The sequence below is a fragment of the Durio zibethinus genome, chromosome 1 (assembly GCF_047325235.1).
Source record: "Durio zibethinus cultivar Kanyao isolate XHJ-2024 chromosome 1, ASM4732523v1, whole genome shotgun sequence".
NCBI lineage: Eukaryota > Viridiplantae > Streptophyta > Magnoliopsida > Malvales > Malvaceae > Durio > Durio zibethinus.
In genome coordinates, this window is record NC_143162.1 from 29,839,495 (window position 1) to 29,911,583 (window position 72,089).

General features: G+C 29.4%; 1 pseudogene; it reads right to left on the reverse strand.

Annotated features, from left to right (window-relative positions):
• Window positions 1–22,321: 22,321 nt before the first annotated feature.
• On the reverse strand, window positions 22,322–53,478 carry LOC149520527 (wall-associated receptor kinase 2-like; annotated as a pseudogene).
• Between the last annotated feature and the right edge of the window lie 18,611 nt (window positions 53,479–72,089).

Consider the following 72,089-nt stretch of genomic DNA (forward strand, 5'->3'; position numbering starts at 1 on the left):
GTATCTATCCAGATTCATTTGAAGCCCAAAATGTAAAATTTTTGGAAGCTTTTTCTGAGCTGGCTATTTAGATATTGAGTAAAGAAGAAAAGAAGAGTCAAGATGAAGATCTATTTGTGCACCCTTGCCCTTAGGATTTTGAGCTAAATAATTGAAAAGTCATAAAGCTACTTGTTATCTTTACAACTTTTGAAAAGTAATATGTTGTGAAAGTTTAAATTCCTAATTGCTTATTCCATAAGCATTATGAGATCTTTTATGTTATGTTTCAAGTTTGTCATTTTAATAAAAGACTTAAAAGATGCATTAACATTTTTTCTATTTTTTTTATTTTCATTCATTCTCCTATTTTTATTTTCTTGCCATGGTAATGTTGTCTGCCAATATTCTCTTGATCTCACCCATTTGCAAGTTCCCAAATAATGAATATAGAGATAATCATGACAATAATCTTGGATTTGATTTTGAAAACTCAATTCATGTTGATGAACTTGATAATGAAGAGGACTTAAATGATTACACTTTACCTTTTGATTTGTTGAAACTAATAGAGCATGAAAATAAGCTAGTTGAGCCCCATCAATAGGTTATTGAATTATTAAATTTGAGAGACGATAAAAATAAAAAAGAAGTTAAGGTTGGCACATTCCTTTTACTAGTTAACAAGCAAAGGTTAGAAAAATTACTCTAGAAATATGTATATGTGTTCGCATGGTGTTACTAGGATATGCAAGACTCAGTAATTATATTATAGAGCACAAATTGCCTTTAAAATCAAAATGCAAGCTGGTACAGCAAAAGTTAAGATGCATGAAACTAAAAATGTTGTTAAAAATTAAGGAGGAAATAAAAAAGCAATTTGATGCTGGATTTTTAAAGGTGGCAAATTATCCTAAATGTGTAGCCAACATACTACTTGTTCCTAAAAAAGACGAAAAGGTGAGAATATGCATTGATTATCGAGATTTGAATAGGACAAGTTTTAGGATAATTTTCTTTTGCCCCATATCGATACTTTAATGGATAACATTGCTTAATATTTTACATTTTCCTTTATGGATGGCTTCTTTGACTATAATTAGATTAATATGGCTTAAGATGATATGGAGAAGACAACCTCTATAACCATGTAAGGCACATTCTGTTACAAAGTCATGCCTTTTAGATTTAAAAAATACTGGTGTTACTTATCAAAGAGTAATGATAACTCTCTTTCATGCATGATGCATAAAGAGATAGAAGTATATATAAATGATATGATAGCAAAGTCTTGTGAAGGAAAAGATCTTATAGACAATTTCATAAAGCTGTTTAAGAGGTTGAAAAAATTCTAACTCAAGTTGAATCCTACCAAGTGTACATTTGATGCTAAATCAAAAAAACTGTTGGGTTTTTTGATCAATGAAAAAAGAATCAAAGTGGATCTAGATAAGACACATGCCATTCAAAACTTATCCTTTCTTCATACTCTTAAAGAAGTGCGAGACTTTTTAAGAAGATTGAACTCTATTACTCATTTCATCTCTCAACTCATTTACAAGTGTAATCCCCTTTTCAAGCTTCGTAAAAAACATGATCCAAGAGAATGGAATGATGAATGTCAAGAAAATTTTGATAAAGTCAAAGAATATTTGTCAAATCCACCCATGTTGGTGCTATCAGTTTTGGGAAAACCTTTAATTTTATACTTAATAGAATATGAAAATTCAATAGGATGTGTATTGGGGCAAATAGATGAAACCAACAAAAAAGAACGAGCAATCGACCAGTTGAGTAAAAAGTTCACTGATTATGAGTCCAAATATTCACCATTGAAAAAAATATGTTATGCATCAGCTTGGATAGCTTAAAGGCTTGGACAATACATGCTTTATCATAATACTTGGCTCATAGTAAAGTTGGATCCCATTAAGTATATCTTCAAGAAGCTTTCATTAACAAGGAGGATAGCAAGATGAAAAGTTATGCTTTTAGAATATGATATTGTCTATGTAACTTAAAAGATAATTAAATAAAGTACAATAGTCGAGTTCCTTACTAATTGTGCAACCAAAGATTATGGACCAATGAAATTAGATTTTCCTAATGAAAATGTGATAGCTGTTTTTCAAATTGAAGAAAAAGAACCTATTGAAAAGCCTTGAAAGATGTATTTTGGTAGAGCTACAAATGTCTTAGCCTATAGTATCGAGGCTATTTTAAATGGACACTATTATCCCATCATAGCTATACTAAATTTCAATTGTATAAATAATATAGTTTAATATGAGGCATATGTTATGGGTTTGTAAGTAGTAATTGAAAAGAAAATTAAAGTGTTAGATGCATTTGGAGATTCTGCTTTGGCTATATATCAATTAAGATGAGAGTGGGAAACAAAAGACTTGAAGTTGATTTGATATCATGAGTATATCTCTAAGTTGGTCAAACAATTTGAAGAAATTCAATTTCAACATCTGAGTAGATAAGAGAATCAGATTGTTGATGCACTAGCTAGTTTGGCTGCAATGATCAAAATAGATACGCATATTAAAATCTAACCCATCAAGTTAGATATGAAAGATGCACCAACACATTGCTTAGGCATTGAAAAAAAAGTTGATTGGAGGTCATGGTACCATGATATTCTTCAATACATCAAAAGTTAGCAATGCGCGGAGCATATAATAAAAAATGATAAAAGGATTATTAGGAGGCTGACTATGAGTTTCTTCCTTGAAGGGGATATCCTTTATAAAAGAAATCGAGATCAGGTACTTCTACAATATATAGATGCAACTAAAGTAAAAAAGATTCTTGAAGAAGGACATGATGAGATTTATGAGGTATATGTAAATGGTCACATGATGACTAGACAAATTATGAGAGCTGGCTATTATTGGTTGATAAGACAGGGTGACTATATCGATTATACTAGAAGATGTCATAACTGTTAGATTTATGCTGATAAGTTTCATGTTTTTTTGTCAGCTTTGTATGTTTTGGTACCTTCATGGCCATTTTTTATGTGGGGCATGGATGTAAATGGTCCCATCATCCCGAAAGCTTCAAATGGATATAGATTCATCTTTTATGACAATTGATTACTTCATAAAATGAGTAAAAGCTATATTGTATGCTAGTGTAACTTGATTAGTGGTATGCAAGTTCATAAAGAAGGAAATAATATACAAATAGGGGCTTCCAAAAGAAATTATTTTTGATAATGCCAAAAACTAGAATAGCAAAATGATGAAAGAAGTGTGCACTCAATTTAAGATCCATCATCGTAATTTGGTACCATATTGTCCAAAGATGAATGGGGCAGTAGAGGTTGTAAATAAAAATATCAAAAAGATCTTGGAAAAAATGATTAATACTTATAAAGATTGGCATAAGAAGTGACCTTTTGCCTTGATTGCTTACAGAGCATTAGTTAAAACCTTTACTGGAGCCACTATATTTTCATTTGTTTATGGAATAAAAGCTATGTTAGTAGTTGAAGTGAAGATTCTATCATTAAGAGTTTTAATGGAAGTTAAACTAGAAGAAGCTGAATGGGTCCAAAATCGCTTTGCACCATTTAAACCTCATTGAAAAGAAAAGATTTATAGCATTTTGCTATGGTCAACTATATCAAAAGAGGATAATGAGAGCACATGATAAGAAAGTTTGCTTTCATCACTTCTAAAAAAAAGACTTAGTGCTAAAAAGGATCCTTCAAAATCAACATGACAATCGAAAAAATGGACACCAAATTGAGAATATTCGTATGTGGCAAAAAAAGATTTTTTCAATGATGCATTGATTTTGATAGAAATGGATGGAAATGATTTGTCTAATTTGATAAATTCAGATATTATGAAAAGGATATTTTGCTTAAAAAAAAGAAACAAAAAAAGAAAAAACAAAGATAAAAGAAAGGAAAAAAAGGGATATATTTAAATTGAAAACCTAAAAAAGTGGCTTGGATATAAAGAAGAGGTAGCATCTGAGATGACCTCATAACACAGGGGCAAATATGGTTTGATGAGCTTTAAAGGATGAAGGATATCATCTGGTTGAGTTTCAGAAAAAAAAATAATTTGAGAATAACTTGTTCATGATTATCTTGTAATCATTTTTTGGGTGTTTTTGTTCCCACCTAAATACTTTTATGCTTTTGTCATTTGTTTGATGAAATGTATTCCCTCTTCTTTGAAAAATAAAAGTAATATATATCTTTTATCTCCTTTGCTATCCTTGTCCATCTTACTAATGAATAGAAGAAATGTGGGATGAATTTTATTTGTTTTGAAATTAAAATGATGAAAAACTAACCAACAACATGGAAGATTCAAATATTGCTTTTTAAAAGTTGATAAAGGTAGGTAGAAAATGACAAGAAAAGCATAACAAGACATTGATATTGTAGACTTCTAGAAAGGGGAAAGACTATTATTAAAAAAATACAATAATTAGATGTCAAGGATAAGTTAGTCCCATGGCAATTGTTAGGAATTTTGATAGCCAAAGTAGAAAAGGCAAAAGATTTTAAGAATCTTTGCCACAATTGGAAGTGAATAATTTGATTGTATTACATGCATTGCATTTAGAGCATTTGGTACATGCATCCATGAAAGGTTAAAATTACAAGATGTAGCAAGATAAAATTTTTTATTCACTAATGAAAAATAGATTTTTGGCATTCAAAAAAAGATAATGATCAAAGATATGACTTCAAACCTCAAAAGGGAGAAATTTGTTTTTTCAAAGACAAGATTTTAGTTTTAAGAAAATATGAAATTTTTAAAAGTTGTGGAGCCTCTACTTAGAAGAGCTTTTTAAAGTTGTGGAGCCTCTACTCAGAGAGGCTTTCATTATCAAGATTTGTAAGTCCTCTAGGTAGACTATTTTAAGTTTTCAAAAGTTGTTGAGCCTTTGCTTAAATGTGCTTTTAAAATTTTCAAAAGTTGTTGAGCCTCTACTCAGAGGAACCTTTTAAAATTTTCAAAGTTGTCAAGCCTTTGCTTAGAAGAGCTTTTTAAAGTTGTCAAGCCTCTACTTAGAGAAGCCTTTTAAATTTTCAAAAGTTGTCGAGCCTCTACTTAGAGGAGCTTTTCTAAATTTTTAAAAGTTGTCAAGCCTTATTAAATATTTAATTCAATTGATTAAAATAATTTCACCAATTTTTCAATGTATGCATTAGCTTCATGGTTTAGGTAGCTTCTAGACCTCTTCAAAGCTATTTAATAATTAAAATTCAACTCACAACTTCATGAAAAATTCAACAACATAGCAGCTTATCCAAGAAGTTTGGCTAGCTCACTCTAACTGGTTAAATTATGCTCATTTTGAACCAAATGCTACCATTATACCCATCATAGGTTAAGGTAATTAAAAAAAATAAAATATAAAAAAATAATGGATAATTCTGTAAATACACACTTGATTTCCACCTTTCTTATGTTCTCTCATATTATCTTTTCAATTTGGAGTAATTAGATTTTTTAATAAGTGTGAAAATGATACTTTTTACTATTTTCTTTCTTTTCACTTTTTTTTTACCAAACACACTGAAAATTCATTTTCTTTGTACTTTTTAATTTTTTCCTATCCATCTTTTCAATTTTCCAACCTGTCAAGAACACCTTTAGGCTTTGCTTGGTAGGGACTAAGGTGGAAAGAAAAGTAAAAGGATGGAAAATTGAAAGAGGAGAAAAGTAAAAGATAGAAAATAAGTTATTTCTTTTAATATGTGTGTTTGGTTGGAATGATAGAAAAAAGTGGATGGAAAATATATTTTCTTTCCCTTTATGCTTGGTAAAAATGGAAAAAAAGGAGGAAAGAAAATAAAAATAAAGGAAATTTATCATTATACCCCTTTATAAGAGTGTTTATCAAAAATTGTAATTTTCCTTTTTCTTGTTGGCATTTATTAGATTTTTATTTCCAGTAAAATTACTTTTTTAACTTTTCTAAACAAAATTTTCAAAACTTTTAGAAAGAATGGATTTTCTTGATTTGCCGTGAGTTAATTTTATAATAATACAATTTCAAGGAAAATTTTTATTTGTATAAACAATTATTTTTTAAATGAAAATGGTAAAAAATCGCCTACGTACATTGGAAATGAGAAAATGAATTTAATGGACACTTTTCATTAAACAACTTCTTGTAAAAATCCACCCACTTCAAGGTAGTTTCCTATACAAGAAAGTAAAAAGCCATAGAATATTATTTTAAAGGTAATTTGGTATTTTTACTTTATTTGTCACATGACCACATATCTCATCTCCTCATTTCCACAAATTAGATGGATTGAATTTTGTGAGTAAGGAAAGAAAACACTCATTCCTCTCATTTTCTTTACTTCTTATGTACTGTTGTACCAAGCATCTTCAAAATCTATTTTCCTTCTACTTTTTTACCCATTCCTTTCCAACCTTCTAATTTTTAGCTAAACCAAGCACAATCTTAGACTTTGCTTGGTAGTTAGGGGACAGAAAATAGAAGGATGAAAATTTTTAAAAGGAAAAAAGTGAAAAGATAAAAAATTTTTTTCTTTATATTAGTGTGTTTGATTGAAAAGATTGATGAGACGAAAGAAAATATAATTTTCTTTCCTCCATTACTTGATAGAATTGAAAAATGAAAAAAAAAAAAGTAAAGTTTATATGATTTTACTAGTATAACTCTTTTAAATTAACATGAAAAGGAAGAATTTAAATTTGATGGGCAATCTTGTAAATATACAGTACATACTCGTAAATTATTTTATCATTATAATTTTTTAAATTAAAATAAAAAAGAAAAAAAATCTAAATACAATAAAAAAACCTTTTTATTTTATACTAAAATTATCTAATATAACTACTAAGATATCTAGATTTAGTTTTGATCCTTTTTCACATACTATATCATTTTTTTTACTATATTTCAATTTTGTATTTATAGATTAATTATTATGATAAAAATTATTTCTCTTATACATTTCTCACGATAATTTTAATTTAAGTCCTTTTTCATAGGATATTCATTATTGATACTCCTATCTTATACTTATATGGATCTCAATTTTAAAAGATTATCTCATATTTATGTTAGATTGTTTAAAAATAATCCTAATATTAAATTTCAAGGTATTTAAAAATATAGACACATCTAAATAAAATGGTCAGTATACCTCAAGAAGGCATATGGTTGGCTAAATATAATATTTTCTTCTAGAATATTACTTTTCGTAATGTGATTTCTTAATTTGGTTGAAAAACTTTCTCTCACATCAGAAATCTTACATTCCTCACAATGTAAAAAAGGGATAAAGTAAGGGGAATTAAAAGCCCTTATCTTCCTGAGGTTCTTTTAGATTTTAGATGGAAAGTAAATATTTTTTCTCATTTATATTGAATAAAGATTACATTTTTAAGATAAAAATGTAATCTTTTACTTGTTGCATGTTGATCAATAATCATACTTAGGCTTAGATATTCATGGGACTCTTATCTTTTTTTTTTAGCACTAAAAAATAAAAGTTCAGAATAAATATATTTACTTCACAATGTTAACATAAAGCCTCTGAAAGAAACACTAAAACAGTTAATGTTTTTTGTAGAACAACAGTGCTAGCTTTAGAGGATGAGGAAATTGAGTATTTTTGTTAACAAAGACTAAATTATATATATATTATGAGAAAGTTTATTTTTCAAAATATTGTAGTTTCAACAAGAATTGTGTTTCTAATATTCAAAATGTAGTTTTTGTTGAAAATATAGAATAAGACAACGACTAAAAGACTTTAGGAGAATCAACATAAATTACATTTTTAAGATGAAAACACTTTCTAATATAAAAATATATTACAGAAATATAACTATGGGTAATATAGTAAAAGATATTAGTAGATGATCTTACTTTCCGCTAATCAAATTATAAACATCCCATTTGTCTAGGAACTTTTCTAAAATTGAAATGGGCCTTCGATCATAAATTGGGCCTTAATTGAAAAAATTTTAGGCCCAATAGGATAAAAGCCCAAGATTTTCAATTTTGAGTTGTAATTTGATTTAATTCTAATTTAGGTTCAGATTTAGTTTTAATTCTAATTTTGTGATCTATTTTGGTAAAAAAAAAAGTCAAAGTCAAGGTTAGAAAAAAAGGAAATAAAACAAAACATGGGATTTTCCACCAAGATTTGGATTTGGATTCACAAAATGAGGGAAAGTTTGGGGCTTAATTCATGCAAAACCAAATCACTGAACATTAATTCACAAAAAAATCAAATTAAATACAATGACAAAAAATTCTGGATTCAGTTGAGTTTTTCCAAATTGAAAGGGATTAAATCCTTATAAAAAGAGCACACAGAAAGGAAATACAAAGGGAATCAAGCAAGAAAACAAAAGCAATTAGCAATCAAAGCTATTTAAAAATTCTTCGAGTTTGGTTTTTGATTCCTAGGAATATGGTTTAAAAATTTTTAAGATTGAGTTCAAAATTGTGATTCTGGGTTCTTTTAAATTTGGCCTTGATCTTTGAAGTCCTTGGAAGTTTTGAAATTTTATCTTGGGATTCTGGTTTGATTTTGTTGAAATTGATTATGAATTTCTAGAAATTTTAAATTTTTGGGCATTTAGTTTGAATTTAAAGGTTTAAATTGAATTTTTGGGCTTTTTGGAGATTTTTTTGGGGTTTTTGCTGAATTTTTTGGCTAAAGTTTGAAGGTTCTGATGAGGTTCGTGGCGACCAGAAGGATTTTACAATAGCGAGAAGGTTTTATGGCAGCAAGATTCTAGGTTTTTTAGGTTTCTAAGTTTTGGTTGAATTTCACGATAGCCAGTTGAATTTATCTGTGCTAGATTCTAAAATTTTTGGCTAAAAACTGAAATCGATTGATTTTTCCTATTAAACTTCTAAAAAGAAAAAGGAGAGAAATTCAACTAAAGAAAGAATGAGCTAGGGTATTATAAGGAAAAGAAGAATTTTTTGGCTTTTATATGTAGTCTCATACGACATCATTTAGGGAGCTCTGACTCTCAAGTAGATTCAAAGAGATTTGCATGCTGACATGCTTGGTGACCTAAACTTATCTCAAGTTTTCCTTTTTTCAATTTCTTTTTATTTTCATTTATTTCTATTTCCTTTTTTTTTACTATGTGTTATTATTATTATTATTATTATTATTATTATTATTGTTAATGAATCATTTTTATAAAAAATTGATTTTGAATCTCCAATGATGGAATTACTAAAAGTGTTGCAAATAGCAATATTTATATAAATTTTTAGGTGAAAAAATATTTTCTAAATTTTACCTATATATTGGAGAATTTAAATAAGAATTTTTTGATACCAATGTTCTAAATCTTGTTATCACAAATAAAAGTTTTTCATAAAAAAATTAAATGAATCCGATAGTGAAGCTTCTTTAGAGCGTGACAAATAGTCTCATTATATACTTTGAATGTGAAGAAATGTTCTTAAATTATTACTAACATATTGCAGTGATTTAAAAAAAATTCTAATATTAAATTATTTAGAAAAATTGTAGAGATATTTTAAGACTTGGATAACTTAAAATCAAACTGGTATCATCATTTGGTTAAGCGTTATATGGTGTGTTATATCCTTTCTTAATTGTAACTGTACTCTCAGACCTAAATATGATTTTGTAGACTAGAATCTATCATTTAAAGATGTCTAAGTCAAGCTTAGAACATCTTTTTAAAATGGGATAGATTTAATTAGGTGGCCAATCGTACCTAAACAAAAAAGATTGACGGTGACTTTTTAAATAGATGTCTAGTAATGGATCTATGGATCTATATGTTATGATAGTTTAGCAACTCCACTGGGAACAACCAAGAGTCAGGCTAGTAAATGATTTCTTGTTATCCAAGCCTAACTTAATAATTTTAAGAAATTTTTGTTTATTTATCTTTTTTTTTAATCATATTTATCATTCACTTGCATATGCATAACATGAGCTCTACACCTAAGTTCTGTCCCTTAGGAAAGAGTAAAGTACTTATGAATTCATGAGATTTCATGTCTTCACATGGGCTAGTGAAATACTCTCACTCAAATTGAAACATTTCTATTTGTAGCCTATAATGAGCGATAATTGGGGTACTTTACTAGTCTGTGATAAACAATGATATAAGAAACAATTTGGTAACTTGTAGAGTCAATCCCAAATCACATATAGTGAATTGTAATGGATTTAACCCATAGGTAGAGCAATGTCTTTCCTTTTGATAGAAATGATCCAAAATTGGGTCATATACCTTTTTTAATACATGAGTTGTGCACTACCTTGTTTTATCTTTTTTTTTTTTTACATTGGATGCTAACTTTGTACTTGTTTGTTACTTTTTTTTTTTTACATGAATCACGTTAACACCAATAGGTTTGTATTTATTTAATTACTATTTGTTTGTTATTCTATTTTCATTCATTTCATACATATCACTCATTCATAGATCATCATCATTCATTCATCATGCCATTGCACAATATAAATCTTTTACTTATCTGGGGTAGCAATTTAGAAGACATAGGTGATCAATTAGAAGCAAGGATCTAGGTCTTAGAACTCAACCAGGAGGAATTTAGGCATGACCTATGAGAAATAAAAATGCAACTTGCCAAAGCTAGTAGAACATCTCAAAGTAGCCCATTCTAAAAAATTTTCATCAACTCCAATTCATGTGTGCATTAAATAACCACTTTGTTTGGACCAAAAAGCCTATCACAATACTGATACATGTCTAAGTCATGTTAATACATCTTATGACCCAAGACAAGACCAAGTTAGAAAAGAGGTAGAAGATAGAGGGCCTTTCAACTTCACGTTAACTCCATAGATTGGCTCATACCTAAATCCCAAACTATTTATTCTTTAACAACCTCTTTTAGCATCCCAAACCAGACCTATTTCTATTTAATCCCCATAGATTGGCCCATACTTATATACTTTTTTAGTTATGAATAATGCTTTTTAAAGTCCTAGTGCTTTTCAACTTGTCTAGCAATCAAGTTTCCCAATGAACCCTTGGGTGTATACACCTAACTCTACTCTAAGACTTGCACCTCTAAGTCAAACAACTATTCAATCAAAAAAATTGTTGAGTAAAAAGAAATAAAGAGTCATCATTGATCCAATCTTGTGACTTACACTAAAATTTTCCCACAATTCCTTGAAAACTATCTAGTGGTTGAAGAATTATCTATGGTAGTAGCAAGATCTTAAAGCTGAAGAATAGTACCAGGAAAGAGATTTTAGGATTTTTTTTAAGGAATATTTTGGTTATTTTTGCTGGAATAATTTTTATTTTTTAATTAAAGATTTTTTTCTCTATTTCTTATTATGTGATGCCACTTAATCCATGCATCCATTCATTTATGCATTTTTTCTTTCTTTTTACATAAATTTAAGATAGCCATCATCCTAATTCCTAATTATAGTGATAAAGGTTCAAGAGCTTAATTGTCAAAGTAATCTATTTGCCACTCATAAAGCTAGAACAACATAGCCAAATTGAGAAAGCTTAAGATGAAATGATAGGAAATCTAGCTCAGATAATGGAAATGCTAAAAAATATAAATAAAGAGAAATGGAGAAAGCCCATGTACAAGCATCTAAATAGGTAGAATCACAATAAGCATTATTTTTTGAGGCATACTCTCATCCTAGAATGCCTTTAATAGCCACACAAATATAGCCTTAAGGATACACCATTTTTGTTTTGAATGGAGATAAATCTTATCCAATCCAAGTCCCTCATGATCTTAAAGAGCTAGAAAAACTGAATGAAAGTTTATTTGAAGCAACAGAAGATTCAAATGCTTAAAATAATATGGATATCATAGAGAAGAGGCTTCATGCTATTAAAAGAATAGATTTTTATGGATCTATGGATGCATTGAGGCTTTGTCCATATCACTATGTCTTGTAGAAAGATGGTTGCCCATGCTTGTGATGAGAAATTCTTAATCTATGTAGTCCAAGATAGTCTTACAAGGTTTGTTGCTAAGTGGTATGTTCAATTAGACAGAACTCACATCACTTTATGAAAAGAATTGGTTATAGCATTCGTAACCTATTACAAGTATATCGTAAAGTTGGCCCCAAATCAATTATCTCTACAAAATATAGAGAAAAAAGATGTTGAGAGCTTCAAAGAATATGCTCAAAGATGGAGGGATGTCGTTGCCCAAGTTTAACTTCTTTTAAGGAAAAAAGAAACTATAGTCTTATTTGTCAAAACTCTTAAAGCTCCTTATTATGAAAGTAGAATTAGAATTGCAACAAAGAATTTTGCTGACATGGTTATAGCTAGGGAGATAATAGAGAATGGTATAAAAAATGAAAAGGTTAAAGATAATGATGTAGCTAGTATAAAAGGAAGTTGGTTTATAAAGAATAGAGAGAGGAGATGTTGAAGCTATGATTTATGAAAGAATACAGGTTAGAGGCTTTACCTTATACCATCCTCATCAACCCTATTACCTTACCATAAATAAGCTTTTTCAAAATCCTTACTTTCACCAGTCAGTTCAATAGTTAGTTTCTTATGCAAGTTCTTATCCCCAATCTACTGCTTAACCCTTAAGCGGTCAAAAAATCAAAGAAACATTCTAGAAAAAATCTCAATTTCAATTTATGATGTTTTGCCTCTGTTAGTAAAGTATTAGTACCTCACCCCAATACCTTTAAAAGTAATTCTGAATCCATCAGCAAAGAGTTATGATTTAAATGATAAATGTTATTATCACATGGGAACACTTAGGCATTTGACTAAGAAATGTAGGTAGTTGAAATATAGGATTGAAAGTCTCATCCATAATGGCACCTTGACCTAAGAACTTTTTGAGCAATGGTAAGTTGTTTTATCATAGGTTGATTTTTCTTTGTATATTGATTTTTCAAACAAGAAATCATCGATTTCTAATGAGTTTTTGTCCCATGAGTTTTGATTATTTGGGTTCCTACATATGTATGTGAAAAAAAAAATCTTAAGAAATTTGGTGATTGCTAGTAAAAATGAGCATCCTAAGCTATTTCCCTAAACATTTAATTTTTTTCAATTAGAAGATTAAAAATCTTAAGAATTTCTAAGGATGAAAGTTATAGAACTTCACCCCATTTAACCATGATGAACCTTAAAAATTATTGATCTTCATTTGGGTTACAAGCAATGAAATGGTGGATTAATTTGTAAAAATTTTAAAGCACTCTTTTAGGGTTTTTGAATTTTGGTGATTCAATAAATGTCTAGGTCATTTTAAAACTCTTCACTACCTAAATTCCTTCACAAATCCCAAGTTCTCATAGAGCCATATTTTTCAATTTGTTCAGTATCTTGACTTTTGCAACATTTTTCTTCCTTTTTAGTCCTTCACCAAACAATCATTTATCCTTACCTTAGGGTAAATTTATTGAAAAAGCCAAATTTACTTGATGTCTTAAATAACCCTTTTAACCATTCTAATTAATGAGCATCTGAATGGGTTATGGAAAAAGATTGTTATAAAAATGCATTATGAGTATGAGTTGACAAAAAAAAAAGGAGAACAAAAAAGTTGATTATGAAATCACATATGTGAGGCATTTAAATGAATTTAAAATCAATCAGAAAACAAGTTGTTTCCTCAAAATTGCTTTTCAATAGGAAGTATCCATATTTGAAATGAAAAATGGCCATCTTTCAAATTTCTTTCATGAAAAAAGAAAATATCCATTTCCTTCTCCTTTTAAGCTTGTTGATTATTCTTTCTGAATGAACCATAACCAAAAATCATCTTCCAAATCTAGGGGCAAGTTTTAAAAAAAATGGGGGGATCTCATCAAGATGGTATGTGATATTGTGTTAAGGGTTAGAAAATAATGCTTTATGTTAAGGGGCAAGATTGAAATAATATGAGTTCCAAAAATTGTGAACTCATGTAAAAAAAAAAGAAAAAAAAAGGGAAGAAAAGAAAAGAAAAAAAAAAGAGAAAGTTGAAATGTGAAAGGCATATTTTGAGAAATGGAAATATATCTTTGGAAAAGAAATAATCCTTGATTTAATCACCTTTAAATATATTTTTGGGCCATTTATCCTTTCTTTCAAAACCTTTAGCATCCAAAAATGGTGTATTCATTGGAAAAGGATATTCTAATGATGGTATGTTTAAACTAAGTATTAATGAAATATATAATGTTTCTACTTATATTGTTGAGCATTCTTCATCATTATGGCATGCTAGATTAGGACATTTAAAATATCAATATATAAATTATATGTCTAAGCATGGTTACATAACATACTAGAGAAATCATGACATTAAATGTGAAATCCGTGTAAAAGCAAAAATGATGAAGAAACCTTTTCCTATAGTTGAAAGAAATACAAAATTGTTAGAACTTGTACATTCTGATATTTGAGTTAAACTGTTTATTAATAAGGAGAGAAAAAAGGTATTTTATAAAATTAAAGATGATAGTTTTTGTTATATTTTGATGTATCTAATGAGAACGAAAGATGAAACTTTTGATAATTTTAAAAAATATAAATCAATTGTTGAAAAAAGGAAAAGTAAGGGTAGGGAATACTTTCCAGTTTCATTTTCTCTTTTCATTTTTTTGTGAGGATAATGGAATTATTCATCGAAAGACAGCCCCTTATTCACCTCAAAAAAATGGTTTATTGGAAAGAAAAAATAAAACCTTAGTTGATATGATAAATAGTATGCTATTAAATGCTAATTAAATACCTCTAAATCTTTGGGGAAAAGCACTTCTAACAACATACTATTTATATAATAGAATTCTTTTTAAAAAAATCTTAGAGACACCATTTGAACTTTGGAATCATAGTAGAAAACCAAATTTAGATTATTTTAAAGTGTGTGGGTGCATTGCCTTTTATAAAAGCACCTAATCTTCATAAATCAAAACTTAGACCTAGAGTTATTGAAAGCATATTTGTTGGTTATGCATAGAATTCAAAAGCATATAGACTTTTTGATTTAAATACTAATGTTATTGTTGAATATATTCATGTAGAATCTTTTGCAAATAAGTTTATATGTGATACTGATATTGATATGGAGAGACAAATTGAAATGATTCCTATAATTAGAAATATAAGAAAATAAAGTAATGATTATGTTGAACTTAGAAAGAGCCAAAGAACTAGAAAAAAAAGAATTTTTTGCATTCTGATTTTGTTACTTTAGATTCTATTGTCTTTTTAGTTGAAGGAAATAAAATCAAAATGCTTAATAAAACACCACTTCTACTAAATGTAGAAGAAAACCTTAAAACATTTAATAAAGCTATGACTTTAAGAGATGTTATTTTTTGGAAAGAAACAATTAATGATGAAATGGACTCAATTATGTCCAATAATACATGGGTTTTGGTAGATTTACCTCCAAATTCTAAACCTATAGGATGTAAATGGGTATTTAGAAGGAAATATAACACAAATGGCTCTATACAAACCTTTAAAGCGAGATTAGTTGCAATAAGTTTTAAACAAAATGAAGGTATAGATTATTTTGATACATATGCTCTAATAGCTACAATGACATCCATTATAGTTCTTATAGCTTTGGTTTCCATTTATAAATTACATGTGCATCAAATGGATATTAAGATAGCCTTTTTAAATGGTGACTTAAAGGAAGAAGTATACATGGAACAATTGGAAGGTTTTATTCTTTCAGGTAATGAAAATAAAGTTTGTAAACTAATTAAGTCACTTTATCGGCTAAAGCAAGCTCCTAAAAAATGGCATGAAAAGTTTGATTCAACTATATTGGTAAATGGTTTTAAACATAATGAAGTAGATAAGTGCATTTACTCAAAATTTACTAAAAAATATAGAGTTATAATATGTCTTTATATGGATGATATGCTAATTTTTAGTACTAATATGATTAACATAAATAAAACCAAAAGGTATCTAATTTCTAATTTTAAAATGAAAGATTTAAATAAAGTTGATACCATTTTGAAAATTAAAGCTAGGAGACATAAAAAGGGTTTCGTACTTAATCAAAGTCATTTATTAAGAAACTGCTTAATAAGTTTAAATATCTTAATATAAAATAAGCCAATACTCCATATGATACAAGTATAAAGTTAATAAAAAAATCCAGTTCATGTAATTGCATTGTTGTACAACTTGAATATGCTCATGCTATTAGAAGTATTATGTATGTTATGCATTGTACTAAGCTAAATATATCTTTTGGTACTTGTGAATTATCAAGATATATAAGTAAGCCTAATATAAGTCATTGGAAAGCCATAAGAAGAATTCTTGGTTATCTTTAAAGAACTAAAGATTTTGGCTTATTTTATTTCGAATATCTAGTAGTTTTGGAAAGATATTCAAATGCAAGTTGGATCACTAGTATAAGTGACAATAAATCCATTTTAGGTTGGATGTTTACTTTTACAGATGATGCAATTAATTAAGCTAACAAGAAACAAACTTGCATTTCACATTCAACTATGAAATTTAAATTTATAACTTTAGTTGCAGTAGGTAGGGAATCAGAATGGCTAAGGAACTTTTTAATGGACATAAAGTTGTGGCCACAACCAATGACAACCATTTCCTTGTACTATGATAGTAAAGTTACAATGTTGAGAACTTTAGTGAAATTTATAATGAAAAATTTAGACATATTAGTCTAAAACATGACTATATCAGAGAATTGATAAAAAAAATGAGGTAATTACCATAATATATGTTAAATCCATTAACAACTTAGCATATCCTCTTACCAAGATGCTACCTAGAAATTTGGTAAGAAGCACCACAAGTGGAATGGGTTTAAAATTCCTTTTAAACACCAATAATGGGAACCTAAGTTTGAAGTAGTAATCTTTAATTACAAAGTTTAATAAGTAACAACAAATTATTATTATGTGTCTATAAACACTAGTCAATCCATTCTAAATATTTAGAATACTAGTGTGAACCATTGCATAAATGGAGGTTGAGATTAAACTCTTAATGAAGTCTATAATTAAATGTCTATAGCACTGGAGACATAAATAAGAAACTTCACCTATATAAACATTGAAGTGGTGTTGCTTCAACAAGAAAATTGAAAATTTTCTTGTAAATGTTTATGAATAAGGATAAGCACATGGCCATAATAGTGATAAACAGTTATAAGCCTTTAACAAAAGATTAAGCAAGTATTATATGTTTTATATCTTTAATTTTAACATTAAGAGTTAAGGTTTAATCTATAGGCATGATAAATTTTGTTAGAATTCTAAGGTATATAGGCCAATTGAAGGTTTAAATCAAAATATACTTTCTTGTATTCATAATATTTATTTGTGTGAAAGCTTAAAAATTAAGCACCAATATTCTAAACTAGTAAGGGATTATTGGTAGCTTAGAATATGGTGTATCTCATATTAAATAGAAAGATAATTTGTATGTAGTTTAAAAGAGACTACTTATGCTATTTAAATAATTGACCTAAGTGCTGGAGTAAGTTAAGTCATTTAGACTTGTTAGTAATTTTTATAGTGGATCAAACAATTTTAAAAGTCAAAGACTTAAGGCACTTGGGCTTGTTTAGTAAATAAATTTAATTTTTATTTAAATCTTTTACTTCCTTAAATTTTGAAATATTAATAAAATATTATTTTTATTTTGAATAAGCAAGTTTGAATAGAAAAACATGACTGTCTGAATAAGTATATTTGAACATAAAAACATGATTGTCGAAATAAGTTTTTTTGTGAACAAGAGAACATAACTATTATAATTTTTTAAGTAGTTTTATGACTCTATTTTTTATTTATATGAGGAAAATAATTTTATAATTTTTTGTCATTATAAGAGTTCTCGATACTCCAAACAACTTTACATTTATTTTATTTATTAATAATGTATCATTTTATTTATAAATATTTTATAATATAAAAAATTAACAATAACGCGCTCATTCAGAATTTATTTGTTTTCATAAATATTCTTTTATCTTAAAGCATACATTTTTTAAAAAAATATTATTGACATGAATTAAAAATAAACAAGTTGCAAATAAAAAATTAAAAAGTATAAAAATTATATTCAATTAAGTTTTGATATTATTACCTAAAACCATAAATCCAATAAGCCCAAAAACGGAATAAGTTACTAACTTTTAAGTCAAAACATACCCTTTTTGTTTTCTTTTTTGTCCTTAACCTTCAAACTTTGCCGTGTAGTTCCTAGCAAATACCTAATTCATTTTTCTTCTCTTTTTCTTCTTTTTTTTTTTTTATTACCAACGACACCTTCTTCATCTTTCTTAACATGATATGCCACCTTTAGTTTCAACCATTGCCTTTTGTTGTTCCATTAGCTATCCAGCTCTAAACAACCTTTCCTTTTTTCTTCCTTTTCCTTTCTCTTTCTTTTTCCTCTTGAGCGGTGCACCTTTCTCCTTTTTCAAACCTGAAACACCACTTATTTACTTGCTTTATGCTTAATCTTGATTTAGTTTTTGAATTGATTGAGGTTGTGTTTTCTGTTTTTTGGCTTATTTTCAAATGAAAACTATAATTTTTTTCTTTTTTTTCGAACAAAAAATAAAGGTGCAGCAATAGTGGTCTGTATTTGTCATTTTTTACCTTTAGGCAGTTTTTTATAACTGTGACACACCTTTATTACCATGAATGGCATTTTTACCTTTTTGTTTTTTAATAGCAGTGGTGGACATTGACATTACCACAAAATCATAAGCCTTATGTCGTTACTCCATTTTTTAAATTCGTGCCTTAGTTATTATCAATTTTAGAGTGTGTTTGGTTGAGGGAAATTCACAAATTTTTCTCTAGAATCTTGATGGTGGACATTTAATTTCTACATTTGGTTTAGGGTAATCCAATTATGAGAGAAAATGTTAGATTCTCAATAGTATCCAAAGTCTCAAAATAAAAAAGCACACATTTTCTTATGGTATTCTAGGATTTTAGGAGAAAAAGTTATCTTATTTTCAAATTTAACCTGAATAAAAAAATTGATGACATATTCATTACCCTTTTGAAAAGTAAGTTTGGAACTCAGTTATAGCTTTTTTATAAAAAATTTAAAATTTTTTAATTTATGTTTAAATTAAGGCATTTCAAGGAAATGTCTTAATTGATGTCAATTAAGACGTTTCAAGGAAAAAATGCCTTAATTGACAAATTATCAATTAAGGCGTTTCATTGAAGAAGCACTTTAATTCAATGAAATGCCTTAATTGATATGATATTAAATTTTTTTTTGGGTCTTGAAGATCGTGTTATGACATGAATGATTTTCAATCACAGTTTGATCACATAGGCAAGTGGCCATCAATTAAGGCATTTTAATGGAAAAATGCCATAATTGGTTATCAATTAAGGCATCTCTTCCTATAAACACTGTAATTACCAACTATTAAAATTTTCTTTGTTTTCTGGAAAATCATGTTCTGACAATATTAACATTGTAATGTCTAATCAACTTTAGAAAAACCTATATTTTATACATCAAATATAAAATGCCTTATTTGATACCTTCATCATGTTTCAATAACCAATACATTTTTTATTTTTATTTCAACATATCTTAGCTCAAAGTAAATACTTTTCTATTTGAACCAACTTAAACTTTAACATCAGTCATTTAATTGCAGTCTTATTAAGTTTGTCTTCATTTTTCTTTTAAAACGATATGTATACTATCTATACCTAATTATCTAATCTACATTATTTATTGTATTCCAATCTTTTCTTTTTTTTTAATCTTTTTAGATGTCATTTAGATTTGGATTTCTATTTTAAATATATCAAATGTATTTTATGGTTTATTTGTTCTAGCTTCTTCATCTAGAAATGTTTTGTTACTGATTTATATTTTCTTTTTTGATGTTTGATAGTTTCCATGTACCATATGCAAATATTTGCTTTCCATTTATGTTTTCAACTTTAACGAGATTCTGTCTTTTAAACAATTATGGCTAGTTTATCACTAAGAATAAAGATGCAATTGGTTACATTACTTATAATGCATTTAAACTAGATGAAGACTTTGTTGCATGTGTTATGTTTTGTTATTGTGACTTTATTACATATGAATATTAAAAAATAATGTAGACTATCTTATAGTGGAACATTTTATGATAAGTTACATATTAGAGAGTTAAACTTAAATGCAATGGTATTTGAGAATGATACATAATTTGTAGATAATACTAGAATGGATAGGAGAGCTTTTACAAAATTATGTCATTTGCTTTAAATAGAAAGGGGATTACAAACATCTAAACATATGTCAATAGAATAACTAATTATTAGTTTCCTCCACATCATAACCCATAATGCAAAAAATAACGTAATGAAGCGTCAAGTAGCTAGATTTGAAGAGACGATTAGTAGTCAATTCCATTCTGTGTTGAAATCTATTTTAAGACTGCATACATTGTTATTTAAGAAACTCGAATTGATGTCAGATAATTCAATAGATAATAGATAAAAATAGTTCAAGGGTTGTTTGGGTGCCTTAAATGGGACATAAATCAAAGTCAATGTAGACGCAATTGATAAGCCTAGATATAAGGCTAGGAAAAATGAAATTGTTACCAATGTCCTTGGTATTTGCACCTTAGATATGCAATTTGTATATATTCTACTTGGATAGGAAGGTTCTACAGCAGATGATAGAGTGCTAAGGGATACCATTACACATAGGAATAGGTTAAGGATCTCCCAAGATATTATCTTTATTATGTTCATTTTAGCTTTATAACAAAACACATTTTTTCATATTATTAATGTTATTCGACTATAACAGGCAATTACTATTTGTGTAATGCTGGATACATAAATAGGGAAGATTTCTTAGTACCTTATAAAGGTCAATGATACCATCTTAGTGATTAGAGGGTAGGACTCCAAACGATGTCCCTGGTGGAATACTTCAATATGAAACACTTTCAAGCAAAAAATTGTATCGAGAGATATTTTGGTATATTAAAAGCTAGATAGGAAAATTTAAAAGAGAAGTCATTTTATTTAATAAAGTCATAGTGTAGAATCATTTCTATTTGTTACCTTCTTCATAATTTTATTAGGTCTAAGATAATAATTGACCTTATTGAAGGTGATGTTGTTGAAAGAAGTATTAGCTAACCAGATGAATTTGAACATCAGGATTTGATTATGCATGTTGAGCCATCTAATTCTTGGACTCAGTTTAGAGATAATCTGACTAATGAGATGTTCAATCATTGGTTGCAATATTAGGGATAAGAACATTATAGAATTTTTTTTTATATGTTATAATGTTGCTCAATTTAATTGATTTATGTACCATATGGTTGAGTGTAGAATTTGGTTTATATCCCTGTTGAATATATGTTTATTTGATATTTTTTTATTCTTAAGTGTCCAATGTATATTACAATTTTTAGTACACATTTCTTTGTTTTCTTTCTATGTGTATTCATTTAATTCATTCTTTTAATGGGTTTTTGATTTACTATATTGATATGATTGCATAATGTCTAACAATGTGATTAGGAATTGAACATGTCTTCATCACGTGCCAATCTTTCGCAACCCATATGAGGCCTACCCAGAAGAAGAACCAAAAGTTTTGGGGGTAGGTAACCATTCTTGGACAAGAGAGAAAGATTTCTATATGGTTCAATGCCTATATTCTTTGGCAGATGATCCTAGATGGAGAACGGATAATAGGATATTCCATGTTGGATATCTAAGTTATCTTGAACAAATGCTGAACTAACTCATTCCTACTTCACAGCTTAAGGCCCCCTCCACATTGAGTCCAAGGTTAAGCTACCTTAAGAGACAATATCAATTTGTGATATGAAAAATTCTAGTGAATTTGGGTAAAATGATCAAGAAAAATGTATCACGGCTGAGAAAAAATATTTTTGATGAGTGCGTTCAGTAATTTTTAAGATTACACAATCAATTACCTTACTTATTTATGTTTTTTTTCCTATTATTTTTATTTGATTCGTATTTGCTTTAACTTTTGTCAAGCACATCCACATGTTAAAGGGTTAAGGAATAAATCTTTCTTATTTTTTAATAATTTTAAAGTGATTTTCAAATCTAATAGAGTAACCAGTCAAAGAGTCGAAATAGCAGCTGATACGTTTGAATCATTGGATGCTACCAAGGATGGTTACTTCTCTTCAAAGTTTGACATCCATACTAAAGGAAATACAAAGAGAGGAGATGAAAAAAAAATTGGTTCAGTTGCTCCTAGCAATACTAGGACATTGTCAGACAAAAATCGTAATAATATTTCAAATGATTTTTATTATATCTTATAGACATAATTTATTTTAAGATGATTTTTTAAACCTCAAAGTCATATTTCTTCTTTCTTATTGATTCTATTTTCTCAAATTTTCTAACATCAAGTAAAACATTTTCGTCCATCAAAGAGATAAAATATGAGACAATGCCTCTCTTTTCTTGCAATCTAACTGTTAAGATTGGCTTTTGTCCTATTAAGAGCTCGAAAAGGACAATTCCAAAACTATAAACATCACTTTTTTTAGTGAATTGACTTGACTGGAAGTATTCAGGGTCTATGTACCCAAAAGTCCCTCCCCTTGCACTTGAGTAATCAAGTGAGTTTGATCAATACCGATTGACTAGATGTTCCAAAATCTGATACCCATGCTTCAAACTTTTCTTCTAGTAGTATGTTATTAGACTTGATATCTCTGTGATAAATGGGGACAGATGCAGATGAATGTAAGTAAGAAATTGCACTTACAACTTCTGTTGCTATGATTAATCGCATATCCCACGACCTTGGATATTCTTCATTTTGGTCACGGATGAGATGGGAAAGGGTTCCATTTGGAATGAATTCGTAAACAAGAAGAAGCACTTCACTCTCTAAGTAATAGCCTAACAATTTGACAACACTTTCTGCGATCAATTTGGGAAAGAATAACAATCTCATTGATAAATTGTTCCAGATACCTTCATTTACTATCTGGGACTTTTTTACAGCTACAATTTTCCCATCCTACAACATTCCTTTGTAAACAGTACCTTGGTTGCCACAACCCAGGATTCTGTTGTCATTAAATTGATCAGTAGCTGTTTCTAAATCTTTCGAAGTAAAGAGTTTAGGTTTTTTCATAGCACCTTCCTCTGAAGACAACCTTTTCTAAAAGAATAACCCACCATTTCTATTGAAGAATTTTTCCTTGAGTTTAATGTTCTTTCTTCTCTTTAGTTTCCTATAAAGCCACCAAACCCCATTAAGTAGAAACAAGAGCCCTACACGTAAGCAAATAGCTGCGATCAAGATGAAAGTTAACAAATTGATTAACTTTTAACATAGTTAATTTTTTCATTAATTTTAAGCTACAATTTGAAACAAAATTTAGTGGCGCATAACTCTTGCTATGTGTACCACCCGTTACATTTTCCTTTAATTTTTTTTTAAATTCATAAAATCTAGCAACAATTCATCTATGAAGAAGATTAGTCATGAAACTACATGATTAGGACTACTATGAAGAAGATTAGTCAAAACACCATTAAAGGAACTTTTATAAAAAAATAGTTAACTTATGGACAAATCTCATAAAAAAAACTGTTGGCCTTGAATTGATTAAGAATTTTGATTTGACAAAATAAAAATTTTCCAAACTTGTTTCAATCTTGTCTAAGCTTAAATTGAACATTTTTCCACCCTTCTATCTTGCCAAAATTTATTTGAGAACCAAAACAACTCAAAATCTTGGAACAAATCATGATTTATGCAAGTTTTGATAGAAGGGATCGATCCACTAAGGGAAGGGATCGATCCCCTCCATTACCAAATCGATCCCTTAGCAAAAAGGATCGATATTATTTTCAACCAGAACAAAAAGTTCTCAAGATTTGGTAAAACCGATCTATCCCCTTCCTGTAGGGATCAATTGGTTAGCAGAACGGATCGATCCCCTCATTTAAGGTATCGATCACTTTTTTATATAGAATGCTTTCTTCGTGCAATTTTTCAGAAAAAGGGATCGATCCCCTCACATAGAGGATCGATCATCTAAGGCAAGAGATCAATCCCCTCTTAAAGGGATTGATCGATTGTTCAAACAAAATGTCCCCCAAGTGTGGAAACCCAGAAAAGGGATCGATCCCCCCATATAAGGGATCGATCACCTAAAAGAACAGATCAATCTCTTCAAGCAAGGGATCGATCTGATAAGGCAAAATAGGCATAAAATTGGGCTTTCTCAAACATGAACCAATCGATCCCTTAAGGAAGGGATCAATCACCTGAAGGCTTGAAACTTCCAACGGTTATTTTTTGTCCAAAATTTCTGTAGGTTTGAAGCATTAAATGCAATCCAATAGCTCTTAACTTCTTCCTAACTATAAATCAAGCATTTCACTGTAGACCAAGAGCAACAAGAGCTAAAGAAACTTATTGCTATTCACCTACCAATCTGCTCAAGCATTTAAAGCTGTAAAAAGAGAAAAAGTGTAGAATTCATATAAGTTTTTCTCTCTTTTTTATCTATACATTTATGTACTTTAACTTAGCAAACACCTAGCTTTGTGAGGTTCTTAAAGTTTGTCAAACACTTCTAAATTTTTTGTATTGTGAGTGTGTAAGCTTAAGGGGGAGGATAACCCTTAAGAGTGTATGTTGTTAAGTTTGTAAAGCTTTATGAAAACTTAGTTGTAATCTTCATCAAATAGTGGATTGAACTCCTTAGTAAGAGAAGCTAAGGGAGAGAATGTAGGTGCCTAAGAAAGGATCGAACCTCTATAAATCTTGGTGTTAAATTCTCTAACTCTATCTCTTGTTTATATTCATCTATTGTGCTTATCTATTTTAATAGTTTATGGTTATTGAATATTATCTTTGAAAATTTTATTAAAACCAATTCACCTTCTTCTTGGTTTATTCCAAGTTTTTCAGCTAACAATTGGTATCGGAGCTAGTACTTTTTTTTGTAGGTTTAATAGCTTAAGAGTGATCCTGAAAATGGCTCAAAGAAATATGGTAATCAATGTGAAAAAACCATCCTCAAGCTACAACAACTATACCTGCCAACAAGAGGTATGTCTCATGGCAAATGAAACAGTTACAACATCTCTTGAAAGTGAAGGGCATTCAATTGTTAGACCCCTTCTCTTTGCTGGTGACAACTACTCTTATTGGAAGACTAGGATGAGGCTGTTCATTCAAGCAAATGATTATGAAGTCTAGAGGGTCATTGTAAATAGTTTTCAAAATTCAATGAAGATGGTGGATGGTAAGGAGGTGATAAAGCTAGAGAGTGAATGAAATGTCAATGACATGAAGATGGCTCAACTTAATGCAAAAGTAATGCACACACTCTTTTATGCATTGGGACTAAGTAAGTATAATAGAGTCTCCTTGTGTGAAAATACAAAAAAAAATTGGGATAAGCTGGCTGTCACCCATAAAGGTACAAACCAAGTGAAGGAGATAAAAATAGGCATGCTTACTCACGATTATGAGCTGTTCAAGATGAAACCTGATGAAACCATTAGTGAGATGTTAAACCATTTCACCGACATCATTAATGGTTGAAAGGCTCTTAGGAAGGCATATTCAAATGTGAAGATGGTAAAGAAAATTCTCAATAGTCTACCAAAGAGTTAGGAAGCCAAAGTGACAGCTATTGAAGAGTCCAAAGATCCTCATACACTTTTTTTGGATAAACTAATGGGCTCTCTCCTCACTTATGAAATGAAGATAAAAAAGGGATAAGAACCAATCAAGAAAGGTGGCATTACTCTCAAATCTACCTTTCAAAAGGATGAAGAAAATTTTGCTCAAGAGGAGGATGATGAAGATGAAGAGATGGCCATGTTTGCAAAGCAATTCAAGAAATTCATGAGAATGAACAAGTTTCCAAGTAGGAGAAGACCACAAAGGGAGATGACTAAAGGGGAATCAAGTAGAAGAGAAAGGGATTAAATTATTTGCTATGAATGTAACAAATCGAGTCATATTAAACGTGATTATCCTTTATGGAAAAAGCAGAACACGACCAAGCCAAAAAAGAAAGCTATGGTAACAACATAAAGTGAAAGCGACTTCTTCGATGATGAATCAAATGAGGGGGAAGTAGCCAACCTATGTCTCATGGCTCTTGATGAGCCCAAGGTAACCTTCAATCCATATGATTCAAATTCATACTCATTTAATGAACTACAAGATGCCTATGATGAATTAGTTATAGAATTATAGGAAAATGATCAGTAAATTAAAACTAGAAAATGAGTCATTGACTAAAGTAAAAGAAGACTTAGAAAAGGAAATTGAACTCTTGAAGGTAAATGTCAATGACTTGACTAAGAAAAATGAAAATCTACATAATTCATTTTCTAGATTTTATATGGGTTATCAAAAGCTCAATAACATGCTAGAAATACAAAGGGCTTTCTTTGATAAAGATGGACTAGGTTATAATGGTGACAACAAAAAGACTCACTTGAAGAATTTCCTTGTTAAGCCAAATGATTCATCTAGCATGTGTGCACATTATCATAAATTGGGTTATTCCATACAATATTGTTCCTTGAAGAAAGTCACTTATAGAGGTAAGCTCATTAAGAGAGTGTGGATTCCAAAAGGAGTTAGCACATCTCAAGATGAGGTTACTAAAATGAAGTGGATTCCAAAAGGCACAAAAATTGTTAGTACTAACTCTCAAGGACCTAAAAAAATTTGGGTACCGAAAACAAAATTTTAATTGTGTTTTTATAGGTGAATGAGCATTGCTACAAAGCAAATTCCAGCAAGAACAATCAATGGTACCTTGATAGTGGATGCTCAAAACACATGACAGAAAAAACTCTCTTTAAGGACTTGAAAGTGAAAAGTGGAAGAGATGTTACATTTGGTGACAACTTAAAAGGCCAAATTGAATGGACTGGCTCCATTGGTAACAACTCCTCTACTTTTATTGAAAATGTTTCACTTGTGAAAGGTCTCAAACATAATTTACTTAGCATTAGTCAATTATGTGATAAAGGGTTTAGGGTTGTGTTTGAATCCATGTGCTGTCAAGTAATTGATATCAAAACTAACAAGCTTGTTTTTGTTGGACACCGTCAAGGAAACATTTATGTAGTGCATCTAGATGACCTATCCTCTAAAAATGTTTATTTTATGGCTAAAAAAGAAAAGGAGAGTTGGATTTGGCATAGAAGGCTTGGACATGCAAGTATGCATGTAATTTCAAAACTTTTTCAAAATAATTTGGTTGTTAGTTTGCCAAAGTTGAAATATGAAAATGACAAGGTTTATGATGTATGTGCTCAAGAAAAACATAGAAGAATATCTTTCAAATCTAAGAATTGCATTTCAACTACTAGACTTCTTCAACTATTGCATATTAATCTTTTTGGCCTTACTAGAATAATGAGTCTTGGTGAAAAACAATATGGGTTTGTTATTGTTGATGAGTTCACTAGATTCACATGGGTTCTCTTTTTGCATTCAAAGAATGAGGCTTTGGAAAAATTCTTCATTTTTAACAAACAAATACAAAATGAAAAATGTTATTCAATTACTAGTATTAGAAGTGATCATGGAAAGGAATTTGAAAACCTAGGCTTTAATATATTTTGTAGTGAAAATGGTATTAGCCATAATTTTTTTGCTCTTAAAACTCCTCAACAAAATGGGGTAGTAGAAAGGAGAAATAGAACTTTAGAAGAAATGGCTAGAACTATGCTTTGTGAAAACAATCTACCTAGATATTTTTGGACGAAAGCCATAAATACTTCTTGCTATATTATAAATAGAGCTATGATTAGGCCAATTTTGAAGAAAACCCCCTATGAACTTTTTAAAGGAAAAAAGCCTAACATAAGTTATTTTCATCCTTTTGGTTGTAAATGTTTTATTTTGAACAATGAAAAAGATGATCTTGGTAAATTTGATGCAAAAAGTGATGAAAGAATTTTCCTAGGATATTCTTTGAATTCAAAAGCTTATAGAGTTTTCAATAAAAGAACATTAGTGGTGGAAGAGTCTATACATGTTATTTTTGATGAATTTAACCCATCTCCAAGAAAGATGGTTCTTAATGATGATGTAGGTATACTTTAAGAATGGATCAATGATGCACTTCATGACATTGAGGAAAAAAATCAAAAGGAAGAAAATAAGTTTTTAAAGGAGCCACAACACATAGAGAGAGAGAGCCAAATCATCTTAGTGAAAGAAGGTACATCAAAGATAGTGAAATCATTGGTAATCCAACTCAAGGGGTAAGAACTAGATCTTCTTTTAATGTGTATAATTATGTTGCTTTTCTATCCCATATTGAACCCAAAAATATAAATAAAGCATTAGAAGATGATCATTGAATTTTGGCCATGCAAGAAGAATTAAACCAATTTGAAAGAAGCCATGTATGGAATCTTGTACCTAGGCCTAGTGACCATCCCACTATAGGCACCAAATAGGTCTTTAGGAATAAAATGGATGAGAATGGAAATATCATTAGAAACAAAGTTAGATTGGTAGCTTAAGGGTATAGGCAAGAGGAAAGAATAGATTATGATGAAACTTATGCCCCAGTAGCAAGGTTAGAAGTCATAAAGATGTTACTTGCATTTGCATGTTTTAAAAATTTTAAGCTTTTTCAAATGGATGTCAAGAGTGCATTTCTTAATGGTTTTATAAATGAAAAAGTGTATGTAGAGCAACCTCCCGATTTTGAAAATCCAAAATTTTCAAATCATGTTTATAAATTGACAGAAGCATTATGTGGTTTAAAACAAGCTCCTAGAGCTTGGTATGAAAGATTGTCAATTTTTTTGATTGAAAATGGTTTTAATAAAGGGAAGGTTGACACTACACTTTTTATTAAAACAAAAGGTAAGGACATTCTCATAGTGCAAATTTATGTTGATGATATTATATTTGGTGCTACTAATGAAATTCTTTATCAAGAATTTGCTAAGATTATGCAAGGTGAATTTGAAATGAGCATGATGGGAGAACTCACATTCTTCTTGGGACTACAAGTAAAGCAAACAAAAGATGACACCTTCATTAATCAAGCCAAATACATCAAGGATTTGCTCATAAGATTTGAATTGAGAGAATCAAAGCCTTGCTTGACACCAATGAGTACTGCAACAAAGCTTGACAAGGATGAAGGAGGTAAATGTGTTGACTCTAAACTATATAGGTCTATGATTGGTTCATTACTATATCTTACTGTTAGTAGACCTGATATTATGTTTAGTGTATGTCTATGTGCTAGATTTCAATCATCTCCTAGAGAAACACATTTGTTTGCTGTCAAAAGGATTTTTAGATACCTTAAGGACACCCCAAATTTAGGATTATGGTATCCAAAAGGCTCTTCTTTTGCTTTACATGCCTATTCCGATGTGGATTTTTATGGGTGAAAAATTGATAGAAAAAGCACTTCTGGTACTTGTCAATTTTTGGAAATATGCTCGTATCATGGTTTTCCAATAAACAAAATAGTGTTGCTCAATCTACAACCGAAGCTAAATATGTAGGACTGAAAGTTGTTGTGTCCAAGTTTTATGGATTAAGCAACAATTGAAGGATTTTAGAATAACCATGGATCATATTCCCATTAAATGTGATAATACTAGTGCCATCAACCTCACTAAAAATCCAATTCAACACTCTAGAACCAAACATATTGAAATTAGGCATCATTTTATTAGAGATCATGTTTAAAAGGGTGACATTGTACTTGAATATGTTGACACCTTGCATCAACTAGCTGATATCTTTACAAAACCTCTTGATAATGATAGATTTTATGCAATTACAGGTGAACTTGGCATGATGAATACTTATTGAGATGAAATTCTTGATGTTATGATGTATGGTGCACTTTTGATTGATTAAATGTATATTTTTCAAAAAATTTTTGAATTTTTCTTTGGTTTGTGCATGATTGTAAAATGCTTGTTTGAATGATCATATTGCATGGTTTTCAACATGTTATAGCAAAAACCAATCGATCCCCTTTGGAATGGATCGATTGGTTCTTCACCCCGTAGCCAAAGTAAAGGGAAAACATAGGTAACCGATCGATCCCCTTTAGACAGGATCGATCAAGTGTAAAGGCAGTAGCCAATTTCGTTGAACCCAAAAAGAACCGATCGATCCCCCTTGGGATAAGATCGATTAGGTGTGAAGGTAGTAGCCAATTTCGTTAAACTCAGGAAGAACCGATCAATCCCCTCTTTGACAGGATCAATCAGGTATTCAACTAGTAGCCAAAATGACTTGGAAAGGCATAAAATCGATCGATCCCCTTCAAACCCAATCGATCGATTCCATGCAAAAGCCCAAAATTGATCGACCCCCCACTTCAACCTATCGATCGGTTCATGAATTTTAGACGTGATAAATTCGGATCCTCACCTATTTGGTCGATCTTTTCATCTTTCCTCTCCTATTCATCTTCTTCCTCGACTTTTTCTCTCTACACCCTACATATTTCTACTAAAAATTGACTCTTTCTCTTACAAATTTCTCTTGTAAACTTGTTACCCACTATTTCTTACTTATCAAACTCATCTCCCATGGCACCTAGAACCAAAGTCACAGCTGGACGATGAAACCCTTCAAGAGAGGCTTCAAGCTCTACTATGAACCCTTCTTTCAACCAAAATTTCAATAATCCCGATGCTATGGAGCGGTATAAGACACACTTTGCTCACCGAGAAGTAAAGCCCAAAAGGGTAATCTCACTAGACTTCCTTCAATCAATAAAGTTTCCCTATTTGTATACTTTTAAGTCTTTTGGATAGATGCTTTACTTGTGTATAGAGAGTCGCTTATTCGAGAATCTAGTAAGAGTATTCTATAGTAATGCTAGCTGTGTTCAAATTGAAGGAACAAATAGGCATTACCTTGATAGGTTCAGAACATACGTAATAGAGAAGGAAATCTTAGTTACAAAACAAGTACTAGCTGAGGCCTTTACGTTAGCTGATGAAGGGGAGACAAATCCTAGATGTGATATGGTGCAACTAGCCCAAGATATCTTTAGGAATCATAATTTACAAATTGCTCCCATACAAGCCTCTAGATTACCCATGCATGATCGATTGCTACACCTTACTATAACCCATTTGTTAGCCCTTTTTGGGACCCAATACTCCACCATTAGGAAACAAGATTATTGGTGGATGTACAAGATCAAGCATGAATAGAAACCAAATTTGGTCCACTTCATTTTTAGTGACATGATGAGAATTGTCCAGAATTGAAATGTTACTCTAGTATATGGGTATGCTATAAGTAATCTCTTGAGACGTTTGGAAGTAAACACTAGAGACGACAGAGAGATGCACATCAATGACCCCATTTAGTATTCTTGGGCCTCCCACATTGTATAGTATGGGGTATGTTGAAACTTCAGATGGCCAATGGGTTAAAAAGGGGGATATTGGTGTTGCACAAGAGGAAGAGGAGGAGCAAGACCATGTAGACATGCCTACACCTCAAGGAGAACCCCCTAGCATATCTTTTGACACTCAAGGTGCCCTAGAGATGCTTTTGCTTTAGATGAACAGCCTACACTTGGTGGTTGGCACTATGAGCACTAGATTGGAGTCTATAGAGGAAACTCAAAATGAACTTGTGGCACAAGTCTGGCATCTTCGAGCTGATATTGAGCATATGAGGTCTACACCTCAGCACATGGGACAGTTTTCACATTACTCTCCTCTTTCACCTTCATCTCCTCATTATCCACCTCCATCTCAATAAAGCCTTCTTACTGCTATTTTTTATGTTTTTCTATATTTTTTGTAAATATAACTTTACATCATGGCTTGTAGACTTTGATTTTTATATTAATGCAACTTATCTTTTATTTTCTTGTGGCTTGTGACTTTATGGCTTGTGGCATTTTTGTGTGGTTTCATGTTTGGAGTGATCTTGGGTGGCCTTGAATTGCTTATTCCATCATTTTGATTTGCCTCACTATTTTTGCTATGACAAAAAAAAGAGAAATCTTGGTATGAAAATTTGATGATATATGTCTGATAATGTTTTGATATTGATAATGATGCTTTGATATTGATGGATATATTGATAGTTATGGTGATATTACTTTTGTCTAGTTGCCTTAAATCTTATGCCTAAATTCAGGGGGAGTTTGCCTTTCATAAGTTTAAATGGAGCTTCTTTTCAAAAGGAAAAATATTTTTCATGCAAAATTTTCATTTGGTTTTGCCATGTTAAAAATGGGGAGATTGTTGGCCTTGAATTGATTAAGAATTTTGATTTGACAAAATAAAAATTTGCCAAACTTGTTTCAATCTTGTCTAAGCTTAAATTGAACATTTTTCCACCCTTCTATCTTGCCAAAATTTATTTAAGAACCAAAACAACTCAAAATCTCAAAACAAAACATGATTTATGTAAGTTTTGATAGAAAGGATTGATCCCTTCAAGGAAGGGATCGATCCCCTTCATTACCAGATCGATCCCCTAGCAAAAAAGATTGATCTTATTTTCAACCAGAACCGAAAGTTTTCAAGATTTGGTAAAAACCAATTGATCCCCTCCTTGTAGGGATCGATTGGTTAGCAGAACGAATCGATCCCCTCATTTAAGGGATCGATCACTTTTTCATACAGAATGTTTTTTTCGTGCAGTTTTTCAAAAAAGGGATCGATCCCCACACATAGAGGATCGATCACCTAAGGCAAGGGATCGATCCCCTCTTAAAGGGATCAATTGGTTGTTCAAACAGAATGTCCCCCAAGTGTGGAAACCTAGAAAAAGGATCGATCCCCCCACATAAAGGATCGATCACCTAAAAGAACAGATCGATCCCCTTAAGCAAGGGATCGATCGGGTAAGGTTAAATAGGCATAAAATCGGGCTTTCTCTAACATGAACCAATCGATTCCCTTAGGAAGGGGATTGATCCCCTAAGGAAGGGGATCGATCCCCTGAAGGCCTGAAACTCCCAACGGCTATTTTCTGTCCAAAATTTCTACAGGTTTAAAGCATTAAATGCAATCTAAAGGCTCTCAACTTCTTCTTAACTATAAATCAAGCATTTTACTACAGACCAAGAGCAACAAGAGCTAAAGAAACTTATTGCTATTCACCTACCAATCTGCCCAAGCATTCAAAGCTGTAAAAAGAGAAAAAATGCAGAATTCATATTAGTTTTTCTCTAATTTCTTATCTATACATTTGTGTACTTCAACTTAGCAAACACCTAGCCTTTGTAAGGTTTTTAAAGTTTGCCAAACACTTCTAAATTTTTTGTATTGTGAGTGTGTAAGCTTAACGGGAAGGATAACCCTTAAGAGTGTATGTTGTTGAGTTTGTAAAGCTTTGTGAAAGCTTGGTTGTAATCTTCATCAAATAGTGGATTGAACTCTTTAGCAAGAGAGGCTAAGGGAGATGACATAGGTGCCTAAGAAAGGATTGAACCTCTATAAATCTTGGTGTTAAATTCTCTAACTCTATCTCTTGTTTATATTCATCTATTGTGCTTATCTATTTTAATAATTTGTGGTTATTGAATATTATCTTTGAAAATTTTATTAAAACCAATTCACCCCCCTCTTGGTTTATTTCAAGTCTTTAAGCTAACAAAATCTATTGACAAAAATAATGTCATCAACAAAAGATTTAATGAGGCTTTGCAATGCGCCAGTAGGCTAACAACTTTATGATATTCAAAAACTTAATTTGCTAGCATGTGATATTGTTTTTCGCCTTGTCTATATGAGTACCAGCAGTTTTACTATCGTATCCTCAAATCTATCATTAATATTCCATCCTTAATTTTTGAATTCTTTGTTATAATTGACTTGACAAAAAGCATAAGAAGAAAATTTATACTTTCTCATACCATAGGTTTTATCTAGTTTTATTTTTCTAGAGTCAAATTTTATCCACTTCGATCATTGATATTTTAAATATTCTATTGAATTAATTCTTTATAAAATTATATTTCAAAACTTCCTCATTCAAGATTGTTAAAAGTATTTTTCTCATATTAAAATTTGCAATATATTTTAAAATAAAATGAAATCATCACTGTAGAAAAAGTTTTATCCTTAAAATCAATATAGGACATTATTAATGAGACAAATGGAGTAATTTAAAATTCTCACGTGTTGACTTTGTTTTGATGAACATTTTTTAACGTTCACCTATATTATTTTAAATATTTTAAATATTTTAATTAATTAGTTTTACAATATATATATTAGAAAATATTTTATTTAAAGTTTTTATAAACATTTTTATAGTTTTATCAATTATAAATATAAAATAAAAAGTCATCAAAGTTAAAAAATTTTTATCATAAAAAATCAATAAGCGAAAATTTCATAAGGACGGAGGGAGTATTCTTGTTTCATAATATATATTGATGTGCTATGACTTAATTACAAAGAGTTGAAAAAATATCATGAATGTAAAATGAATATGTATATATATATATATATATCATCTATATATAAAAGTGTGAACTCTAAAAGTATTAATAGTGAACGACATAAATACCCTTATCAATTTTAAGAAATAACAAATTTACTTTTAAATTTCTAGCATTTTTTAATTATTTAATAATGATTATTTGTCATTAAATATATAGCTTTTATTAGCTAGTTTTAAATTTAAATCTAAAAGTGTTAAAAATGAATAACATAAATATCTTTATAAAATTTAAAAAATAACAAATTTATATTTCAATTTCTAGCATTTTTTATTTATTTAATAAAGATTATTTGTCATTAAAAATATAGCTTTTATTTGTTAGTTATTTAAATTTAAATCAATTAAAAATTTACAAATAAAATTTATATTAAATTAAACTATAATAAAAATTTATTTGTGGGATATGGTGGGCCTATTGTTCAAAATTAACTCAAATTTACTCTTATATTTATTTTTAAAATTCTTTTGTTAAATTTCATAAGTAATAATTCAATCAAATTAATTGTAAAACACATTATCATCCTATGGGCTGTAACATACTATGAATCCATGATATTGAACAAAACAGAGATATATGTTTTTTCCTGTTTCTCAATTACTAATTGTTTTAGTCTAAATTATTATATCATAATGTGTATACCTCAAAACATTTAACTTTATCTTAAGTAAAGCATATAATTTTTCATTTTCAAGATATAATCTAATTTACTCTTAATCTTCTTTAATGACACATATCATGAGTCCTTAAATATATTTGTATTTTTTGTTTATTTATTTTAGATTAATTGAAATTAAAGTTTATACAAAATTATAAATTAAATTATAAAAAAACTATTCAAAAAGAGTAATACGTGTATTATGGTAAATTTATATGTTTGATTATTTTTATTTTTATGATAAATATAAATTTTTATGTTTAATGATTGCAATGATTGATTATAATATTTCTAATTACTCTATGCAATCACGCCTTAACATTATAATACTTAAATGAATGCTTATTTTATGAACATAATCTCATGTACCCTTAAATTGTTACTAAACTTAGTTTTTATTTTATCTTCTATAGATTGATTCTATACTACACCCAAGTTAATTTTGGTCTATCCTTATTTTTTTTATAGTTGATGTCAAATATTTAGTACTTAAGATATTTTTATAAAACCAAAGTCAATATTGCTAAGAAACATTAATCTTGAAGAAAATAAATTATTTGATATATTGTTAGTTGAATTTTTTTTATCTTCTCAAGTGGGTTAAGAAATTAACACATCACTCACTTTTTTTAATTAATTTTTTTAATATACTCGCCTAAAAGGTATATGTCATGTTGTTAACTTCATTTATGAAATTTAAAATTTATATTAATAATATATTTTATGATTTTTCCTTGAAAAATATAAATTTATTTTTTTCAATTAAGAATACTCTAACATATTTTTATGTTTTGATAGTAAAAAATATTGATTAATTGTAAGCATTTTGTTGAATGATCAAAGCTTTGTTAGTTCTCTAATCAATTATTATATTCTTTGAAACAACAAATGTTATAGTTCATTTCATTTTATTTGTTTATGCACTTAAAGTATATGATTATTGATTTATATTCTTATTAAGAAAGTATCTATTTAATAATTATTTGTACTTTTATGAGTGTGTTTATTATATATAAATACATATATCATCTATGATATATACATAAAAAAAAGTAAACTCCTAACAATATTAAAAGTGATTTTTTTTAATTGGGTAGACTACTATTAATAATACACTACATGCCAATCATGCATGTTTAACTAATTCTTCAATTCATAAAGAAAGGAAGACTTATAATTGAACTCATTAATTGCATGATAAAAAATTTGAAGTATGTTGATGCAAAATTAAATATATTTTTATATAATCTTATAATTAAGATAAAAAATTAACTCAATTGATAAAATTAAATTATATATATATATAATAAGATAAATGAATCAATTAATATTTCATATAGATCCTAAGATTACTAAATTAGTCTTTTTGTTACTCAATAGGTCAATATGTCATAATATATATGAAAATGAAAAAAAAAGCATTAGATTATAGATGATAACGTGAACTCTGATTTTTTTTAATTAATTTGTAAAAAGTGCTCCATTTGGAATTTAGCCAACTTTACTATATGTAGTTATTTAAATTTTAGCTAAAAATTTAGAATACTAACAAATATTTGCATATTTTAGATTTTATAACTTACTTTAAATAGGAAATTTTATAATTAAGAAGATGTTTAATATATATATATATATATATCTATATTATATATAAAATGTGATAATTTATTAAATTATCTCTACTTATTTTTATTTAATATTTTTTAGCAAATTAAAATGTTGTCTACTTTTTATTTATTTTTATATTAAAATATCTTAGTTAAGTAATTCATGTCCCACTTAACATAAACAATACGGCTGGAAGATTTAAAATAGTTTTTCTATATATGAATATTTTAGTGTTTATAACACATTTTACCTATTAATATGTTTTATATAATTAAATTAATTATAGAGGATTTAGTGTAAATAAATTATAACCTGTAGTAAATGTATAATATTCCCTCTATCTTATTTTTTTGTCCATCTTTTTTTTTTTTGGGATGTCCTAAAATTTTGTTTATTTTTTGTTTTAAACATCTAAAACTCTTACTTTTTTATATTTTAAATTATTTTTTATAATTGTTTTTTACTTTTTAACATTAAAAATCATAAAACTTTAATTTTATAAAAAAAATTAATTTTAATATAAAATAAATTAAAGTGAAAACTTTTATTTTAATTTCGTAAAAGTTAATACAAGACAAATAAATAAAGACGGAGAGAGTAATATAGTAGCAAATTATTAATAATTTTATTGTAAATTAGTGATAATTTAGACACTATTCTTAATCTTTTAATCTTTCTCAAATATTTCAAAAATATTCAAAATTCGAAGTTAGAAGTAATCAAATGATATCATCGAGTTACTAATGGAAAAAATTATTTTTTTTTTCAAAATTATGTATCCTTTAATAGATTAACTACAAGTCTCATTCGAATTTGATTGAAAATGAAAATTGGGAATACTCTCTCTTCAAGCTTAACCAATTACCAATTAATAGAAAAAAATTCAAGTTTGTTTTTTATTAGGTAGATAAAATGGTTTTTTTACATTTTTTGTTTTGATGTATTTTTCATGTATAAATGGAGATGTATAAATTATAAATGTAGTACGACAAAAAAATAGGTAGAGATAGAAAAGGAAAGACTTTTTTTTTGTTTTTTTTATTTCATCAATTCAATTTATATATCATAATAGATCCTAATCTATCCTATATTTAATCAATGATAACTCTATATTAAATTATGAATAACTTAATAATAAATAAATAATAATTTAGTAATAAATAATTGATAAGATAATTGTATGCCAATGATAACATAATAATAAATACATAATACTATAGTAGTAAATAACAAATAACTTAATGGTAAATTATTTATACATAATTGTAAATATATAATAAAATAGTAATAAATTAAGGATAATTTAATAAAAATAAGTGATAACTTAATAGTAAAGTAATAATAACTTAATAGTAAATTAATAATAATTTAATAGTAAATAAGATTCAGTTTAATACTTCCTCCATCTCACTAAAATTGTCACATTTTTATTTTTGTTGGTCAATTTTTTTAACTTTAATAACTTATTATTTTATATTTATTATTGATAAAAATATAAAAAATATATTTTAAAAACTTTAAATAAAGTGGTTTCTAAATATATGTTTTATAAAATTTGATTTATTAAAATATTTAAAATAATAGATGTCAAAATTAAAAAATTTTAACAAAAAAAAAGTCAACTATGGCAATTTAACTGGGACAAATAGAGAGAATAGTAATTAATTGGTAAATTTAACGGTAAATCATAAAGAACTTAATAATAAATTAATGATAATTTAGTAGTAAAAAATTTAGAACTTAGTAGTAATTAATAATTGAAAATTTAGAACTTAGTAGTAATATAACTTAATAATAATCATCGATAAATTAATAGTTAATTAGTGATAATTCTGTATAGTAAATTAATGATAACTTAATAATATATCAATAATAATTTAATAGTAAATAATTGATAACTTAATAGTAAATCAATAATAATATAATAGTAAATGCAAAATAACTTAATAGTAAATCAATTATAACATAATTGTAAATGCATAATAGCATAGTAGTAAATCAATCATAATTTAATAAAAAATAAATGATAACTTAATAGTTAATCATTGATAATTTAATAGTAAATCAATGAAAATTTAGAAATAAATTATAGATAACTTAATAGTAAATCTGTTTTAATTTAATAGTAATTAAATTATAAACTTAGCAGTAAATCATAAATAACTTAAAAATAAATAAATGATAATTTAGTAGTTAATCACTAAAACTCAATAGTAAATCAATGATAACATGGTAGCAAATGCATAATAGTATATAGTAAATCATTGATAATTTTATAGTAAATTATTGATAATTTAGTAGTAAATCACTAATAATGTTATAGTAAATTATTGATAACTTAGCTATAAATTAGTGATAATTTAGTATAAATTAATAATGATTTAGTTGTAAATTAGTTAATTATTAACAGCTTTTTAGTAAATCATCAATAACTTTATAGTAAATTAGTAATAATTTTATAATAAATTATAGTAAATTAGTAATAACTTTATAATAAATTATCTATAACTTAATAGTAAATTATCAATAATTTAGTAGTAAATCATTTATAAGTTAATAGTAAATCATTTATAACTTAGTGATAAATTAATGATAATTTAGAAGTAATTAGTGCTAAGATAGTAATATGTAATTGATAATTTATTTGTTAATTAGTGATAATATTTTTCTATACTTGAAGTTACCAATGATTGAACCTTGGTTACTGGAAAGAGCAAAGCTATAACTTTCATCATTAGGAACTAGAATAAACCTATCATGAACTTATTCATTAAAAAAATTAGTAAAAAAAATTCTAAATTTGAATGAAACAATGATGTTATTATATAAAAAGAAAATTATCTCATATATTGTAATTTATTGATAAATTAATAGTAAAGCATAAATAACTTAGTAGTAATTCAATTGATAACTTAGTAGTAAATAATTAATAACTTAATAGCTAATTATTAAAAAGTTAGTAATTGATCAATGTTAATTAGTAAATGCATAATAATATAGTAGTAAATTATTGAATTTAGTAGTAAATCACTAGTAACATACTAATAAATCATTTATAATTTAGTTGTATATCAATGATAGTTTAGTAATAAATTAGTTAATCATTGATAATTGTATAGTAAATCATTTATAACTTCATAGAAAATTAGTTATAACTTTATAATAAATTATCAATAACTTAGTAGTAAATTATTCATAACTTAATAGTAAATCATTAATAATTTAATAATAAATCATTAATAATATAATAATAAATTAGTTATAATAATATATCACTGTTAACTTAGTCGTAATTTATTGATAACTTAATGATAAATTAGTTATAACTACGTTGTAAATCAGTGATAACAATAAATTAATGATAATTTATAATAAATCAATTTTAGCTTAGTAGTAAAGTATGGATAACTTAATAATAAACTATTCATATTTTAATAGTAAATTAGTGATATAATTTAGTAGTAAATCATTGATAATATATCATAGTAAATCATTTCTAACTTATTAATTTTTTTTTTGGTTGAATATTAATATGGAGCTATATTTTTTTAATATATGTAACATATTTGATTCATTTAAAAATTTATATTTATTGGCATTTAATACCAAGGTATTGAATTACAAATATTTGTGGATACTGTTCACATATATAAATGATTAAAACGATATTCATATACCAATTACTATAACAACATAATTTTATTGAAAAAAAAATCAATTTTTGAAGTGAAAATTTGGAATGACTTTATCTAAATTTGTATGTCATTGATTGTCTACTTGATAATAAATTAATAGTAACTAGAGTAATGCTATATCTTTACTAAAAATAAATTGTTGTGTTATGTGGTATCCTTTATAACACTAATAGCAATTATATAAAAAATTATTGTCTTTAAAGATATTTTTAAAATGAAAGAAAGAAATAATGAGTCTAAACTTATTTGAAAACACCATAGAAAAATTAAGTATAAGTTATTTTCTCAAGTACATAATATTTTAAATTAAAATACATGATTTAATAATACTAATAATAGTATGAATTCTATAAATTATAATTTTATAATAATATCGGTTAAATGATGAATTTTTTGTATGACTTATACTAAATATATGATTAAGTATTCGTCAAATAAAGAAATTACTCTATTTTAATTAAAAAAGAGTTTAAATATTAAAAATGTATTCATTATCAATTTTAAAGTCTAGATTTAAAACATAGTTTACATTCAAAATATAATAATATCTTTTGATATTTATCTAAAATAGGTCATATCTTATTAATTTTAGAATTCTTATATTTTGTTATTTAACAAACAATAATAATATTGAACTAAATTAATTGAGAAGAGTATTTTAATAGTTAAAGAACAACATAAAAATACCATTTGATTATGATAAGATATATCTTTAAGTAAAATGTGTTATTTAAACTTTTATTATAACATATTTTAGTAAGTTATACATATTTGTGATTTTTTAAGAAACCAATATTCGATATTAAAAGTAGTTTTAGTCAATATCCCTTGTAAATACATAAATAAACATCATTGATGATTACATCGAGATATTAATAATTCTTGATTGCTTCAAATCCCTTTTTTTTAGAATATGATTATGTAATATTTTTTAATTAGTAAAATTCATGTAAGTATGCAATTTTTTACCATAAAATTAAACTACTGAATGATTTATATGACATAATTAAGTACATATCAAAATTAGAGGTAAGTGATCATGAAAAAGAAAACATCATATATTTACTTTATTTCAAGCAACAAAAACTTTATAACAAAATATTTCAAATCAAAATAAAGAATTTAAAATTTAAATAGCAAATAGATAAAAAGCAACAGTTTAAATGAGTTCAACAATAATCGATTGCCTCAAAATTTTATAAAATTGAAAATAAAAATCCACTACAAAAAAAGTTTAAAAAAAACGCTTGAGAAAAAGCATAAAATAGATAAGAAAGGAAAGTATAAAATCAGATTCAATTGTGGTAGAAGATAATCTTCTGAAAAAATTTAAAAAGAAAGAAAAATATATAAACAATGAATGAAAATGATGATCAAAAAACAAAGACTTAAAAAAAAGTCAAAATAAAGAAAGATTAAATATTTATTTTTTATTGAAATTTTAATTAAAATTTTTTGTTATATTTATTTTTTTTCAAACTTAAATTTATTTTTCAATTTAATTTAGTATGATGATAGTTATTTCAATTTTATTACTATAAAAGTAATAAAATTATTTTATTATGTTAAAATTATAATTTGGTTAATAATTACGTGCTATGCACGTGAAAAAAAACTAGTATATATATATATATATATATAATATGCCCAAAAACAAAACATGATTTATTATTGATTAAACTTTGAGAGTGTGTGTGAGTGTTATTACATTTTAAAAAATGAATAAAAATTTTCCATTAATAAAATTTAATCAACAATAAATTTATATTACAAAGAATTGAATTCTAATCAATAATAAATTTAATATAAAAGTTGTCAAATTTTCAAAAAAGTAATCAGTAGTATATTTGAGTGTTTTTAGATACCTGTGTAGATTTTCTAGAATATAAAAAATTTGTCAGTTCAACTAACTTTGTTTAAACTTTGGTTAGTTTTATCTCATCTAATTAATTTTGTCGTACAAAGTATATACTAATGAGTATTTATACCAAATAAAAGGAAATTAAAATTGTACCGGTGTTTTTCTGTACCAACCTAGAGCAACAACAAGAATCGTAAAACTTTGACGGTGGGGGGTAACTTTAGGACTGCAGCCATTTCCATTTTTCCAACCATGGCCCTCAAACCCCTCAGGGTATGAACAACTATAACTTCCAGGTACATTGTTACATGTTCCATTGCAAGACTTTAGTGTGTCGCACTCATTAATATCTGGAAAATTTCACACATTTAAAGAAAAATTGGAAACGAAAGTACAATTATCAACATCTAACAGACCAAGGAAATAACATAAATTCATCGATTGAATCCAAAATGGAGAATTTGATAACTTTACCTCGGCAACCATGGGAGAGATAAGGGTTACCCTGGAAACCATCAACACATTTACACAGATATCCAGGGCCATTTTCTGGATTTATACAATAGCTGTTTTCCTTGCAAGCATAATTTTCTGGATCTGTTTTAGCTTCTGTGCAAGTTTGATTCCCGATTGTCCAATCAAGAAAAATTGGGAATTTGCGGGTCACTGAAATTTTTTACGTAAAGATCTGAAACAGAGAAGCTATAGGCTACATCATCTACAACAAATTCGTAGCGGCAAGGATTGAAGCCCAATACATAGGAATGGTTGCGAGCAGTAGCAAAAGTTACATGATAATTCCTCACTCCTTTTGTGATAGCCTTCTGGCAGTAGCCAATGCCAGAGCAAGATCCATTTATCACTTCGGTAATTTCATGACAAAATGTTAAACATCCGGTTGAATAGGTCTGTCCCAAGGAACCTCGAACATAACCGTATGTGTCACAACCAATGGCTGTGAACTTGTTTCTGGCATGAGATATGGGGAACTTTGAAAAAAACAAAAAAAAGAAGTTAGACGCTTTACATGAACAGACTACAATATCTCCAAATAAGGCATACGTGAATAATTTTCTTCAAACCTATAACTTTAAGTGACAGCTCCAATAACATGCCGAAGATGGCAGTAAAGGCGTTCTCTGTTTTCATTAACAATATCCTACCGAGATTCTATTGGATATGGCTTCAAAGGATTTTGAAATCCACGGTAGGGTGGTGGATGTTTTCATACCCAAGAAGAGGAGTAAGCGGGGGAAAAAGTACGGTTTCGTGAGGTTTGCAAAATTCAGTGATGCGTAAAGAGCAGTGGAAAAGTTGAACGGTTCGTGGCTAATGGACTATAGAATTGGTGTGAATCATGCAAGGTTTCAAAACAGATCTTCTTATTGGAGAAGGGTACAAGGCAGTAAGGAAGGAACCATAAGGGGAAAAGGTAAGGAAAATCAATGGAGGAATAGTGGAGGAAGTGTTATGAAGTTGCATAGTCTGATCGTCGAAAGTCGTGAAAGACAAGGTAGAACATACATGCAAGCATTGATGAGTAAGGAGGAAATGGTGAACAGTGATAAGCCGGATCTGAGTGGGATGAGGGAAAATATTGAAAACCAAAGAAAGCCTTATAAAGCAGGCGTTTTTTATGAAGCATTACATAACTTGGAGAGCAGTGTCATAGGCATTGCACGCGGCTACTATGAAGCAAAATGATTGCAAGAAAACTTTCAAATGCAAGGAGTATTTGATATCTATGTCAAGAAAATATTGGGCAGACGGTTCTTAATAATATTTGATGAAATAGAAACAATGGCAATAATGAAGGAAATTGGATGGCATGGCTGAAGGAATGGTTTGTCGACGTAGAAGTATGGTCGGAAGGAATCAAGCTCAAGTATAGGACTACGTGGATTACGTGCTTTGGTGTTCCGTTGCATGCATGGAACTACAATATGTTCATGAACATTGCCAACATATGAGGGGAATTGGTTTTTATGGATGGGAAGACATTAAAGCTCAATGATTTCAGTAGAGGTGCAATGCTTATCATGACAAACCAATTACAGAGGATTGAAGAAATCATTAGCCTGGAGTGTGGTGATAGAAGTCATCTTGTTAAAGTATCTGAAGTAGGCTTAGATGTAATTTCGTTATTCCATTCTTGCTATCAAACCTACAAGGTTATGGAATCCCAGCAGAAAATAACTACAGGGATCTTACTAATGATGATATGCAAGAAGTTGTTCTAGAGTCCAAGGATAGTTGCACGAACATAGATGAGAGAGAAGTAGGCAACGGATTGGAGGGCATTAAAGAGGGACAAGAGACGGGTCAGAAAGATTTTCAAATGGGACAGTTGAAAACTGAAATGTTGCGAGGGGGATGGGGGAAGGAATATTGTGGGCCAGATCTTGCAGAAGGACTTGGAAGAGGTGGAAGGTTTGTGAGGGATGATGGTCGTGGGCCCAAGGATAAGGGAGCTGAGAAAGATAAGAAGCAAAGTGGGGTTTCTAAGAATGGCTGAGGTCCATCATGGGAATTTTAAGGAGGGCTTGGCGGGCTAATTAATGCAATGGCCTAAACTGTTGAAAAAAAATGATAAACTAGGTAGAATGGTTAAATTCTTAAAAGAGGTGGAGGAGGACCATCTGGAGAAGGTTTCCAAAAGAAAGAACAAGAAGGGAAAAGTAAAAAAGACATAAGAGGCATTGAAGGCTTGGAAGGAAAATTTGCAAATGAATTTTTATCAGATAGGGACTTCTCGAATAAACAGAAGGTGATTACTGTAGGGATATAATTTACATGTGAATAAAGAATCCCATATTATTAGAAACTTTGAATGAGATATCCTATATATACATGAATGACCTAAGAACCTAATAGCTTAACCTTTTGGGCTCAAGTGGTATCTAACATGTATGTATAAGCTTTCTTGTGTGCTCTTATGGGTTCTAAGTGTGATTTATCTCTCTAACAAGTGGTATCAGAGTCAAGGTTATGATGAGTTCAAGTCCCAGTAGTGTTGCTAGGTGGAGATTATTAACAGATCAGAGGTTGATCACGTCTATCAACTCTATGTACTTGAACAATATTAAAAAGTTTAACTTGGATGCAGTGAGTTTATAATAATATACAAAAATGAAACACCCAAATAGGCAATATGTTGAATCAATCTGGAGTGCAAGCTTAAGGGAGCATTGAGACAACCTAGGTGGCAAGGTTGAGTGCTGTGACCTAGCCCAAAAATGCACTAGAGATATAAGGTTGTCTTGCTCAAATGAGGTGTTGATAGAACTTACTCACACGGGGGAGCCAAGGTGGGAATTGATTAGAACTCACAAGTGAATGGGAGAGATTGTTGGGATATGGTTCACAAGTGAGTAAAGAATCCCACATTATTAGAAAATCTGAATGAGATGTCTTATATATGTATGAAGGAACGAAGAACCTAATAGCTTAAGCTCTTAGGCTCAAGTGATGTTCAACATGTATGTATATGCTCTCTGATGTGCTCTTATGGGCTCCAAGTGTGGTTTATCTCCCCAATAAGTGGTATCAAAGCCATGGTTATGATAGGTTCGAGTCCTAGTGGTGTTGTTAAGGGAGAGATTGTTGGTAAATCGAAGGTTGGTCGTGTCCATCAACTCCATGTGCTTGAACGCCAATATTAAAAGGTTCGACTTGGATGCAATGAGTCTATGATAATATGTAAAAATGATAAAAATGGAACACCCAAATGGATGATGTGTTGAGTTAATCTGGAATGCAAGCTTGAGGGAGCACTAAGATAACCTAGGTGGTAAGGTTGAGTGCTGTGGCCTGGCTCAAAAGCGTACTAGAGATGTAAGGTTGCCTGGCTTAAAAAAGATATTGATAAGACTTACTTGCACGGGGAGCCAACGTGGGAACTGATCAGAACTCACAAGTGAATGGAAAAGATTATTGGGATATGATTCATATGTGAGTAAAGAATCCCACATCATTAGAAAATCTGAATGAGATATCTTATATATGCATGAAGGACCTAAAAACCTAATAGCTTAAGCTTTTGGACTCAAGTGATGTCCAACATGTATGTTTAGGCTCTCTAGTGTGCTCTCATAGTCTCCAAGTGTGGTTTATCTTCCCAACAAGTGGTATCAGAGCTGAGGTTACGATGGGTTTAAGTCTCAGTGGTATTGCTAGGGGGAGATTATTGACAGATCGAAGGTTGGCTGCATCCATCAACTTCATGTGCTTGAACACTGATATTAAAAGGTTCAACTTGTATACAGCGAGTCTATGATAATATGTAAAAGTGGAACACCCAAGTGGGCAATATGTTGAGTCAACTTGGAGTGCAAGCTTGAAAGAGCACTAAGATAACCTAGGTGGCAAGGTTGAGTGCTGTGGCCTGGCTCAAAAGCCCATTAGAGATGTAAGGTTGCCTAGGTGACAAAGTTGAATGCTGTGGCCTAGCTTAAAAGCACATTAAAGATGTAAGGTTGTCTAGGTGGCAAGGTTGAATGTTGTGGCCTGACCCAAAAACACACTAGAGATGTACGGTTGCTTGGTTCAGAAAAGGTGTTGATAGGACTTACTCACATGGGGGGAGCCAAGGTGAGACTCACATGAGGGAGCCAAGGTGAGACTCACATGAAGGAGCCAAGGTGAGAATTGATCAAAACTTACAAGTGAATGGGAGAGATTATTGGGATATGATTCATATGTGAGTAAAAGGTTAAATGTTGTGGCCTAACCCAAAAGCACACTAGAGATATAAGTTACCTGGTTTAAAGGAGGTATTGATAGGACTTACTTGCATGAAAGAGCCAATGTGAGAATTGATCAGAACTTACAAGTGAATGGGGAGATTGTTGGGATATGGTTCACATGTGAGTAAAGAATCCCACATCATTAGAAAATCTGAATGAGATATCCTATATATGCATGAAGGACCCAAGAACCTAATAGCTTAAGCTTTTGGGCTCAAATGGTATTCAACATGTATGTATAGGCTCTCTAGTGTGCTCTTATAGGCTCAAAATATAATTTATCTCCCCAACAAGTGGTATCAAAACCAAGGTAACGACGAGTTCAAGTCTCAGTGATGTTGCTAGGGGAGAGATTATTGGCAGATAAATGAAGGACCTAAGAACCTAATACCTTAAGCTTTTAGGCTCAAATGGTGTTCAGCATAGTGTGCTCCTATAGGCTCAAAATGTGATTTATCTCCCCAACAAGTGATATCAAAGCCAAGGTAACGGCGAGTTCAAGTCTCAGTGATGTTGCTAGGGGAAAAATTATTGGCAGATAAGAGGTTGGCTGCGTTTATCAACTTCATGTACTTGAACGTCATAATTTAAAAGGTTCAACTTGGATACAGCAAGTCTATGATAATATGCAAAAGCGAAACACCCAAATGGGTGGTTGCCTGGCTCAAAGGAAGTGTTGATAGGACTTACTCGCACGAAGAGCCAAGGTGCGAATTGATTAGAACTCACAAGTGAACAAGGGAGATTATTAGGCTATGATTCATATGTGAGTAAAGAATCTTACATCATTAGAACGTCAACTTAGAGTGCAAACTTAAGGGAGCACTGAGACAACTTAAATGGCAAGGTTGAGTGCTATGACCTGACCCAAAAGCTCACTAGAGATGTAAGGTTGCCTAGCTTAAATGAGGTGTTGATAAGACTTACTCGCACGGAGAGCCAAGGTACAAATTGATTAGAACTCACAAGTGAACATGGGAGATTATTAGGATATAGTTCACATGTGAGTAAAGAATCTTACATCATTAGAAAATCTGAATGAAATGTCCTATATATGTATGAAAGACCCAAAAACCTAATAGCTTAAGTTTTTGAGCTCAAATAGTATCCAACATGTATGTATAAGCTCTCTAGTGTGCTCCCACAGGCTCCAAATATATGCATGAAGGACACATGTGAGTAAAGAATCTTACATCATTAGAAAATCTGAATGAGATGTCCTATATATGTATGAAGGACTCAAAAACCTAATAGCTTAAGCTTTTGAGCTCAAATAGTGTCTAACATGTATGTATAAGCTATCTAGTGTGCTCTTATAGGCTTCAAATATATGCATGAAGGACATCATTAGAAAATCTGAATGAGATGTCAAAACCAAAAAATCTAATAGTTTAAGCTTTTGGGCTCAAGTAATGTCCAATATGTATGTATAGGCTCTCTAGTGTGCTCTCATAGACTCCAAATATATGCATGAAGGACCCAAAAACCTAACAAGTAATGTCCAACATGTATGTATAAGCTTTCTAATGTCCTCCATAGGCTCCAAGTGTGGTTTATCTCCTCAACAATTACAAGGGAAGCAAAGGAAGCATGGGAGTTGGGGCTTCTAGGCAAGTTATAAAGACGAGGTTGTGGTGGAATGACTCAGAACTTTGTTCAACAAAGAGAAAGAAAAAGTAAGTACGATTAAGAAGTAAGTGTGTTATTGTTAAACTCATTGTTTGGGTCTGGATATAAAATTAGTAGCATGAGAATTATCTGTTGGAATATAAGGGGAATAGGTAGCGGAACAAAAATGGATGTTTCGAAGAAACTGGTAGTAATACATAAAATAGATAAGGTAATTATTCAAGAAACAATGAAGGAGAGCTTAGTGGGAGCCCATATCGTGGGTCTTTGTGTAACCTAAATTTTGATTGGGGATTTTTCCCTTAGATAGGTAAATCTGGGGGTCTGCTAATGGTGTGGGATAAAGGGAGCTTTATGGCAAAGCAAATAAGGTTAAACAGTAGGTTTATGGCAGTTAAAGGCAAATGGACTGACAGGGGTTTTGAGTGTGTAATTTGTAATGTCTATGCTCCTTGCACTAGGGCAGAGAAATTAATTCTGTGGAAAGAGATTCTGGAGCACAAAGACGAACTTGGAGGATCTTGGTGTGTGGCAAGAGATTTCAACACGATCAGATCAGGTTTAGAAAGGAATGAATGTGTTATTGTGGGAGTGGAAATCCAAGAATTCAATGACTTCATTAAAAGAGGTGAATTGATAGACTTGCCGCTAAACGGTAAGAAATTCACATGGTATGGGAGAGGCAACAAAAGAAGCAGGTTAGACCCTTTTTTGGTCATGTCCGAATGGGTGGTAACTTTCAAGGATATCTTCTAGAGAGGTTTGAGGAGATCTGTATGGGATCATTGTCCAATCTTACTTGCATCAGATGCTGTAGAGTGGGGACCAAGACCATTTCGAGTAATGGATTATTGGTTGAACAATTGCAAGTTTTTTAAGAAACTGGAAGATGAATGGAAACATTTTGGGGTTTCGGGGAAATTAGGGCATCACGTACGAATGAAATTAACATAGATGAAAGCCTTTATGGAGAAATGGAACAACGAAGTGTTTGGGAACATAGAGGAAAAAATAGTGAGGCTTGAGGAGAAAGTTGAAATATTGGAAAACATCATAAACCTAAAGGACCTGTATCCTTCAAAAATTGAAGATCGTAAGAGAGCTTTAGAAGAATTATGAGTGGCACGCAAAAATAGAGAATCTATGTGGCAACAAAAGTTAAGAATTATGTGGTTAAAACAAAGAGAAAAATACAAGGTTTTTTCATTGTTCTGATAAGCTGAGGACCTGCAAAAACACCTTGGCTGGGTTGTATGACAATTGGATATGGGTTTTGGATAAAGAAAGTGAAGTCTCTGGTGTTGGAGATTTTTAAAAAGCATTTCACCAAGGACGAATAGGTTCACAAAATGGGGGTCGGGCTGCCATTTGGTAAATTGTCTCAAGAAGATGTGGAGCTACTGGAGGCTCCCTTTGAAATGGATGAATTGAAAGAAGTAATATGGGAAGGTGAAAGCTCGAAGGCTCCGGTACCAGTTGGTTACAACTTTAATTTTTATAGGAAGGCTTGGAATTTTATAAGGGAGGAGCTGATGCAATTTCTGGCAAATTTCCACAGCAATGTGAAACTGGAAAAAGGGCTGAATTCCTCATTCATTACGTTGATCCCAAAAGTGGAGAATCTTATAGGGCTAAAGGAGTACAGGCCAATTAGTCTAGTTAATTCTCTATATAAAATAATATGAAAATTCTAGCTACAAGGCTGAAAAGGGTGACTGGTAAATTGGTTAGTGATATGCAGTTGGCTTTAATTGCTGGGAGGCAGATCATGGATGGAATCCTTTTGGCGAACGAGGTTATTCATTCATTGGTAAAAGACCTGCAGCAAGCAGGTGGAATGATTGTTTAGTTAGTTTTTAAAAAAGCAAATGACTGTGTTAGTTGCGACTTTTTGTTTTATGTGTTAGAATCAGTAGGCTTCGGGAAAAGTGGATCAGGTGGATAAAATAACGTGTGTCAACGTAAGGGTATTGGTGCTTGTAAATGGTTCACCAATGGGAGAATTCGAGATGCAAAGGTGCTTGAGGCAGGGAGATCTACTCTTTCCCTTTCTGTTTATTATTGTCACAGAGGTGCTACATCTGTTAATGATCAAAGGGGGGGCTCTTAATCTTATAAAAAGTGTATCATGTTGGTCCTTCATTAACTATCTCGCACCTCCAATTCGCTGACGATACCATTATGTTTTTGGAAGCCAGAGAGGAGGTCATTTACAATATGAAAATGATTCTGAAATGCTTTGAGTTGTGTTTGGGTCTAAGGATAAACTTTAGCAAATCAGTGTTGTATGCGACAAAAGCGAAAAGAATAAGGGTGGAGTCTCTTGCATCTATGCTGGACTGTAAGTATAGCAATCTTCCGTTCCTATACTTGGGTATTTCGGTAGTTGCAAACCCCAGAAGAATGGTGGTGGGACCCGGTTATCAAAAGAATTTAGGACAGACTAGCACTTTGGAAAAGGAAATACCTATCATTTGGAGGAAGGGTGACATTGATCAATGCGGTGCTTTCATGCCTTCCTTTATACTATATGTCACTGTTTAAGGCGCCAGCTGGAGTAATCAAGAAGAATGACCAATTGAGGAGGAACTTCTCATGGGGAAGAGGAGTGAATCAAACAAAAATAGCAAAAGTAAGCTGGTCGTTAGTGTGTGAACCGAAGAAGTTCGGCGGTCTAAGTATAAGAAACCTGGTAGTTAAGAATGAGGCCCTCTTAGCTAAGTGGTGGTGGAGATTTGCATATGAACCAACATCACTTTGGAGGAGAGTGGCTAAGTATGGGACGGGTAGTAGGGACTAGTTTTCGGGGACAAACCATATAAATGGAATGTCTCGTCAACGGAAAGATGTGATCAAACTGAATGAGGATAATAAGTTAAAGAGGTTTGCAGGCAGGGAAAGCTGTAGATGGTTCGTAGGAAATGGGGCTGACATCCTATTCTAGTTGGATAGATGGTGTGACGAAAGAACTTTAAGACAGGTATTTCCCAGACTTTATATTTTGGCAATTGACAAGAGAGTGAATGTGTGTGATTATGCATTAGGTGGTAAGTTATGTCATCATCTATGGGAGAACATTTTTAGAAGACAGCTCCGGGAATGGGAGACAGGGTGGTTAAGGAACATGCAGTCATTAATCAAAAGGTATGTATTGATGCCTTCTAAGAAGGATAGGATAGCATGGGAACATGATAGGCTAGGCAAGTTTTCGGTTAAAAAAGTTAAGAACTTCTTATACAGACTGAGAATTTAGTTTTTGTTCCGGAGTTTTGTCAGATTTGGAAATGCAAAATCCCTCCCAAGGTAAAATGCTTTCTTTGGTTGTTAATATTGAATGGAATCCTAACAAAAGTTTTCCTGAGTAAAGGTATACAACTGGAGACTGCTCAATGCTACCGTCCATGGTGCAATAGGGAGGAGGAAGATGCAAATCACATGATGTTGGCATGTTTGATAAATCCCAATTCTGGTACTGATTTTCTGAGTGGTGGAGTATCAGGTAGTGCCTTCCTGTAAATCTCTATTCCTTTGTATTGCAATGCTTTAAGTTACCTATTGCGTGTACCGCCGCGTTTTGGTCCATTTGGCTTAAGAGGAATGAAATTGTCTTTGAAAAGAAAGAGTTAAAGTTGGAAGATCTGCTATTCTTGACAAAAACACGTGCTTTGGCTTGGATAAAGGCAGTGAATAAAGACGATATCATCTTGGATGTGACTTAGTGTACTGATCTGCTAACATGTGTACCGAGGAATAGCGATAGAAAGGTAAGGCCCCAGGTGTCGTGGTGTCCTCCTGAAGAAGGGTGGTTCAAAGCCAATGTGGATGGATCGGCTAAAAGTGCTCCGGGTCCAGCAGATTGCAAGGGTGTTATTAGGAATTCTAAAGGAGAATTGGTGGCTATGTTCTTGTGTCCCCTGGGATCAGAATGCTTGAATGTAGCTTAGCTGTATGCGATAAAAGTTGCAATGGAATTGTTTGACAAAGTGGACAAGGAAGAAGATGCTGGGTTGATACTTGAGTCTGACTCTATGGTAGCAACCAGCTGGGTTATGAAAGAGGAAGAAAGTCCATGGGAACTCCCATCACATTTTTCTGGAAATTGATTTGCTAAAGTCCAGATTTGAGAAGGTGAAACTAACGAAGGTATATAGAAAAGCCAATGGCATGGCGGATGCTCTAGCTAAGGCCGGGGTTGGGAGAGAACTGAACTTTATGGCATGGTGGTGATCGTTTAAAGTTATAGCTGGCTTTGTGGGTACGAGAGTAGTGCTTTTCATTCCCTGAGATAAGGGTAAAGGTACTCGTAGGTCAATAATATATGTTGAAGGGTTTATAGCTGGATGCAAGTCTGTAGTATTACAGGTGTAATAATATCGAGTGTTGGATTGTAATATCAGGGGTGACTAGCTACATTGTAAATTTAGTTCCTACTATTAATAAATCTTTGGTTTAGCAATATATATATATATATATGGGGAACTTTGAAAGCGTGATCCACATATCGAAATATGAACTACGACTTGATGAGTTGTAACAGTCGTAACCTATCGAATTATGGAAGCGCAAATAACCATCCAGAGAGATGTTGAGAACTTCAATATTGCTGGTGATTAAAAATGTTTTTGGGGTGTTGAAAGTGGTGTCATAATGGATGAAAAAGCTCCTACTGATGTTACAACCAAGACTGCCTGTACCAAAAGGGTATGTGATGCTGATATTTCCGCAGTTGCTTTGACAGCACGGTTTTGCTTGAGCTGCTAGTGAAGTTGCTATAATTGTTGACTTCACTGCAAACAGAACAAGCTCCTTAAAGAAACTATGCAAACCCATGACTTTTTCTTAGCTTTTCCTTAACTATATCTAGGATAAAATGGAGAACATTCAAATATTGGTTATTAATTTATAGGAAAGCTTGTTTTAAGATTTAAAGTCATTTAATTGCGAAGCAGTAGCACCAATCATGTTTAATAGTTAGCGTAACCCAGACGAAGGTGCAGAATTAATGAAGTCATATGGTCAACATGCGTTTATAGTACTGATTTGATTGCAGTGTAGACTTTCCCCTTTCTCTTTTATAAATTTTGATTATTATTCATAAAAAGAAAAAAAACTATTACCCAAATTCAATTTAATCTAGTTTTCTTCCTTAGAAAATATTTTTCTCCAGATTAAATTTAATTTAAATGGATAACAGAGAGTGCACATTTATGTGGGTAGAATTACTGCAAAATTGATTTAATTGTTGGTATGGGTTCATTTTACTTTGGTATATAAGAAAAAAAGGTGTTTACTCACCCTGTAAATAATCAACTTTAGTTTGAAAAGATGAAATCTCTTTTCAAATTAAGATGATAGACCTCGGAAGTTTTAGATCATAATATATATCTCAATATTTGTGAGTTTGATGTAATATTATATTTGAATTTATCACTTTTGTATTTTTTAATATATTGATTTACTTGGTATTTTTATAAATTATTTTGTAACCAATGTGATGGTTATATTATATACAATAAATATCATAATCAAATTATTTCTCTAAAAACAACTCAAGAAAGCAAATCACTTTCTTTTATTTTCGATTCGATTCTTCCCTACAATCTTTAACAATGACTTGTTTTACACTGCAAATGGTGTAAATCCGATTTTTTCTTGTAATACCCAATCTCTGTTACATATTTTATTGCATGAAATTAATTTTTTTGGAGTATAATCTACTATCGATAACATGTGGGATGTAATTCAGTCAACCCCAAAAAATATAGGCGATGAAAATCTGTCGGTGCTTTTAATCTTCAAAACAACAAATTTTGAGCACTGAAAAATTTGTTGGCTAGCTGCTTTGAAATTGTGTAATTTCAATCTTCAATATACTCATTCCTTTATTCATTAACATTTTTCATATATCAATAAATGACTAGTAGCTAGTTAATCTTGGGATTTCGGGTTAAGAGATAGTTTCTAGCAATTATGATATTTTGGAGCTTTAAATTTACTATTTATTGATGAATGAATACTCGATACTACTAGTGTGTTAATAATTGAAGTGAAGGATTTCGGAACCTCTTATGAATTGCTTACAATTTTGTAAAATTTTACAAATTAATTGTAGACTTATTTTGGAATTTCTTTAAGCATTTATTACAAGTGAATAATTAGAATTTATTATGAAATTAATTTTATACTTATTTTGAAATTTCTTTTGCATTTATTTTGCAAAATTATGTAGCGATTGTTGCATCCTAAACTTGGGTCAACAATGTGATATTAGTAATTCAACCAATCTTGTTGGCATTCAAAATTCAATTTTCCTCTTTAGAAAATTTTCTTACCCAAATTAAATTATCGACAATGAATCCATAGTACATAAGAGCAAGTGCACATTTTCTATGGTTCGATAGAATTATAGCAAAATTAATCTAATGGTTGGTCTAGGTTCACTTTATATTTAGTATAAGTGTTAGTCTTGAATTGATTTTTATTTTAAAATGATAAAATATTAAGTTAAATAAATATGATTATGATTTCGCAAAAGATTTATTTAGTATATTGTTATTAAGTTTTATTACTTTTGTACTAAATACATAATACATTTTTATAAATGATATTTGATTTACTAAAACTTGGAAAACTTGCAAAAATGTTTTAAACTTAAAAAGAAAACTTTTGCTAGCTATTTTTCATGTGAAAAATGATTTAAGATCAAAAACCAACTTCTTTTCACATTTAAAAAAGGTTTTATACAAGTTTGGAAATAAGGGATTGATTTCTTAGTTAACACAATCGATCCCCTACGTACAGGATCGATCGGGTTTAAGGTTTGAAAAAATGGATTGATCTCTTAAGTAAATGGATCAATCAGTTTTTTATACAAAAAATTAAGAAACTGTAAACTAGCCCAAAGGAATCAATCTTCTGCAAGAAGGAACTGATCAGGTAGCTTATAGGATCGATCAGGTCCAAAAACCAATCAATTAGGTTTTGTGCAAAATGCTTCAAACGGTTAGTTTTCAAATGTTCAATAGGTTTTTTTTCTTCAATCAATTCCTAATGGCTATAGACGTATTTTCTCTATAAATTGAGCATTCCAACACACTTGTGGAGCAACAGAGCAAGCACTAACATGCCTTACCTTTATTCTCTCAAGAATTCAAGAGCATTCTATCAAAATCCTTAAAAAAATTCAAGAGTTTTTAGAGTTTCAATTCTATATCCTTATAATTGTTGTATCCAAGCCACATTTGTCTATTCATCTTTATACTTAACCTTAGCAAACAGTTATCTATTAGAGGCCTTTTAGTTGTTTGCAAATTCTTTTGACATCCAAAATATTTAAAGAGCAAGAGGTGTAGTATCCTCTTGAGAGCTTTGTAATGAGATTGGGTAGAATCCTACAAATGGTCAAGGTTGCTATCTTGAACCTAGAAAAGATAGATATTGTAACTTGTAAAACAACATTTTACTAGTGGATTTGAAGCTTGGCAAGAAAAGCTAAAGGAAAAGAAATAGATGCCTTTGGAGAAGGACCAGACCTCTATAACTTCTTATGTTTGATTTTCCTATCCCTACTCTTTTTAGTTTTATTGTTGTTCATATTAGTTCCAAGTTCATTAATTATTGTTTATTGCATCATATTTTCATTAAAGAGTATATTGATTTTAATTTTTCATTCAATTTAATTGAAATTTAGTTTTGGGAAAGAATTTGGAGATAATCCAATTCACCCCTTAATGGATTGTTATCTATACTTGAGCTAACAATTATATCAAAGCTTGAACTTTATTTTTTGTAGGTCAACAACCTAAGAGTGATCTTATGGCTCAAGTTTTTGATGTATCATTTGGTGAAAGAGAATCCATCATGAAGTCTCTTATGTTTGAAAGTTCAAAATTCACTTAATGGAGAATAAGAATGAAAACTTTCATAAGGGCCCAAGATTTTGAAGTATGGTTCATGATAGAAAAAGGGCTCAAAACTCCTTCAAAAGGTGCAAAGTACATGAAGGAAATACTAGATGATACCAAGGTCAAGTGCATTCTCTATGAAGCTGTTAACTCCTATAATTTCAACATGATTTTAAATTGCTCAACCTCTAAAGAAATATAGGATAATTCAGGAGATGTATAAAGAAATAAGAAAAGAAGAGGAACCAAGTACAAGCTACTCCTCAAACCAAAATGTTTTATGTTTCATGGCCCTTAAAGAGTCTAAGGTAACTTCTAACTCTTGTGATTCAAACTCTTATATATTTGATGAATTGTAGGATGTTTTTAATGAGTTATTTGTTGAATTTGAGTCAATGATTTGAAAAATAAGAAAATTATTTCAAAATTAAATATTGAAAATGATTTTTGATGAATACAAAGAATGATTTGAGAAAACAAATTGAAAAGTTGAAAATGAATTTGGATACATGTCAAAAGAGAAATGAAATATTGGAAAAAATTTTGATTTGAAAAAGAAATTTAATGAGTTAAAATGAAAAGCAAAAAGTTTTAAAGAATCCCTCATATGTTAAAATGACCAAATGCAATTTTTTATAATTTTTATGGTCATACCACATCTACTTATCCTATTAAAAGAAAAAATAAATTTAGAATTAGGCAAATGTGGGTTCCAAAAGGAACTATAGACTTTGTTACTAACTTTTAAGGACCCAAAGAATTTGAGTATCAAAAATCAAATGAATAATGTCTCTTGTAGATATAGACACACAATGGAGATGGGTAACTGCTAAACCAAATTTTTTATTTGAAGAGAATTTGAAATTAGTTACCTGTTATTGATTGAAATTTATGTGCTTTATATGTTGCCTAACCTTTCTAGAGCCTAATTGACATATCTTGATTAATTTGAAATGATATATGTTGCATAATCTTGAGAAAATGTGAGTTTAATTAAAATATGCGTTTGTTTTTGCTCTTGAATGTATAATATGTTTGGTGAAATTGAATATTGAACATGAATGCTTGAAATATGTTTGACATGCATGGTATGATTAATTATGTGCTTGATTATTTTTATGTTTATGCACAAACTTAGGCGAGCACTCAAAACTTAATGATTTTGAAAATTTATGTTTTGCTTTGAAAATGATTTTTTCAAAACTCAAGCCTTTAAAATATGAAATTTGTTTTAGCAAGTTTTTAATGTAAAATGAATTTGAAAACCTTGAGTTCAATGATTTAAACTTACTCAAATAAAGAAACTTGATTGCAATGGTTTTAATTTTTCATTGTGTTAAATGCAATATAAAGGATTTTTGGAGCTTGAAAGATTAAATCTTGTTTTTGAGCATATATGGGCATAAAAACAATTTGGACAATTTCAAATTGTAATATAAAACTTTTCTAAATAGTTTAAAAAGCTTAAAATATAATTTTAGCATATTTGCCCATCTTAATAGCATTTTTTGAGGAAATATAAGGTTTAAGAGTTGAATTTCTTATTTCCTTGTTTCTAAAGTCAAATTGTCATTTGAACAACTTTGTTTTATTAATTGAAACTTGTTGAAATTGTTGAAATTGGTTAAAAATGAGCTTGACAGGTTTTTAAATTTTCCAATCAAAAAATGAGCTTTAAGGTGTAAAAGATCAAAATCTTAGACAAATCAAGCTTTGAATGGCTTATCTTATTTTGTTTAGCATAAATAACTTTGCTTAAATGAGTTTGGTGCTACAAAAAATGATTATGTGGCCTTAATGCATTTTTTATGGTATATATTGATGTTTGAATAGTATAAGGCCTAAAACATTTGCTTGAGAGATTTGTTCACATTCCACACGTTTCATTACTTAAATAAGTTTTCTTATATATGAAAAATATTTACAAACATATGTCAATGTCATTTGATTAAAAGACACAAAGGTTTAATGTTTCACGAGGTGTTTTTAGTACTATTCATGCATAAATGGGGTTTGGACCATTGAAAAATTGAAATATATGCATTTGTTGAGTATTTATGCTTTTATAATATCTATTTGATCATTTCAAACTTGTTTGAAGTGATTTCAATACAAGTGATTTCCATGTGTAAGCTTTGCTTAAACACATTTTCATACTTGAGTTACAAAACGGGGTAAGTTAAAACATTTGCAAAATCATGCCAAATTTGTTTTAAAATGTTTTTGATCCAAATGCCTTATTTCTAGAAGTCTAAAATAATGTTTTTAACATGTTTAAAATTTATTTTTAACTAAAAACATCAAGATTCCATATTTGAAGTAAAAAAGCTATAGTTTTTCATTGTTTTATTATTGTAGTAAAAAATGGTTCGATCCCTTATTTTACCTAATTAATCCATTTTTGTTCTAGAATGAAAATTTGCTCAAAACACTAAAATGTATCGATCCCCTCTTTGATACAATCAATCCATTCTGGCAAAATGCACCAAAATTAAAATGTGGCTATTCAAATAGTTTGGGATCTCATGTGCTAAACTTATGTTACACCTCTTTGACTCTTTGATTTTCAATTTTGATTTTGACCTTGAATTTTTCAATAATTTATAAAAAATGATTTTTTTTAACTAAAAATGGTATGCATTATGAATATTTATTTGATTATTTTTTTAATGCTACCTTGGAACAAGTATTTGTGCTAACATTGGGAATTTGTTTTTAATGCTTGAATTTATTATATCCCATATTTGAAATTCAGTTTTATTACTTTTCTAAATCTCATAGGTACATATGGATGAAATCATCTCTTGATGAAGTACTTATGTCATCAAAATACTTGATTCTTGAAAAATGCTAAATTGCTTATGTTTTGGTTTTTGTGAAATATTTTTGAAATATGTTTGCTTTTGTGCTTAAATTTAAATTTGATGCATGATGAACTACTTAATTATAAATGAAATATATTATTAGTTCATCTATTGTTCCTGTCAAGTGTATGCTTATGTGATAATTATTATTTGGCTTTACTTGACATGTTTGCAACATGACTTAAGTGAATAATTTTCTTGTAATACTGATTTTTATCTTAAGTCATTGTTCATTATAGCCTAGAAGGTTTGATGCTTATGCATATTATATTGAGAACTTTAGCTTTAGTTCTAACATTGTACTGTTTGATTTTCAATATGATATATGGCCTATAACTTGACTTAATATTGAATGATTTGCTTCAATCGAATGTATCTCCTTTGCAATTGGCAACTTGTGCTTAATGGATAAAATTTTTTTTGTTTATGACTTGGAATATGAAAATCATTTTTTAACAATTGGTATAATTTTTATCAATTGATATTCTCAATACTACTAACAAATATTTCTTTATCAAGAATTTTTCTAAGTCTATGCAAGAAAAACTTGAAAGGTGCATGAATGAGTTTATATTTTTGGTGTTTCAAGTATAGCAAGCAAAATATGTTATCTTCATCAATCAAGCCCACCTTAAAGTTTTGCTCAAATAAAGTAGAATGAAGAACTCAAAGATAAATGAGCATATCAACAAAGCCTGATAAGGATGGAAGTAAATGTATTGAATCTAAACTTTAGGTCTATGATTGTTTCTTTGCTTTATTTTATTACAAGTAAACCATATATAATGCTTAGTATATGCTTGCTTTAATATGTGCTTAAGAGACTTATTGTTTGGAATGCCTATATCAATATATTTGTAATAATGTGCAAATATATGATCTTGTGCTTGAAATTATAAACACATTGGACAATTAGTTACCAAGCCACTTGGTAGAGATTGTCTAACATTCTTAAAAGATTGGATGGATGAATGCATCTTGATTGATATTCATGCCTAGTTTTTAATTACGTTGATGAGATAAATGATTTTTAATGCATGAATATTTGTTTAAGATGAATTTTTTAACATGACTACGAGTTGAATATATTAATTTCTTGATCTTTAATTGCTTTGACTCATAGATTTTGAATTTATAATTTGAAATTTATATACACGTTCATTGATTGAGATCATTGAGATGCATGTACCAAATTGTGTCTAAATGCTTACATATCTTTTTGAATTTGGTATATTGCTATATATAATTTGAAAAGTTTTTGCATATGCTTATATGATTTTGATTGAAATATATATTTGATTGTGCTTAGATACTTGTATATGTTTGGAATAAATTGCTATACATTGAAACAATTCGAAATATGTTTGAATAATTATGCTTTTATTATTTCATTGCTATAGCATATGTGTTCATCATTTTAGGAAAATCATGCTTCTATAATCTTTGTTATAACATGATAAAGGAACCACATTGCTCATTAGTACTCATACTTCATTACATATGTATGAGCTTATGGTTCTTGTTTGGATAGGATATACTTATGAAAGATTGTTTTTATCATCTTAGAATTATTGATTAAATCTTTCATATGCTTGAAATATGTGTGATCTTTGAAAGTTATTGAACACAATTGCTAATGAATTCTTGAACTTGCATAGATGCTTGTGTTTTTCATGTTTGCTATAAAATATGAGCCTATCTTTGATATAACTTGTACCTTTTCATACAAAATTGTGTGTGCCTTAAATTGATTACTCCTTATTTTGATAAAAGGAAGAAATCTTATAATACAATTTTGCTTGAACTAAAATGAGTTGTTTAGATGATGACATATCTTTAACATTTGGTATGAGCTGGAATATATGCTTAAATGATATTGATGTTTTAAATTCTAAGAACATTTTACAATGACATGATTTATGAGTAGCATACATTTCATTCTTTTAACTTTTTGCTCATAAATTTCATGTAGTAAATTTTAAACTATTATGCTAAAATGCTAAATTGGATACATTAATACTTTTATACTCTTGTGTTTGAAAATGTGTATTTGAATTTTATTGTGCTTATCACACTTGAATACATGGATTTATTGTGCTCTTGATTAAAAATATTGCTTGATATTATTTGCTTTTACTTTTTGTCCTATGCCTTGAATTAATCTCTTTCTTTTGTTATGACAAAAAGGGAGAGAGTTTATGGACATTTGCTTATACGTATACTATTAACAAAAAGGGGAAGTGCTTAAACAAAATAGGGGAGGAATGAATTTATGAATATTTGCTAATAACATTTTGCTATGACAAAAGATGGAGAAATGGACAAATTTACTTATGCTTTGATCTGCATATATTTACGTGTACTTAATTGTTGTTATATATGTTTTAACATATGCATGTTGGATTTTAAGTTGTGTTGGATTAGGTTAAGATGAATTTATTGAGGGGGAGAGTTTATTGAGTTTTGCTATGCATTGTTTAAGAGGGAAATTTTCAAAATGATTTTTAAAATTAGCTTTCAAAACCCTAAAATGTTTTTTATCAAATAAATTTATTTTTAAGTTTTGTCATATCAAAAAGGGAGAGATTGTTAGCCTTAAATTGATCCTTATTTTGAAATGATAAAATATTAAACTAAATAAGCTTTATTATGATTTTGCAAGAGATTTATTTAGTACAGTGTTCTTAAGTTTTATTATTTTTGTACTAAATACATAATATGTTTTTATAAATGATATTTGATTTGCTAAAACTAGGAAAACTTGGAAAGATGTTTTGAACTTAAAAAGAAAACTTTTGCTAGTTATTTTTCAAGTGAAAAATAATTTAAGATAAAAAAACAACTTCTTTCCACTTTTAAAGAAGATTTTATTCTAGTTTGGAAAAAAGGGATTGATCTCCGAGTTAACAGAATCGATTTCTTAGCAAAATAGATTGATCTCTTACGTTACAAGATTGATTGAGTCTAGGGTTTGAAAAAATAGATTGATCCCCTAAGTCAATAGATCGATCAGTATTTTATCCAGAAAGCCACAAAACCACAAATTGGCCAAAAATGATCGATTCCCTACAAAAAAGGATTGATTGAGTAGCTTTTAAAATTGATCGGGTCTTATGAAGAATGCTTCAAATGGCTAGTTTTTCAAATGCTCAATGATTATTTTCTATTTCACTCAATTCCTAATGGCTACAAATATATTTTCTTTATAAAATGCTAGAACTCATAAAAATATTTTCTCACCTCAAGAGTATTCAAGAATTTCATTTATTTCTTAAAAGGGTTTCGTCATAAAAAAAAGGTTTAATAATTTTGATATTTTTATTGAAAATATATCTAATTATTTCACAATTTGGGCCAAATTAAAATTATCTTCTCACCTAAAAATTTCTTAGATAATCAACCATTTGTGATTACTAAAAATTTCATCCTTAAAATTTATTTTTTTTATTTTACCAATTTTAGTTTTAAATTTTTCACCATTTAGGTCAATTTAGAATTTCATTTTTGATTCCTAAACTTTTCACCATTTTGATCTATTTAGAATTTTTTTTTTAATTTTTAAATTTTGCACAATTTGGGATAACTTAGAAATTTTCTTTCTTTTTTATCTTTGCATAGAAAATAATTGACAATTTTTTTTTTGAAGCTTCATTTAAATTCTTCAACTAATTGGGATAAATTTAAAGAAATTTTTCACCAAAAAATTTCTTAGAAAATTTACTATTTTAAATTTCTAATATTCACATCCTTGGATAGTTGCCAAATATTTCAACCAAAAAAAATTTTATTTAGAAGGGAATACAATTACTTTTATTGAAATTTCATCATAATTATTTCATCATTTATGATAAATTTAGAGAAATTTCTCACCTAAAGATTTTTTAAAAAATTTATCATTTGAAATTCTCTAAAAATCTCATCCTTAGGTAATTATTATTCTAATTCCAAAATTTTATTAAATTTTATGTTTTTGATTTTTTTGCTCTTTTTTGAATTAAAAATAAATATTAATTATTATTATTGAAACTTTATCTAAATTATTCTACCGTTTGAGAGAAATTTAGAAAAACTTTTTCACCTAAGAATTTCTTAGAAATTTACTATTTCAAATTTTCAAAAATTCTATCATAGGATAACTATTATTTATTCTCAAAAAAATTATTTAGTTTTATATATTTTTCATTTTTTCTAAAATTTAATCACGCAAAAATGCTTAAAAATAAATAAATAAATTTTTTTTTTATATTTGTTTATTTTTCTTAAATTTTATCATGAAAAAGTACTTAAAAATAAATAAATAAAGTAAAATAATTATTTTGTTTTATATATTTTTTTATTTTTTCTAAAATTTAATCATACAAAAATACTTAAAAATAAAAAAAATTATTTTGTTTTATATATTTTTTATTTTTCCTAAAATTTAATCATGCAAAAACACTTAAAAAATAAATAAATAATATAAAAAATGTCAAAACACGAAAACGGCTTGGCTTGACTAGAGAACTCAACTCAGATATAAGCAAAAGAAGTGGCTGGATTGGTGCGACTCGCGGCTGAACTTAGCTAGAGCCAAGGATAATGAAGCAGGTCAAAAACAGGTCAAACGCTCAGGTTGGCTCGGCTTCAATAGAAACACGAAAATCTTAAGGGTTGTTTAACGTCAAAACAACATCATTTCGAGGTTGTATAAAAGACAAGCATCTTATTTTTCCTTAGATCTTCTCCTCTCCCTCTTTCTCTTCTTCTATTTTCCTCTCTTTCTCTCTAAAACCCAAAAAACGTCAGTTGAATCTTCACCAACTTTTAAAAATCTCATTGGAATCTAGGTTGAGCCATCGAAATTTCGTTGAAAATTTTAATTTTCATCAAAATCTTTAAATGGATTCTAAAAAACTTGCCGAAAATTCAAACGTCGTTGGAATCTTCATCAGAATCTAAAAAAATCACTAGAATCTGAAAATTTTCTAGATTTTTTTCCAAAAAAAAAAACTTCAAATTTTCTTTTTGATTTTTGCTGATCACTCTACTTTATACTGTATATTTTTTTGCCTATCTTTGTGTATTTTTTTCTTTGATCTGTGTGTTTGTGTGCCTTTTCCTTTATCTGTATGTGTATATTTATAAGGAAAAAATTATAAATTTTTTTTATTAATTATGACTCATCTTTTGACTAGATTTTTGTGTTATCATAGAACATAACATTTATCCTATACAAATTGAATCCATATACAATTCTCCAACCCCATTCATGGCCAAATGTTTATTATTTTTATTTTTTACTTTTTTTATTATCACTGTTATCTTATTATTATCCTAACATCTTAATTTGATAATATAAAAAAACTAAAGATAAATCAAATGAAAAAAAATAAAAAATCAAACATAAACAAATAAATGAATAATCAACAAAAAGATAAAACCAATAAATAAATAAACATAAAACAAAATAATGACAAATAGTTTGGACTCTATTGAGCCAGACCCAATTGGTTTAAGCCTGGATCAAATAAGGTGTCTATAGTTACCCCTCTTTGTGCATTTTCTATGCAACAGAAATTGTATAAAGACTTAGACACCTCTCATATCTAGATAATCAACTTGACATGCTCATCATTTTCTTCTAGATACTTAGACTTGTTGAAAAACTCCTCTAAGCAGAGGCTCATAACTTTTGAAAAATAAATAGGGCTTTCCTTTAAACAAAGGTTCAATGACTTTTGAAAAATAAATAAAGCTCATATAAACAAAGGCTCAATGACTTTTCAATGACTTTTGAAAACTAAATAAAGCTTCTCTAAATAGAGGCTCAACGACTTTAGAAAAGTAAATAAAGCTCTCCTAAAAAGAGGCTAAACAACTTTGAAAAATAAATGAAGCTTCTCTAAATAGAAGCTCAACAACTTTTGAAAAGTAAATAAGGCCTCTCTAAACAAAGGTTTAACAACTTTTGAAAAATAAATGAATCTTTCTCTTCCATGATTGATTTTCTTGAAATATCCTTTTTAAAGGATTAGAATCTTACCTTATAGGTTTCTTTTCAAACGAGAGTTTTGAAATTCTTTTATTAAAAAAACTTCATATCTATTTTCTTCATATGGGATCTTGAAATATCTATGCATCCTAAATTCATGTACTAGACATTCTTAAATGCAATACCTATTATGCACTAAACATTCAGAAATGCAATGCATGCTATGCAAATGTCAATTAATTAATTTCAATTGTGATACTCAAATTTCTCAACCTTTTTCCTTAGACCTCAAACTCTTCCAATTTTGAACAAATTGACTCGGTTTTCAATCAAGTCCAAATATTCACATTCGATAAATTTTAAAGTTTAACATCTAAATTCAAATATTATCATTCAAAAAATTTAAGGGTTCACATCCAAAATTTCAAAACTTCTCATTCGAAAACTTTTGGTGATCCACATTCGATTCTTTAAAGATTTGAATTCAAAAAAACCTTTGGAGATTCTCAAGATTCCCATTTAAAACTTAAAGACAAATATTCTTATTCAAAGATTCTCATTCAAAGATTCTTATTTAAAACTTCTTAAAGATTCTCATTCCAAATTCAAAGTTTCTCATTAGAAAAATTCAAAAATTCTCATCATTTTTTCAAAAAATGCTCCATTACTTTAGAATTCTAAATGTTTTCCTCATAAAACATTTTTCTATTCAAGGATTCCCAACCTTGTCTTAAAAAGCTTTCTTTAAAAAGTTTAAAATTTTTTATCATGAAAATTCTCAATCTTTCATGAATGTCATGATAATAATGCAAATGCAATAATTTAGATTCTCACAATAATGCAAATGCCATACTCTAAACCATGATTCAAATATTCACACTACATGAGGTAAATTCATGGCAGCCAAGATTCAGATATTTACCAAATTATATATATGTATTGGTCAAACAATAATGCACACACAATGCATGTGATGCAGATATCACTAACATTAATATCATGAACTTATGGTAATATGGTTCTCAAGACTCCACCATCTCACATTTTCTTTTTAGCATTTCGACATGAACAATTTTAGAACAAGTTTCATCAATTGATTCACATTATTTTCGTCACTTGATCATAACTCACAGGCTTCTCGGCATTAGCAATTTCAAAACAAATTTTTTTCCATTGATCCATATTATTTCTTTCATTTGATTGCAACTCTTAGGTTATGTCAATCATCACCATATTCATCACTTGGTCATCCTAGATGTTTTTCAAATCATCTTCTTAGACTTCTTTCATTTTTTCATTTTTTTGCCCCCTAGATTCCTTTTCAAAAGAATGCATGAATCTTTTATGAACATTATCATTCATTAATTATCATTTCAAATCATGACAAATATAATGCAATCATACATTTTCTCAATTTATTTTGGGGATAAGAGAATACAAGTTGAATTGAGATAAAAGTAATTAATAAAAGAATTAGTCTGGTATAAAAATAAATGGGCAAAGCAACAAATTCAAAGCATATCACTAGGGATGAATGGTATAACAATGAATATTCAGATAATTCTTAATATTAATCCAAAATTCTTTTTCAAAAACTCAATCCATTGACTTTTGAAATCATTTAATGCTCATCAAACTCTACCCTATCTTCAAAAGATCTTCAGATGCATTGATCTTTCATATATTGAATTATCCATCTAACCATCAGCTCAAAGGTTTTTCTACTCAAATTATCCTTTCAAGCTTTCAATTTGAATCTTCTTTTTCTTTCATTTTATATTTTTTTATTTTTCATCCAATATTGATATCTCTCACACATTAATCTCTAAAAACTATAGCATGATTCCTTTGTTTCATCATAAGTATGCCTTAGCCCAACATATGATCATTCAATTTGAGCATTCACATTTAATGAAAATGGACTTTTAAGGATAGTAATATAGGCTATGGTGAGGGATCTTGAAAGAAATGGATAAAATAGACTCAAAATATATGTTTAAAGGGTTCAAAACCAAAAGATCATTTCTCATAATTTAATGCAATTTGGCATTCTGCCTCATTCCACATTATTTCACTACTTTTTCTTTTTTCATTCATCTTACTCCTCATAAAAGAATTCTCATTACTTTGTCCCAACTCCTTTGTGGTATTCATGTTTCTTTTCTCTTTTTGTTTTGTTTTGTTTTTGCTTTCTATCGTTGAGACCTTTTATGACTTTTTGCTTCTTTCCTTTTTCAAGCATGTTTTTCTCAAATTTTGCCCCCAGCATGGAGGGTGATCCTTAGTTGGGGCTCTTTAGAAAAAAAAACCATAATAAGCTTAAAAGGAGTAGGAATGGATATTTTAATGAATGGTAAAAGAAATATGGCTATTTTTCATCTCAAACATGAATGCTTTCTTTGAAAATCATTTATTGAACAAAGACAAACTCATGGATCATTATAAAAGACTACATATCTTCAAGACATAGCTATTTTATACTTGCTAGTAGTTTGCTTCTTTTGTTCAAATAGTCTTCATAAATCAATGTGAATAAGTTTTCAAAATTAAATCCCATAATTATTGTTATCATTATCTAAGCATTCATCATTAAGAATGGGAATAAAAAGACATGTAAAAAATAACAAAGCATGGAATAGTGGTTGGGTTGAAAAAGAAAATGTAATGAAATGCATTTACTTGCCTTCTATTCAAATGATAAAAAATGAAATCTTATTACATAAAAAAATCTTAACATTACTTTAAAAGAAATCTCAAACTAACAAGCAACATCTAACCAGCCTTAACATCCTTCTCAAAATTATGCCCCTATATGATCAGGTGAATGATTTTTATTGACATCTTATCCCACCGATTTGTCAAAGCTCACCAAGCTTTTTCGAATCAAACTTTACACCTTGTGTTTAAAAGCATGGCAAGTTTCAATAGAATGACCCACGTTTTTTTCATGGTAATCATATATGAGATTAGTATCATACCATTTTGGATATGGTGGCTTCAATAGTTCTAGAGTAACTAGAGATACCAAGTCATTCTTAACAAGTTTTAGGAATAACTTAGTGTAAGTCACGGGGATAGGATCAATATGAGCCATTTTTTGGTTATTCCAAGATCTCCTTAAGCCACTTGCTTAGTTGTTAGGCTTTGAAGTTGATGTAGTGATATGACTAGACTCATATACAGGTACTTAAAAGGCTAATTAGTAAGTTAGTGGGTAAGTTAGTTGTGAATATGATTGGTAATAGGCCTATGCAATACCATTAACTACAAGATAGTAAACAGAATGAACAAACGGTGGATATGGAGTATATCTTCTGAATTATTACCTGTCAAAATTCATAACTTGGGTTTTAGTTTTTTTTTTTAAGCAACCCTTGTTTCTTGGTAGTTTCTCTTTCTTGAAACTTGTCACTCTTGATGGCATTTTCAATAATTTCTCCTGAAATCACCATATCAGTTAAGCTTTTCATTGTATTCCCTATCATCTTTTTATAATAAAGAGATTTTAAAGTGCTTACAAACAATATTGTGATCTCTTTCTTAGTCAAAGGTGGTTAAACTTGAGTAGCTATATCTCTCCACCTCTAGGCATGCTCCTTAAATGATTCAGTCACCTTTTTTTCCATATTCTAAAATGAATGGCAATCAGGAGCTAAATCTATGATATATCAATATTGACTGATAAAGTCACGGGCCATATCATTCCACGATTGAATGCGAGTTCTGTCCAACTGGACATACCACTTAGCAGCAAAGCCAATGAAGCTATATTAGAAGACATGCATGAATAGCTTATCATTATTAGTATAGGTAACAATTTTTTGGCAGTATATGGTAATATGGGTCTTTGAACACTTTGTACCATCATATTTCTCAAACTTTGGAAGAATAATGACATTTAGGACTAAACAAAGCTCGGTAGCATCCATGAAACTATAAAAATCAATTCCCTCTACTACCTGTAACCTTAGAATTGAGAGAAAAGTAATTAATACAAGAATTAGTCTGGTATAAAAATAAATGGGCAAAGCAACAAATTCAAAGCATATCACTAGGGATGAATGCTATAACAATGAATATTCAGATAATTCGTAATATTAATCCAAAATTCTTTTTTAAAAACTTAATCCATTGACTTTCAAAATCATTTAATGCTCATCAAACTCTGCCCTATCTCTGAAGGATCTTCAAATGCATTGATCTTCCATATATTGAATTGTCTATCTAACCCTCAGCTTAGAGGCTTTTCTACTCAAATTGCCATTTCAAGCTTTCAATTTGAAACTTTCTTTTTTTTTTTTTTTACATTTTTTTATTTTTTTATTTTTTCATCCAATATTGATATCTCTCACACATTAATCTCTAAAAATCATAGCATAATTCCATTGTTCCATCATAAGTATGCCTTAGCCCAAACGTATGATTATTCAATTTGAGCATTCACATTTAATGAAAATAGACTTTTAAGGATAGTAATATAGGCTATGGTGAGGGATCATGAAAGAAATTGATAAAATAGACTCAAAATATATGTTTAAAGGGTTTAAAACCAAAGGATCATTTCTCATAATTTAATGCAATTTGGCATTCTGCCTCATTCCACATTATTTCACTACTTTTTATTTTTTTTATTCATCTTATTCATCATAAAAGGATTCTCATTACTTTGTCCCAACTCATTTGTGGTATTCATTTTTCTTTTCTCTTTTTATTTTGTTTTGTTTTGTTTTTACTTTCTATCATTGTGACCTTTTGCGATTTTTTGTTTCTTCCTTTTTCAACTATGTTCTTCTCAAAATTTGCTCCTTAGTATTGGAAGGTGATCCTTAGTTGGGGTTCTTTAGAAAAAAAATTATAATAGGCTAAAAAAAAGTAGCAATGGATGTTTTAATGAATGGTAAAAAAAATATGGCCATTTTTTATCTCAAACAAGAATGCTTTCTTTAAAAATCATTTATTAAACAAAGACAAACTCATGGATCATTATAAAAGACTACATATCTTTAAGACATATCTATTTTATACCTACTAGTAGTTTGCTTCTTTTGAACAAATAGTCTCCATAAATCAATGTGAATAAGTTTTCAAAATTAAATCCTAGAATTATTGTTATCATTATCTAAGCATTCATCATTAAGAATGGGAATAAAAAGACATGTAAAAAATAACAAAGCAAGGAATAGTGGTTGGGTTGAAAAAGAAAATGTAATGAAATGCATTAACTTGCCTTCTATTAAAATGATAAAAATAAAATCTTATTACATAAAGAAATCTTAACATTACTCTAAAAGAAATCTCAAAATGACAAGCAACATCTAACCAGCCTTAACATCCTTCTCAAAATTATGCCCTTGTATGATTATGTGAATGATTTTTATTGATATCTTATCCCACTGATTCGTCAAAACTCACCAAGCCTTTTCGGATCAAACTTTACACCTTGTGTTTGAAAGCATGGCAAGTTTCAATAGAATGACTCACATTTTCGTTATGGTAATCATATATGGCATTAGTATCATACCATTTTGGATATGGTGGCTTCAATAGTTCTAGAGTAACTAAAGATACTAAGTCATTCTTGACCAATTTTAGGAATAACTTAGTGTAAGTCATGGGGATATGATCAATATGGGCCCTTTCTTAGTTATTCTAAGATCTTCTTAAACCACTTGCTTGGTTGTTAGGCTTTGTAATTGATGTAGTGATATGACTAGACTCATATATAGGTACTTAAAAGGCTAATTAGTAAGTTAGTGGGTAAGTTAATTATGAATATGATTGGTAACAGGCCTACACAATACCATTAACCATAAGATAGTAAACAGAATAAGCAAATGATGGATATTGAGCATATCTTCTGAATTATTACCTGTCAAAATTCACAACTTGGGCTTTAGTTTTTTTTTTTTTTTGAGGCAACCCTCCTTTCTTGGTGGTTTCTCTTTCCTCAAACTTGTCACTCTTAATGGTATTTTCAATAATTTCTCTCGAAATCACCATATCAGTTGAGTTCTTCATTATATTCCCTATCATCTTTTCATAATAAAGAGATTTTAAAGTGCTTACAAACAATATTGTGGTCTCTTTCTTAGTCAAATGTGATTAAACTTGAGTAGCTATATCTCTCTACCTCTGGGCATGCTCCTTAAATGATTCAGTCACCTTTTTTTCCATATTCTACAATGAATGAAAATTAAGAGCTAAATCTATGATATATCAATATTGACTAATAAAATCACAGGCCATATCATTCAAGGACTGAATGCAGGTTCTGTCTAGCTAGACATAGCACCTAGCAGCAAAGCCAATGAAGCTATATTAGAAGACATGCATTAATATCTTATCATTATTAGTATAGGTAGTCATTTTTTGGCAGTACATGGTAATATGGGTCTTTGAGCACTTTGTACCATCATACTTCTCAAACTCTGGTACCCTGAACTTTGAAGGAATAATGACATTTGGGACTAAACAAAGCTTGGCAGCATCCATGGAACTATAAAAACCAATTCCCTCTACTGCCTGTAATCTTTCGTTTAACATACTCATTTTTCTGTTAGTTATTGAGTCCTCTAACGACTCTTTCCTTTTTTATTTTGATTTTTCTTTTTTTTCCTTTTTATTTTTCTTTTGGATCATTTAAATTAGGGACCTAGATTGGTTTCACTGCTTTTTCAATAATGATAGGATTTATATAGCTTT